General features: G+C 43.1%; 1 protein-coding gene across 1 annotated transcript; it reads left to right on the plus strand.

Annotated features, from left to right (window-relative positions):
- Positions 1–18,356: 18,356 nt before the first annotated feature.
- LOC147627403 (putative ribose-5-phosphate isomerase 3, chloroplastic) lies at positions 18,357–47,911 on the plus strand. Its single transcript, XM_086816044.1, has 10 exons — positions 18,357–18,634; positions 19,040–19,089; positions 19,282–19,374; positions 19,678–19,719; positions 19,818–19,880; positions 46,095–46,181; positions 46,518–46,568; positions 46,653–46,766; positions 46,852–46,926; positions 47,076–47,911. Exons 1-10 carry the CDS (start codon positions 18,451–18,453, stop codon positions 47,211–47,213), a joined length of 897 nt encoding a protein of 298 aa, XP_086672170.1. The 5' UTR covers positions 18,357–18,450; the 3' UTR covers positions 47,214–47,911.
- Positions 47,912–53,427: the final 5,516 nt, after the last annotated feature.

The raw sequence follows: 53,427 nt of genomic DNA on the forward strand, positions 1-53,427 counted from the left end.
ATGCATGTACACACTCACACATGTATGTATGTATGTATGTATGTATGTATATACATACATACATGTGTGTGTGTGTGTGTACTACATACATGTGTGTTTAGCTAGTGTACATGACTCCACTTGGGTCTAGTCTTTGAGAATTCTACCTTAAAAGCATTCTTCAATGTAACGTAAGTGGCCTTATAAGAAGGCTCTAAGGTTCGAAACCATAGTCTAACTACTCTATCTAGAGTCAGTCCAAAAGGTAATATCTAAGTGGGCTTGTCATTGACACCTACTCCTTCGCACATTTGCTTAAAGACCTCTAGATGATCTAGAGGGTCCTGTGTATTATCGTACTTGCCATCATACTTGTTCATCAATCTTTGGGCCTTGGATCGAAATTGTTCGTGAGGTTCTCTAGAAATAGCAAGTGTGATTATCATCCATAAACGCCTTCCCATAGCTTTGACAAAAGTCATCATCTCCAGAGGTATCCCCACCGGTCCGAGAGGAGCCATTAAAGATGCTTGTGGAACTAGAGGGGTCGATACTATAAGCAGTATGAATGGCATACCAAGTGGTGGTCTTGGTTGAGGCATGATAACCGTTCTTGGTGAAAGGATAGTGTTACGTAGCTCATAGAGGTGACTACAACGAGGAGCTTGACTATATTCATTAAGCAATGAAACTACTCGCTAGATCAAGATGATGTAATCGTCCTTGGGCTGCTCCAGAGGCTGGGGATGTTCCCATTGATGTAGCTTCTGATGTTTCCCTATCCATAGATGACCCGGTAGATCCATCCACAGCGATGGACAGCATGATCATCGAAGGCCAATTTCTTCAAAAAATGATGAATGTCTCTTCAATGAATCAGAAGAGGAACTGAGAAACACAATCTCATTCTAATGATTTTGTCTATGTTTCTCCGGATCCTTTCTTCTCTTCTTCCCCATTATTAACGTCTCTTAATTTCCCAACTAACTTAAATCACATGTAACTCTGCTTATGATTGCTAAAAAACGTGAGAAAAAATATAAAAAAAAGAGCTCACAAAAATATAAAACTGCAATCACACGTAAAAACCCCCACCCCATCTAACCTTTTTATTTACTAACTAGCCTTTCTTATTCCTTCCGACGGAGGAACGACGACCATTAAACATCACTCAACATCAAAAGCCATCAACAAAGCTTGCCAATTCTCCCCACACAAAGGTCTTCAACGCGATCACAAGGATGCGATCGACATCAGGAAGGGGAGAATGTTAACGTATTCTTAGGGTTAACAAGAGCTACTACCATTATCTTATATCAAGGAGTCAAGGTAGATATACCAAAAGGTTATACATTCAAGATATGAAGCAATGGTGTCCAAATCTATAACTTGGATGGGCACCCGTAATGGTCCTATGTAATACTTATGGCGATTTTCACTTCAAGAGCATGTGGTAGTACGTTAGGATGAAGTCCCAAGTGATGTACTTCATGGGATATATTATGAGAGTAGTCATTGTAATAGCATTAGGCCTCTTATGGGCCTAAAGTGCCCGGCCGGCCACAGTTTAAGTGAGTATGAACACTTATGGCCATGTATATAAGTGAATATCTCTCATAATACAAAGGACTCTACCCACTGTGCAATAGAGTCTTGCTCTTGCTAATCCTGCTACTAATCTCTCTCTCTAATGCATGCTAGTTAGTTTGTGTGAATAAAGTGAGGTGCGGTGGAATTGCTTCTCAAGGAGTTGTAGAGCTTGGAGACCTCAAGGGTTATGAGCTCGGCCATTGAAAAGATCCTCCACGATTGTTGCGGTTCACCAGTAATCTCTTGTTGGATGTGTTTCAAGGGGGGCTTAGGTGAGCCATAACAAAAGAAGGTGTCTTCTTATATTTGAAAGTCCCTGCGAAGTCAGAGACTTTAAAGCTGGGAAAGTGTAAAAAACTTTCACCTAGATACTGCAGTGCCTTTAAAATCCTTAACAAGGTTAATGGAGTTGCATACAAACTTAGTTGCCGGAGAGCTCTTGAGTTCATCCTATTTTTCATGTCAGTAGACTGTGAAAAACCATTGACCATAAGGAGAACATAGTTTTTCCAAGCAACCATTGACCATAAGGAGAACATAGTTTCTCCAAGCATTTTGGTGGAGTTCATAGAACCACCATCTATTCCACGTGAACTTGAGAGGATTGTCAGATTTAGAGATCGGACACGAGGCACACTGTTTACCGCCGGGAGGCACTTGTTAAGTGGAAAGATCACGAGGATGAAACATCCTTGTGGGAGCACTTGAGTACGCTAAGCAAGAATTTTCCAAAGTTCATTTTCATGGATGAAAACTCTTGTTAAGGGGGGGAGGAATGTTATAGGGAGCTCGGCCGGCCTTTGAGAGGCCGTCCACCCAAAAGTGGGTGGCGAGCAAGCCAGGGTTCAGGGGAGAGGACGCTTGAGTGTAGTCTCGCGGGCGGGTGGCTGGACATGTGTGGGCAGGCAAGCCACTACATATGTCCAACGGTGAGGATCCCTATCCTCATTCCCTCCACAGCTGGGTGGTGATATAGAGCTCTCCTCCCTCCATAGTTATAGGAGCATAAGAGATATCCATGCTATTTTTTGGCATAAATAACAATATTGCAGGTCTCTCATGAGTCTAACAACTTGGGGGTGAGTGCCCAATAATACTGCCAAAGATTCGGCCCCTACGAATTGTGTCTTGATGTGTTGAAGCCTTTGCTAGGTTTCTCAAGAAGTCTAGAGGCTATTGTTAAGTTCAGACGTATGAGGAAGTCCCAAACTAGATGAAATGGCCGTATGTTGTGGTAATGTGGTGTAAACAATTGGCACTTCCACATGAGAGTAATCTTCAACCAAAGGTGGTAGCTATGCATAAGCCCTATACTTATGCACAGGGCTTTTGCATAAGCATAGGGCTTATGCATAAGCCTTATGCTGCACAGGGCTTATGCATAAGCCTTAACCATAACCATAAGTATAAGGCTTATGGTTATGGTTAAGGCTTATGTAATAGGCTTATGCATAAGCCTTATACTAATGGTTATGCTTTACTAATCTTACATTAATCTAGTGATTAAGATAATCTAAGTTGGGTGATGCCTAAGCATAAACATGAAGATTAACTCTAAACTAATTAAGCAAGATACTTAAGCACAATTAGGTTATAAGATTGAGACTTGTACTCATATAGAGACTTAAGAGCTTGCTTCATATTTCATTGCTTAAAATGCTCCCTTTTTATATGGGTGGGTAAAACATTGGCTTTGCTAGCTCATGTGAGATAATTCAACTTTGCTTATGTGGTTTTTTGTTGGACTTTGCTCTTTCTTGGCTTACTCAACTCACTCCCTGTCTCTTCCTTGTGCTCAATGGCACCGCATTTCTCAACACCCCCCCTTCGTGCCATTTTGTTAGGATACTCTACAAGGTGGTCAGATGCAAGGTTTACAAATACTTCACCCTCCCTTAATGTAGGTGGTAGGTGGATTGTTGTTTGGATTTATGACATGGAATATCTACCCCCCTAGGTGCTTGATTAGCTACTCTCAAGTGGTCAAGAATGTTTACAATTGCGTTACTTTTCCTAGGTGCTCTTTGGCTACTCATAAGTGGTAAAGCGTGCTTACAAACACAAAGATTTGCCTACTCATTTGGTGGCTTACAACATATGAATTGATTAGGTTAGGGTAGTGGTTGGTAGCTCCTTTTCTGCTCAATGTTGCTGCTTGCTTGTTGAGATCTCCTTTCTTTTGCTTGATGAAGATCTCTTGTTTTTTCCTTCATGCTTCATGTCGATGTCGTGTCCTTCTTCGCATTGTTGAATGCTTCCTGGATCTTGGTCTTTGCACTTTGGCTTGAATCTTGTCTCTTTTACAACTCCTTTAATGTGGACCTTGTTCTTCTTGTTGCCACTTGATGCTTGTGCTTGGTGCTTTGATGCTTCCTTTGATGCTTTGTTCTTGATTTCCTTATGTGCCTTTGATGCATTTAGTGTGGATGCCATGCTGTGTGATGTGGTCATCTCATGTACTTGTGCTTTGAGCATGCTCAGGATATGTTTAATGCATCTTTTCTTTGCTTTTGATGCTTATGCACATGTGTTTTCCCATGATGAGGTTCCCAAGGATTTAACCCTTTCCCAAATGATTCTTTGAAGTGCAAAATGCTTGCCATTTAAGAAGGTCTTACCAATGAGCTTGTGTTTTGCTTCACTGGAAATGCCTAATCTCGTATAAGATTGGCAATGTGCTCTGGATTTTCATGCAATGATGATTTCAAGCTGATGCAAGTAACTAAGATGCAAACTATGTACTAAAAATGAACTAAGTGCAATGTACTAAAAATGAACTAAGTGCGAAAAATCACTTAAATTGAGTAATGCAAGTGGATGAGATGGATTTTGATGCAAGGGAGGGTTTTTCATACTGGAATAGTACTCTAATTTTCTAATTTTGATTTTAATTAAGCTTACTTTTTGCTAATTGACTACTAATAATAGTGATTAAGTGCTAATCATAGTGATTAACATGACTGAAGATTGCAGGCTTCAGCTCAGTGGTGAGAACTTTGATGGGGCTTTTGGCATTAACTTCTTGCCATTAATGAGGAGCTTTGGATAGAGCCAAGAAACCAGCTCAAATCTCCATAAAAAGGGTGAAAACATGTAGAATGGGCAAACTAGTTTTTCTACTGCTGTGCTCACTCTAGTGGATGAACCTTGCTCAAACTTGGTTTGTGAGAATCTTATACCATTGATAAGCTATCCCTAAGAGGGCTTGACCAAATTGTGAGTACACTAGGAGAATAGGCAAAAAACCAATCTCATGGATAAAACATTTCTATGAGATCGTATAGCGCGAATTTTGCCAATTCCTTTGAGATGTGGATTCGACTATGGTTGAGCAACAAGTACCTAAAAGGGATTAACTAATGGATGAGGAAATGAGCTATGGCTAGCACTTGAAACTTGGGCCACAAAGGGAAAGATTAGATAAGGTTGTGATTAGTGGTGGGTAATTGGTTGATTAGTGAACTACTTAAGCTAATGCGAGTTGAGATTAGTGATGTAAGGATAGGGAAGGCTCTGATACCATGTTGAAAATCATGGATATCATGTGTATATGCAAAGTGATTAGTATTAATCTTACATTAATCTAGTGATTAAGCTAATCTAAGGTTGGTGATACCTAAGCATAAACATGATGATTAACTGCTAAACTAATTAAGCAAGAGACTTAAGCACAATTAGGTTACAAGATTGAGACTTGTACTCATATAGAGGCTTAAGAGCTTGCTTTATATTTCATTACTTAAAATGCTCCCTTTTTATATAAGTGGGTACAACATTAGCTTTGCTAGCTCATGTGGGATAATTCAGCTTTGCTGATGTGGCTTCTAACTAGACTTGGCTCTTGCTTGGCTTATTCAACTCACTCCCTATCTCTTCCTTGTGCACATGGTACATTACCACAAAATAGCATACCTCCTATGTAGGAACAAAGTGGGATGGAAGAGATGTACATGCACATGTGGTTCTTACTTTGTCAGTCACTCACAGAGGAATATCATTCCTCATATTTGGTCATGCAGGACTACTAAACATGCTTGGAATGCACTTGTGTCATCGTACTATATATGTAATGAAGCATGTGTTTCTTATGCAAGCAATTAGAATCAAAGCATATGAATGAGAGAGACTCCATGAACAATTTCCTTATAAAAACCAAGGATTTTAAGGAGCAGGTGGCCAGTGTTGATGAAGTATATCCTGACAGTTCATTGGTGCCTATTGTCTTGAATACATTGCCGAACTCGTATCAAAGTTTTACTTCTACCACATCAGACTCGTGTGATGAAAGGCAATCCAAATGCCCTAAAGTTTAAGGAGTTGGTTTCTGTGCTTTTGAAGAGATCAGGTTTTTGCTACCAGCCAAAAAAGAGACAAAGATAAATCATTTCCTCAGGGTAGTTACAAGCCAAAATCAGAGTCATCAAGTAAGCTTGCAAACAACGAAATCAATAAGTTAAAGAAAAATGAAAAATGCAACTATTGCAAGAAACCTGGTCACTACATTAATGAGTGCAAGAAGCGACTGGAGAAGGAGAAAAAGAAAGACTCAAGTATGGCTATAGATGATGCGTTAACATTATCTAATGCAAAAAACAAAGAATCCACAAATTATGTACATGATTATTGGGCTTTCATTGTGCAATGCAATTTTAACCCTTCGCATAAGAATGTATGCATGGCTATTATAGATGTACATGTCTAATATTTTAATAGTGGTGCCAATAAGCACATTATTTCTCATCATAGTTTGTTCTCATCACTTGAATTTGCTCCATAGGGAAACACTGTCACATGTGTAAACAAGTCCTTATATTATATAAAAATTTATTCTCACTACTATTACAACAAATGGTGGAACAATCATGCTCTCAGATGTATTATCTATACCAGGGAGGATCAAGAAGTGATGTATTGTTCATGATTACAGTGATGGCAATACAACTGTTGCTTTTGGTACTTTACCTCATGGTCTTTACAGAGTAGATGCATATGAAAGACAAAAGCATGTTATATAAACAAGCTCTGCCACAAAGCCAATGGGTGATACTAAGCTATGGCATGCATGCTTTGGTCACTTGAACTTTTGCAGTTTGCTATGTTTGCATAAGCATAACATGGTGAGCTACCACATCTTGAAGCCCCTACCAAACATGTTTATGTGAGGGTTGTATTCTTAGAAAAATATAGCGAGTATCATTTCCCAAACATGGTTTAAGTAGAGCTATCCAAAAATTACAGCTTTGGTCCTATGAGGATACCATCTATTGGGAGCTATCTCTATTTTGTCACATTCATTGATGATTATTCCAGACATACCTGGTTATATCTATTGAAACAAAAATAAGAGGTTTTTATGTGCTTTAAGCACTTTGTTGCTATGGTTGAAAATGTTTCTATGTGTAAGATTGGTACCCTACATACTGATCGAGGAGGGGAGTATATGTCTAAGGAAATTCATGCATACATGGCTAATCATGGGATAAAACACCAATGTATTGTGCCTTATACACCTTAGCAAAATGGTGTAGCTAAACGTCAAAACAGGTCTCTCATGGAGATGGCATGTTGTGTGGTCAAAAGTCAAGGTTGGAATGTACATCAATTGGACATCAAAACTTCTTTTTTGAATGGAGATTTACATGAGCAGGTCTCGAGCAAGTCTATATATCTGAATCTCGTAGTTTTGTTCAAAAAGGTTAAGAATCAAAAATATATAGACTGAAAAAATCTTTGTATGGTCTTAGCAAGCTCCCAAAGCATGGTATGAGAAGATACATGCATACTTGGTTGCACAAGGTTTTTGCAACAGTCCTTCTGATAGTATCCTCTACATTAGGAGGACTAAAGATGAATTTTTTGTCATCATGCTATACATTTATGACATGCTTCTCTCACAGGCCATGATAATGACCATATTTTAGCTTTTATAGCTGATTTACAGAGTTCTTTTAAAATTTCAAATCTTGGCCCGTTGCACTATTATTTGGGCATTGAGTTTTGCCAGCATAATGATGGCATAGTTATTCTACACACAATACATAGAGGCATTGTTAAAGAGGTTCAATCTTGGAGAGTGCAAACTTGTTGTGCTACACCTATGGAAACTGGTTTTTACGACTTAGTCTTAAAGATGTAGGTGACCCTTTTGATGATGGCATGTATCAAGAAGCTATTAGATGCTTTATCTTCTTATGTAACACCAAACTTGATATTCAGTATGGGGTCTCAATATTGAACAAACTTATACATAGCCTAGGGACAAAGCATTGGCAGTTTATCAAACGGTGTTACATTACCTAAAGGGCACCAAACACTTTGGGTTATTTTATTCCAAAGAGAGTAAATCCCAGCTGCATATCTTTTATAGACTAAGACTGGGCTAGATGTTATGACACACGAGTATCCACCACGAGTGGTTTTTGCTTTCACTTGGTAACTCATGTATATCATGGCTCAGTAAGAAGCAACCCACTTGGTCACTTTTACTGTGAAGTTAAGTATAGGGCAGCGTTTACAACTACAGTTAAGTGTATTTGGCTCAGACGTCTTATTCTAGTATTAGCGAGTCCTTAGCCGCTACCATCTTTACTGACAATAAGAGCGCTATGGCAGTTGCGAGAAATCCATTTTTTCATGCCCACACAAAGCACATTGAGGTGCATTATCATTATGTCAGGGAGAGATGCTCCGTAAAGAAAATCAGCTTGGCTTATGTGCCAACGCAGGACAACATGGCAGGTTTATTCTCATGAAGGGTCTCTCACGAGAGAAGTTTGAAGCTTTTTGCAAAGCTTTGAGCTTACTTCCCTTTGGGAATTAGTCTAGGCTCCAAAGAACCTAGAACGTCTCTGTACTTTTAGTGTCAGCTCACCCCTTGTTCACATCATCACTCCTAGGGGCATTTGAAGCCATATTTGTGGTAGTGATGTGTGTAAACACATTAGGACCATTGGGGACACTTTTTCCCTCTTTTTAGGAGATTTTCCGTACTAATATAGACCCATCTTGGGGTATACTTATCTTTATATAGTACACATTCATTATCTATCTATTATCTTATTGTGTGCTCCCGTGAGCTTTTCCACTGTGTGTGTGCACGCATTCTTGCAACCATGTTTCCCAAACACTTAGCAGGCTCCATGAAGCTTCACACCCGTGAGGCTCATACTTGTGAAGGTTCATGCTTGTGTGAGGGCTCATGCCCATGAGGCTTAAGCTTGTGAGGGCTCATGCCCATGAGGCTCATGCTTGTGAGCAGAAATTAAATGCACAAAACATGACACCACAAAAGATTCCTTCACACCATTATTGTAATAAAATAAAGTGCCAAACACAACAACAAATTATTAATATATGTGTGCACAAATTAACTGCCAACCTGTCACTCTAATCAATTAAAACTCCCTACAAATGATGGGTGAGTGAGTCTCATCTACTCCCACCTCCAATTCTAGCAAGGAATCAATAATCAATGTCCAACACGCTCTAGTTAATTTACCACAATTATAGAGCATCACACACAATTGAATGCATAACTAGAAAAAATCAAGTGCAACTCTACAGTGCACAATAATCCTCGCCTCCTCAAGCAATGCAATCCATTGCCAGGTGGTCACATCAATTAAGCCCAATAACACATGTTCACATGCAAACCTTCCCTAGTTAACACTCTTGAAAGATAGTTAACCAAATGATTAGAAAGGGGATTAGGAGATTATTAAAGAGGACATTTGGTGGTGATTGTAAAGGGTGCTAGCTGACTGCTATATCCGATACCAAGATCAGCCCCAAAAGACGTCAAGCTAGACACACTCCATAGTAGCTATGAATGTTGCCTTGTATTCAGCTTCACAATTGGACATGACTACTATCGGCTGCTTCTTGTTGAACCATGAGATGCATGAGTTACCAAGAAGGAAACAATATCCTCTCGTTGACACTCTTGTGTCATAACATCCTGCCTAGTCAATGTCAGTGAAAGCAGACAAGCATAAAGAGGACTCACTGTTGTAAAACAATGCAGTGTTAAGTGCCTTGAAGATAGCACAATACATGCTTCACTGGTTGCCAATGCCAAGTGTCGGCACAATGCATAAACCTACTCAATTATGACACTGCATACTGAACATCTAGATGGGTATTGTACAAAACATCCAACATCTTGCTGATAGGTGGCTACATCGAAAGGCTCACAGTCGGAGACCGGGTTCCACAGGAGTAGAAACAGGTTTGTAATCTATCATCTCAAAGCATTTTAAGAGCTAATGAATGTATCTTCGTTGAGATAACATGATGCCCCCCTCAATTGAAACAAACTAGACACCCAAATAGCAATGCAAAAGACCCATGTCGGAAACGTCAAATGTATTCTACAAGTCAACGATGAAAGCTACAATATGCTCGTCATTAGGGCATCCACAAAAAGATTAAGGATAAGGAGATGATCACTATCTTTGTGGACATAGGATGGTTTCAATGGGGCTATTTTGAAACAGGCCAGGGAGCATGTATGCATGTATCTTCTGATACCAAGCACGAGGAGCCTGTTTAAGGCCATATAGTGCTTTGCGCAATCTACATACCTGATGCTCTACACCGTGCTTAACAAATCTAGGAGGTTGTGTGACATAAACCTCTTCCTGCAGATCATCGTTCAGAAATGTAGTTTTGACATCTAATTATTGATGCACGTTCTAACAGCCAATGCAAAAAGAGTCCAAATGGTTGTCATACATGATGTAGGTGCAAAAGTCTCATCATAGTCGATGTCTTCCCTATGGGCATAGCCCTTGGCAACAACTAATCGAGCCTTATAGTAGCGATCATCATCAATAGAGCCGTTAGGCTTTCGTTTGAGCTTAAACACCCACTTGGTGCCTATAGCACGCTTGCTGCGAAGGCAGATCACATAATTCCCATGTATCATTTTTGGCAATTGAATCCAATTCTAAACACATGGCTGACACCCAATTGTCATTCTCCAGGGCATCATGTGTAGAAATATCAAAGATGGCAAAGTTGGAATCATATAACATTATGAGATAATCGTCATACATAGATGTTCTTAAACAAGCCAGGGATCCATGGATTATTATAGGTTCATTTGCAAACAACTAATATATATGATAGATGCATGAATTTTTTGTAACAGAGATTTTTGGAGATATGAAAGGTGGCTTTTAGTGAGTCTTTTGCTACAAAAGACTCACACATGATCACTTCTTATAATGATGTGTTTAAAAACTGGATCACTATAATAGAAGCCTACATCAACAGAAACCTCCCAAAATAAATAAGTTTAAGTGGTACTCAAATGAAGGGTTGGAGGCAACCAACTATTACAATGTTTAAGTGGTACTCAAATGAAGGTTGGGAGGCAACCAACTATTACAATGTTTAAGTGGTACTCAAATGAAGGTTGGGAGGCAACCAACTATTACAATGTTTCGATGCTTACAAGGGTTGGATGAGGAGTAAATTAGAGTGATCCAAAGGGAGATCCTTGATGGAAAGACTTTACAGGTGCGAAGAACAAAAATTAGACACGTTGATAACCTTGACATGGTAGATAGAACTAAGAAAATGAAAGAAGGCAAGGTCTTGTAAGATGAGTTGACCGATGCAGTTAAAGATCCCAAAAAGAGTGTGAGGTGTATTATAACATCACACCAAAAGTATATGAAAAATTTGTTGGATGTTGTAATGTTTGGAACTTACACGAGGAAAAGAGGAAGGACCACTACCAGATGCTACAAAGGGCTACATTAGATGGATAATGGGACAAAAGGAAGGCATAAGCCAATGTTCTAGGAATTTGATGTGGAACATCGATCTAGTGAGGCCTAACATGGAAGGCATTAAATTTATTCATAATGTCTATTAGGATCCCATCGCGGGTGGTTGGCATTGGGGTAGTGGATGTAGTACATGGCACTCAAAACATCACTTGGGATTCTCCAAAGTTTGAACAACCTCTAAAGAGTCTAATGTTCATTCTCTTTGATCCTATGCAGTTTTTACTCATAGCCTTTTATTTCAAGAAAAGAGATGCATGTTCTAGAGAATGCTTTGGATAATTTGGCTAGTGGAGATAGGCAATGTTGACTTTAAGGATGAAATGGAAACTTTTGTAAGTGGTGCTATCTCTAGTCACTTGGTGGAAGCATGAGTTAGCAAAGACAAAGAGCTTAATGCATTGTTGCTTGTTGTTCTGTTGATTTGATGTGCTGGGGCGGGCGGCTGATGGGGCTGCTGCTTGTTTGCTGATGCTGGGTCAGTGCCCTAGACTATACGACTGCCTATTGTGCGCCACCTGGTGAATTGGGCGCTGATTGGCTACTCTGCACTGTACCGTACTGCTACCAACTAAATTATGCATTAGCTAGAACTATTGTCGCCTGCTGTGCTGCTAAACTACGCCTGCCGTGTTACCTTGTGGACTTGGTCCGGTCTGAACTTTTACTGTACGCCCTTTATGGGGACTGTTTCTACTCCAGTTTGGGCGACAAATCTACAGGTGATCATCATAAGATTCATCATCTACATGTATCACTTGTGTTTCTCATATTTAAGCTTGGGGTACGTTTGATTTAGTACTAGCCCAGTGAGAGATCTTGTCAGCCATCCTCGTGGTATGCTCGGCAACATGATCTCGTGCCTCAACTTCGACATTGGTTTCTACATCATCATATTTGTTTGCTTTTGTATTCATTGATGTATTGATCCTTGCTTTTAAGCCCGTGGATTGTTCCTGAATAAATTCATGAAAGGGGGCAGGGCATGTTCCCTGCTTAGTGTGTGCACCAAAGACGTACTTATCCTCTCTACACAATTCTTCCATAGTTTGTTTGATGAGTTTATCTTTCTAAATGCCAACCTTATAGTAGCAAATTCTTTATCCACATCCTCATTGTCATCAACATCCTTCTCCTCATTGTCCTAGAACACAACACCATCATTATCTAGTATTATTGGCTTTGCTACTCTTTCATGTATAGTCTGTATGAACTACACGAATCCGTACATGCATACGCTGGTAGATGATGATGTGGCATAAGGGAATCAACAACGACGTTTTGAGCAGCAGGAGGCAGCGATGAATGAAACTCCACGCTTGGAGGATGATGATCGAGAGAGGTTTATGCTTGTTTTATACGTGAGGGGAATCCTGCCGTTTGCTAGCCATGCTTCTTCTTCTTCTTCTTTTTTGCTATTCTTTTATTTTACTTTTCCTCTTTTTCACGTTTGACCAAAGAAAAATCAAATAAAGCTAGCTTTTCCCAAGTGTTTTGTGCTTTGCTTTTTGGCCCTAGAGTTTCTTTTTAAAAAAGTAGCTTTTGCTTTTAGTCATGCTCAATCCCCTCTTACCAATGATGCTCTTGGCTCATGGTCAACTCAGTTTGACTTTTTGCTTTTCTCTGCTTTTTGGCCAAAACTAGAGCTTTTCGGTGTGCAAACCTTATGGTCACTATCCCCATGCCTCCTTCCACCAGTCTAGTGTCTTGGCAAGGGTTCCCTCATGTGATAAAGTACTAGGAAGGCCAACTTCCTGGCATGATGTCAATCTGATGATTTTTCGGTCTCTCTGGAGGTAACTCTCCTAGTAGAGAATTTGCAAAACAATCTTCATACTTTTGCAGGAAATCTTTCCTTTTATGATCAAGAGATGGGAGTGATTCCTCACTCTCGGATTCCTTAAGATCCCTGACATAAATCAAGTACGAGGAAATAGATTGCTTTATTAATTTAGGAACCTATACATGACTAATGAGTGGAATGGAATTCCCCTCAACTCCTATATCAAAAGTTACATTTTTGCTTGAAAGAAAACCTAATCTTGTCTCCAACCCAATCAATGGTTGGATTAATCTTCTCTTGAAAGTGGCACCTATAGAAACAGGAGCGCTCCAAACCCTGGAGGTAGGTTAAAAGCTTCAACCACTCGGGGATGAATACAGTGGTGAGTAGCACCATTATCAAAATGAATAAGCACTGGTTGGTTAGCCACTTTGCCCCAAGCCTTAAAAAGTTACCTTCTTTCTGGCGGTGTATCATCTTGATGTTGAAGTTTCTATTGTAATGCATTGGTTTGAGGCGGCTTAGCTTCTTGCTTGCTTTGGCTTTTCAAGGCATTTTGCAGCCATGTGTCCTTTCTTTCCACATTGAAAACGCTTCCCTTCCTTGACATATTCCTCAAGTTGATTGTGGGACAATTTCCTTCGAAAGAGTGGAGGTTTGTCCCCACTCCTATCCTTCTTCTCTTGAGGCTCAGTTCTCAATTGGGATTTGACTTTAAACTTCTTCTTTTGAGGTGGATCCCAGTTGTCATTCTTCGACTTGCCCACCATCCAGGGCAAAGCCTCAGATTGCAAAGCTTTGTCTTGGGCTTCCTAAGATTTTGGACCAGCCATAAACATTGCTTGCATAAGCTTAGGTTGAAGTCCATTCACAAACTTACGCATTTCCATTATTGGTGGAATAGGATTAGCGGCAATAAAGTTTAATGAAATAGCTGAAAAGTTGTTAAGATAAGTTGCCACATTCTCACCGACATTCTGCTTTACCTCGTCCTACTCTTTTTGCACATCTGCTTCAAAGGTTGTGGGTAAAAACTTCTTATTGAACATAACCTTGAAGTCAGTCCATGTCTTTAGCTTGGTTCCTTCTTGTACCACCTTTACCAATTCAAAGTGGCATCCTTCAAGTGCATGCAAACCATGTGGAAGCTTGGACTTTTCAAAGAAGTCCTCTCCTCCAAAAGTGGCATCAAATTGCTTATTATTAAAAGATAAAGCTTTTTGTGTATCCCGCTTACCATAGATAGCATTGAACTTAACTCTCTTCTCTCCCGGCTTGAAGTCCACTTTGTCGGTTGTTGTAGGCTCCTTTGCCTTCCTTTCTCTTGCTCGTCCCGAAGAGGCTTCATTCGAGAGAGCAGGCCTAGGAGTAGCCTCCATATCTCCTCCGCAGTAGGAAGCAGACTTGGTGGGTCTAGATCCTTGTGCAACGATGATTTCTTTGGCACGCATGAAGATAGGATTTGGCAGCTTCAACTCCTTCGGCTTCGGTGGCTCTATCCTTGACGAAGTCTTCAAACATTTGAGCCCTTCTTTTGTCCTGTTCCCTTTTGGCTCTCCAAGCAAGGAATTCTTCATCCCTGAGCAAACTCCTGAATTGCTGAAAATCATTGTACTCTTCTAACAACATGGCCGCAGTCTCGCGAGAGCAATGTATCGACGACCCTAGTTGCCATCATAGTTGTTCCCATCTCCTGAAGTCTTGGATCGACCTCGTAATCTTTCCCTTCATTAGGCCCTTGGTTGCCCTCTACTCTCGACATGGCTTTGTCACCCTAAGAAAGATTTCTAAAGAGAAATCCTGCTCTGATACCACTGTAAGCCTAGTAGGGCGTGCTATGACAGATTCCACCACGTATCCAACAGATAGAAAAATAAATAGAGAAGATAGAGAGAGGGAGACAAAACTTTGCACAGGACACACACACTAAGTAGGGAACATGCCCCGCCCCCTTTCAAGAATTTATTCAAGAACAATCCATGGGCTCAAAAGCCACGATCAATACATCAATGAATACAAAAGCAAACAAATATGTTGATGTAAAAACCAATGTCGAAGGTGATGTGGAGGCACGAGATCCTGTTGCCGAGCATACCACGGGATGGCCCACAAGATCTCTCATCGAGCTAGTACCAAATCAAATGTACCCCAAGCTTAAATACGAGGAACACAAGTGATACATGTAGATGATGAAGCTTATGATGATCATCTATAGATTTGTTGCCCAAACCGGAGTAGAAACAACCCACAAAGGGTGTACAGTAAAAGTTCAAACCGGACCAAGTCCATGAGGTAGCATGGCAGACGCAGTTCAGCAGGTGGCAGCAGTTATAGTTTTAACGCACAGTTCAAGCAGCAGTTAATATAGTGCAGAGTAGCCAGCCGGTGCACAATTCAACAGGCAACGTAGAACAAGCTGTCGTATAGCCCAGTCGGTGCTCAACAATCAACAAGCGGCACCCTCAGCCCGACGGATCAACAAAATAGCAGGCGACACCGCTGTACAACTTGTACGAACATGATGATGTGGCATAGGGGGGAATTGACGACATCATTCTGAACAACAGGTGACGATGAATAAAACTCCACACTTGGAGGATAATGATCAAGAGAGGCTCATGCTTGTTTTATACATGAGGGGGAATCGACGGCTTTTCCCAAGTGTTTTGTACTTTGCTTTTCCAGCTTTGCCTTGCTTTTTGGGCCTAGAGTTTCTTTTTGAAAAAGTAGCTTTTGCTTTTTGGTCTCGCTCAATTCCCTCTTGCTATTGATGTCTTGGATCATGGTCAACTTAGTTTGACTTTTTGCTTTTCTCTGCTTGTTGACCGAAATTGGAGCTTTTCCATGTGTCCCCATGCTTTCTTCCACCAGTCTAGTGTCCTGGGCAAGGGTTCCATCAGGTGATAAAGTGCTAGGAAGGCCAAATAGTTACAGCTTCCTTGTGGTGGTGACAATGAGGAAGGCAAAGTTGGGGACCCTAGCTCTCTGCACGAGAGGGTTCCTCTACTAAGAGTGGCCACAGTTGCAAGCCGACAAGACCCTTGCATTCTTCATCTTCTACTTCCCCTCATGCAAGGCTCAAGTGTTCTCAAATCGGTGAGCAGATTGTCTGTATTAAGAGAGATTACCTTTTGATATATTCATTTCATGTATTAATTTTGTAGTGAAACTTTAACCTATTGTGAGCATATTGTTTGTATTAAGAGAGATTACCTTTTGATTTATTCAGTTCATGTATTAAGTTTGTAATGAAACTTTAACCTGTTGTGAGTAGATTGTTTGTATTAAGAGAGATTACCTTTTGACATATTCATTTCATGTATTAAGTTTGTAGTGAAATTTTAACCTGTTGTGATTTAAAAAATATCTTTTATGTGAAACAAATCATGTCTTGTTAACTTGTGCAGAGAATGAACCGAAAGAACTTTCACCAAATGAAACTAAACCAAAGATGGCTATTAGCTTGGATTTGAATGGATTATTTTTTGTGAAATGACTTTTACCAAATGAAACTAAACCAAAGATGGGTATTAGCTTGGATCTGAATGGATTATTTTTGCAATGTTGCTTCACCAAATCAAATAAATACATAAGCTTACGTTGTGGCACTCAATGGATTATTCTTCATTAGGAAGCATGTAATTTTTAAATGGATTACTTATTATGAGGTTTCATATCGAGATATGGTCAACGGTAATGCAAAAGAATGTTTTACCTATAGTGCAAACTTTAAAACATGGAGGAAAAGAGTTACCATTTTTCATGGTATGGGGACAAGAAAAGTGCTACACAAATGACCATGAGAAGGTTTATAGGCCAGACAAGATTAGGGTTGAAGCAATGTTTGAACCTCTTTTAAAGGTGTGGTACTAATAGAGCGATCATTGCTTTGTTGAAAGAACTGTGCTTATTGATGATACCCCTTAAAAAGGTTGCTTAAGTCTAGCAAAAAATTGTATCTTTCCTACATCATTTAATCTTGATCATGAAGGTAACATTTTGACAAGAGGATCTATTGTAGTATTTATTACATTTAGATGCTACCAATGATAAATGTGATGTCATAACCTTTAATAGTAGATATGGGCAACACATAGTCCAATATGGTCATTCATTATATAAGTACTTTCAATGAGTGATTCAAGAATGGGATGAGATGAACAATAACATAACTAGGAAAGGAGGATATGATGCAGCTTCGAGCTCACTATGCGGACATGCTCCATTAGATCAATCTCAAGGGTACACAAGATATGCTCAACTAATAACACCAAGTATATTTCGTGTTCCACTTGCTCATCTAAGTAGTCATCTAAGTAGTATACAATTAGTGAAATTGTAAAGAATTCCTCGAGTGTCCAAACTACAAGACATGGAAGCAATGCACTATGTTGAGCAACTAGGGTATTATCACAAGGAGCTGCAACTAGTGCAAATACAAGAGTTCTATCAGCATTAGTCAAAGAGAAACTAGGTTTGTTTTTTAGAAACCAAAAAAATACTCCAACACCTTTTAATGTGTAGGAGAAAGCATGTAACATTGATGCTATCTGTTGTCTTAAAAATATAAATTATAACTTTTGTCGTTACTTTTTATAGACTTAAAGAATTTGGGGCAAAGTAAGACGTCTTTGATATGTGAATAGCATGATGATATACGACCACCACATTTACCTATTAAGATCTTCAACATCAAAGCTGTAGCTTACATGGTGGGAACTTCATCAACTGGCCTAGAATTATTTGAATGTGCAAGCTGGAAGGACTTTGTTGTTACACATTCCCTCAAATGTTTCCAATGGCTCCCAACAACCCCCAAGACCTGCACATGCATCCCAACATCCCCCACCACTTGCTCTTGTGTGTGAGGCTCTCAAATTGGACCTTGTTCAAAGTCTGCATAGAGAAAAAAAAACATAAATGAAGGACATAACACATTCAACTCTTGTAGGAAAATGTCCTTATTGGAGCAGAACATATTGGTAAAGAGGCTGAGAAGCTGGTTGATCTTAGCTTGGAAGGCAAAAGTTGCTGTGTCAAAAGCCATGGCTAGAGATTTGGAGCAAACACTACATACTAGACCAGCAGAGCTACAAATCAACGGACCCTAGGAGACATCAGTTAGGCATCAATTAAGTGATAGAGAAAAAAACACTGAAAAGAAATTTGAAGCCTTGAGAGAGGCCCCCCCTAGAAAATAGGGTTGAACATTTCTTTAAATTTTACATGTATTTTGAAGGTCATTTAGCCTTGGGTCACTGAACAGGAAAAGTAGCAGCAGGCTCTATCTAAGCTCCGTAAGCTATGGCGATGGCTGCGTTAGCATCGTCATCAACTTCTTGCCTTCTCCATAGCCAGTTAGCTTCTTTGCGGCCTTGTTCCTCTTCATCCTCTTCTTCTTTCTTGTGCCCTTCTCCTTTCTCTCGATCTTCCAAAGCACGACTCTCCATCGCCCCCTCCCACCGTCCTATGGCTGTGCGCGCCTCAGGTCATTCCATTATTTTTACACTTTCATTATTCAATATATACAGATTATTTTAAATTTTATCGCCATGATTTCATCTGTGCTCGATCTGTTTACTTGGAGAAATTGTGAGAGAAATCGTGCCGTTTTTAGGAGAGAGTTTCCTCATTTTTCATGAGGTAAATTGTGCATTTTTTATGAAGGAAATTCGTGAGGCGAATTGTGCTCGAAATTCCATAATTTTTGGAAAGAAAGTACTTCATTTAATGCGATATATCACGTACCTTGCAAGGGAAGATCTGTCCCTTTCCATGAGGGAAAATTTTCCCTTTTTTAGAAATAGAGATCCTGCATTTTTTTAAAATAAATTTGAGGCCTGGACGAGAAATGCAACTGTTATATTTATTTTTTCCAATTTTCCAAATGCAGTTTCGAAGGTTCTCACCCAGGACGAGTTGAAGAAGATGGCAGCTGATAAGGTAGGCCACTTTATGCCACACATTTTGGTGTTTGTTTACCCTTTGGTTTTTGTTCCTTTTTTCTTTGGATTGGCGGCATTGTCTGTAAGAATCTCTACTTTTTTTCAAACTTTTACATGATCAAAGCATCATGTAAACTTTTTGTTGAACTTATTATGCACTCTTTGGCTACTTTTTTCCTCTCTTGTGCAGGCTGTGGAGTACGTTGAGAGCGGAATGGTGCTGGGCCTGGGCACCGGATCTACTGCTGCGTTTGTTGTCGCGAAAATTGGGCAACTTCTCAAGGTGCTATTCAAATTATTTAATATTCCGGTAAAACACACACCATAGAAATGTGTTTCTCCGTTTCAGGATCCCATCCGTTTCCATGGCCGTTTCTCGTTTCCCAAGTGATTGTGTCACAGGAAACGGTCGTTTCCACCCCTAAAAACGTGTTTCCCCCTTTCCATTCCTCGAACGTTTCAATTCCCGTTTCTCATTTCTGGTGACTATGACACACACACACACACACACACACACACACATTGCATTTGGTTTTCATGGAAATCTTTCTTTGCTGAATTTGTGTGGCTTCCTCGGGACTTGCAGGAGGGAAAGCTTACAAACATTGTGGGTGTCCCTACTTCTAAGGTCAGTCCTATGAATCAGTTGAGCTGTGTTTGTCTGTGACTAGTTGTATTTTGTAACCCACAGTAGTTTGTTTCTGGTTGTGCTGTACTTTTTCGCAGCGAACAGCAGAGCAAGCAGCCTCACTTGGAATTCCTCTCTCGGTCTTAGATGACCACCCTAAGGTGAGCTACTAGCTTTTCATGTACTCTTTTAGAAGTTATAATATAACCATACGATTGCAATTATTATCACATAACTCTTCTTCTCATCTTAACAGTTTGGTTGATACAGCCAATGATGGTGCATCCTTGTAATAGGAAACTCCTTTTAACCTTGGTTTAGCCTTGATGCTTTTGAACTTTGGTCTCTCTAGGCAACTCCTGTCCTGGAGTCCAAAGCACTAACAAAGATAGCCGGGAAAAAGCAAGACAAACACATGATACAAAAGGAGCATGGACGCGGCTACATTTCTATGTGTATGTGTGTTGTGTCATGTGTGCTATACACTACATTGGGAACTTTATTCCACAATGGAATCAAATACAAAGCTTGACATGCACTCGGTGAGACTCTGCCCGGAGCACTAGCTTTACATCAAAACTTATAAAACATATATCTTCTTGCGTACCTAACTTAGGGCCAAGGGAACACACATTCAATATCTGCTGAAGTAACTCACTTGCAAGTTGTAAATGATGTACGAGGTCGCCCAGACACTTACCAAACCCATGGTTGGGTGCCCAGATAGCCAATCAAAGTCAAGGTTAGAGTCTAGGATTAAGAGTTAGTTATGTTTGAACCCCATGTAGTCCAATGGAATTAGTAATAACCTTATAAAAGTGGGCAATGGACACTTTAGGTCATTTAAGGCTTAGGAGTCAGGACACACTACAATGGCCACTTCTAGGCACCCAGTTGGGGGCACATCTTTTCATGCACATGATGTCACCAATTTGGCTAATTAGCCGCACGAGTATGGATAATTATGTGGTGAATCTTATGAATAATGAGTGAGTCACTTGGCTGGCCCCCTAGGCAAGGTTTCATGCTCGAGGAGTTGGATTACAAGTGTACAATGCTTGGAATACAATTGCATTGTGCATGAGCATGCTGCGTGGACTGTGGTATATGCTTTGCATGTGTCCTCTCCTTTCCGTTTAGGTAAAGAGAAGCATCAATTGGTACCATGGTGAAGGTTTGCAAACCTGGTGAGAACAACATCAAATTCGAAGATTACCGTGGTGAGTTTGATGTATAAAAGGCATCGGTTTTATTTTAGAGTTTGAGATTACATTTGTTGGTGAGGATTTCTCAAATAAATTCAAGCTTCGGTATGTTGGCATAAGCTTTTAGGAAAAGCTTCCACCGATTGGATGGACTTCAAGGATACATTTCATTCATAATTCTTGCCTCCAAAACTTTGAGAAGAATATACACACGGAGTGGGATTGTGAAACGAGTCTCGACCTACGAACAAATCAGCAAAATAGAAATGAAGTGTAAAAACAAAGAAGAAGACTCACAATAGTCTTCTTTTACAAAAATAAACTTTAGTGCCTTGTGCACTACCTTTACAAAAAATATGTCAATCTCCTACACATCTACAATGTGCTAACCATGGAATATAAATTGCCACTACAAATGTAATGCTCGGCCAGGCCAAAATATGGTGTTAATTAATAATGAAAATTGGCACATTGCCTTAGATACTTTGCGACACCATGATCGGCACTCGCACACCATGCTCGGACCGCCATCCATGCGATATGTCACATGCACAAGGCAGTGTCATGGCTAATCCCAGACCTAAATTCCTCATTAGGCAACTTTAGGTGCATTTAGGACATGTAGCATCCATTCGGCAACATCTAAGCAGAGTCGGCAGCATCTCATTGCCAGTTGGTAGCAGTTATGACCACATGTGTGAAGTGATAACATTTTTTGACATTTTATTGAGTCGTGGGATTAAATATAGGCCGATAGTAATAGAAGGTGGCCGACCAGCAACAAATTATCATATATATAGAAGTGGCATCTTTTGCATCATTTCATCTCTCGCCCTTTTGGAGATTGGTCATAGGTTTGACCAATCTTCGGAGGTTTGACAGAAACTCAGTACGAAGGGCTGTGTGTGAATATATGCTCTTATGTGTGTGTGGAGGGCGTGTGTGAGAGCATATCTTGATACAGAGTTCTACACCCACTATTGGGCACTGATGATGTTGGTGGGGATGTCGTAGTATCTAGTCCATACTATGCATAATGGAGTTGATAGTTATATAGTCTTGTGGGTTGACGACCATGAGTATATAATATGCACGCTCCTAAAAGGTGAATTTGGGCATGTTCTTGGATTCATCTAGGTATATACTATATATATTGGTCATAGGTAGTCAGTAGCTCTTTTGGGAAGGCCTATGGCCAAGCATACATGTAACCTTTTCTATGTACATAATACATATAGTGAAAACCAGTGTGTCTCTCTCTCTTCTCATGCATTTTGCATTAAGGTTCCTATAGAGTGCTTAAGGGTTGTGATTAAGACATGAAGGCTTTCGCTATGTCACATTGGATTAAGCAGCATAATTAAGGTGGATTAAACCACACTAAGAACTCCATAAGAGAGAGAGAGAGAGAGATTGCACACTCAACACAAGTTCTATTCTTTGCATATCACAATGAACCATACCATGATATAGGCCCTCTAGCCTTATCCAATTTTACACATCATCATCCATGTGGCAACTCCTTTTCCACTCTTTTGGTCAACACTCACACACCATTCAATATTACATGTGGCATTCTTATCTTGCCACAATATCTTGCACCTTTAGGGTGCTTTCCCACATACACACAACACCGTGATTACATCTCTCAACAAAAGGATAGGTTGCCATTGTAGAAGAACTAAGCAAAATAATATGGAAGTGCAAAAATAAAATAGAAAAAGTGATGAACTTATCTGACTCCCGTTTATTTTAAAGAAGGCTTGTTGAAGCATCAGAGCATTAGGTGCAACCACATCACCAAGCATTGCAGGTCCCATAGCTTCACATCAGAATATGCTCCCATAGCTTCACATCAGAATATGCAACATTTCCATATGTGGACTAGTAGTCATGCCTTGACTAGTAGCCACACCCACCCTACCTTCATGGCGTGAGGACCAACCTCCACCCGAGGGGCGTCGTACTTGCACCACAAGGACATTGTCCCAGTTCTCAAGGGCATTGTCATAAGGGGTGTATAGGTCCAAGCAAGCAATTAAGAAGCATCAGGAAGGTCAGGCATGCATTAGGTGAATCCTCAGCATTTAGCCCATGGAAGTTAGGTCCTCAAAGGAGTATCTCAGTGGCTTTTTGGGAACAGAAGGTGCAACCTCAATTAGGTGCCATGATCAACCTCAGTCATAAGTCATCAGTGCGTTAAGGGACAAGGGTATCCATGCAAGGGAACAACATTGGAATAGATGCACAGTCATGGAGTGGAGTTAAACATGAGACTTAGTTAAGTTGCCAGGGAAGAAGTATGACAAAGTTGGAATCCCAGAGCAATCAAGGGATGATGACAGTCATTCAAACTCAAAGAGGGAGAGAGCAGTCCAGCCCTTGTGCTTCCATCCAGCCCACCAGTCGCCTTGTGCGCTTCCTCTCCTGCAGCCGCCTTCCACCACCGAGAGGAGTCGTCGGAAAAGCCTGTTCGCTGTCCAGAGCTGCCTGCAGTTCTGCACTTCAGCTGCCCAGCTCGCCACCGCCTTCCAAAGCAAGAGAGAGAGGGAGAGATTGTGAGTGCTGCAGCTCGGCCCCTCGCAAGTGAGAGAGAAAGCGTAGTTCAACCTTGCGCTCTCTGCTGGCTAGCCCGCCCCTGCAGTCCAACCTGCCTCCTTCAGTTCTGCGCCACTTTTCACAAGAGAGGGAAGAAGACCAACGCAGTCCTCCTAGCTGCCCGTTGTTGCCCGCCTGGTCGCCCTCTGCTGGCTGTAGCCCATATGCGCAGCCCGTTTGGCGCCCTCTGCTGGCTGCAGCCTGCTTGGCTGTAGCTCATGCGCAGCCTGCCTAGCGCCCCTTGCTGGCTGCAGCCTGCCTGGCTGTAGCCCATGCGCACAGCAGCGCTCACCTGTTTCACACGTACACGCAGCCGCCTGTACCACACATACGCGCAGCAGCACCTGTGTATACCACGTGCCAGATCTCGATCAAGGGGATCTGCTATACTCCATGCGCCACCTTTCGCCTTTTTATAAGGAGGCGATTCGCTTTTCTAAAAAATGCCAAAAGCAACATATCAAAAACGCATGCCCATAAAAGTAATAATATTTAAGTCATCTAAGGTGTAAAAACCTTATAAACTCAAAACTCCCTTTTGTCCCCTTTCACACTTGGGCTGGCCACACATATGAGTTTCCTTTTCATATCTAACTGATGCCTGTTCACACTGTCCATCCCGTGCCCGTGCTTGTGCCCGTGCCCACCTGCTTGTTGTCCAGAGGGAAAAACACAGGGTCGTAACACTCAAATTGGGGAGGAGATCCAGACACGAGGAGATCCACATCAGGCTACAGTTTTTCCCTGATTAGGTGGAGAGGAATTCCAACTCCGTAGGTTGATGATGATGTGGTGATCACTACCGTGCTTGCACAAACTAAATTCACGATGGAAAATACTATGTGATTCTATATTTTTCAAACACTACAAGCATGATAAAATGATGTTATCCTTGATTGTGTTGATGTGGTGGGGAAAACACAACCGTGATTACACAAGAATACTTGGTGACATGGCACGATTGCGATTGGTGACATGGCATCATGATTGGTGATGTTGTAATCACGATCATGGTTTCATAGACTACAGAATCACGATGACACATGCAATTGACTGGGCTTCAATGAGGGCCATTGGCAACTTGAATGGCAATATAGTAGGGGTAATTTTTGAGTTGGGGTGGTGTTGGTTGTAGCCAGGAGCGGTTTTATGGAGCAGCAAGAGGCAGCCGACTATTGCCTTGTCATCAACAGAGGCAGAGTACCAAGGTTGTGTGGCTGTGGAGGTTGCTTGGCAAGATTGGGTTTCCATAAAAGGAGCCCACGGTCATCCGGTGCGATAATCAGAGTTGTATCGCTATTGCTCGGAACCCGGTCTTCCATGCCCGGACCAAGCACATAGAGATACAATCACTCTGTCCGTGAGAAGATCTTGGCTAGTGACATCTTGCTTCTTTATTGTTCGACGGAGGACAATGCGGCGGACCTCTTCACGAAGTCTCTACCTCAGGCTATGCTCCAATGGCACTCCAACTCATTGGGGTTGGTTCCACATCCAGGAACTGAGAGGGGGTGTTAGCAGTCATCTCCTGTCTGTACACTATGTCAGGGTCTCTGTTGTGGGGGTGCCCACCCAGTTTTGGTGTGTCCCCATTTTTTCCTCACTTCCATGTATTTTTTCCATTTTTAACTTGTGTGGGAGGCTGTTTTGTGCCTGTCGGCTGTATCAGATGTTGGCCGACTGGACTCTGCTCCCCGACTTGGTGTTCTGTCCTGGCCGACTGAAGATATGCTGGCCGACTGGGTTGGAACAGGTCGTGGGTTGCTGTTGGCCTGTTTTGTGCTGGCCGACCAGTAGCCTGGGGCCATATAAAATGGCCCCTTGTCTCCCCACACTGTTCATTGTATATTCCGGGATTTCTTTGGTGTATATAGCAGAGTTACACTAGCTTCTTTCTCTTGCATTTGCGTATTACTCTCTACAGCAGTTGTCTTCATTTTCGCTGTGCATTCTGACAGAATTATGATATGAATGAATGAAAGGTGCTAAAGCAAGCTTATTTATATGAGTGCTAGGTGCTAGTCGGTTGGCTGAAGGGCTGGCGGACTGTAGCTATTTTATTCTCCACGACTGATGCATGATAAATAAATGATATTACATGCTGGAAATTATGGAAAAAATGCCAGATAAATTGTAATAAATACTAGATGATATTTGAAGGCTTCTGCAATGGTCTAGATGTCCTGATGCAAACTCTAAGGTTTCTACTGACTCTACATGCATGAATGCATCTCTTCAAGTGGGTTAAGGGACTTGGATTGACTGACTGACTGTCTAAGGCTGAGAATGACCTACGTAGCTTGTGCTTGACTTATCTTGGACTAAGAATTACAATGGGGTCACGACGTACGACAAATATCATCCTAAAAGGTGCTAATACTGTACAATGTTGCGCTGATGATGACGAGTCATCTTGTCACCATGCACTACAGTGCAGAGTGCATGTGACATTCCCTCCTGCTTAGCTTGGCGGTAGGTTCATGGCTTCCAAGTAGTCCGCCAACAATTGGGGGTACTCTTGAAAGAACTCTTCGTCTAGCCAAACGGCTTCGTGGGTACCTCGATCTCGGAACTTCGTATAGAACTGACCTATGCGTTTACCGGAACCATGCTTCCAACGATGAAGAAGGATCTGCTCAGGCTCGATGACTTTGGCTTCGTCTACCACGTATGGTTGCTGTTCATCTGAAACATCAAGAACTTCTGGTCCAACATATGGTTTTACCAAGAAACATGGAAAACATCATGCATCGTCCAACTGTTAGGCAATTTTAACTTCATGGAGACATCACTTATCTTTTTAACTATTGGGAAAGGTCCAAAACTACAGAATGAAAGCTTGGGACAACGTTTACCCACTTGTTTCAATCTTTGTTTCATGATGCGTAAATAGACCCAATCCCCTTCTGTCATGCGCATGACATAACATGTGCTGCTGCGGCGGTGACCTCCTCATAAAGCATGGTATAAATGTCACGCTCTTCTTGAGAAATCTTTGGGACTTCTTTCATTGTCTCAATGTTGATTTTATCGACATTGACTTAGCGAGACTCGATGGGATTGCCCACTTGCTCAATTAGACGGAGGTTGCAACGACAAAATACCAATTGCTCTAATTGAGCAATGGACAACCGATCATAGTCATAGGAAATGGGCATTTTTAGGCTCGGGAATGTTGGGGATGGCTGAAAGAGTGCACAGAGCGGAAGCAAAAGAGCACTAGAGTGTGCTGAATAGAGAGTGCAAGAGAGAGAGATATGGAGCAACTATGCTGAGTATACTGAAGCAATACAGTCCCAAGTAAGAGACACAAGCAGTCTCATAAGTGAGGGAGCAAAAGATATACAAGACTAGATGAAAAGGTGAGAGGCCAACCTACCTATTTATAGGTGGGTAGTGCTGGCCGACTGGAGCTAAATAAGCTGGCCGATTGGAGAAAAGTAGCTGGCCGACTGGGAAAAATCCGAGAAAAATATGTAAAATAGGGGTGGCCAGTCCATAATCAAGGGCCATGCAAAAGGAACCAGAAGGACACCAAAAATGGATAGGACACCAGAAATGGATAGAAACTGGGGATGAATGTGCTAACACCCCCTCTCAGCACCAGATGCTGAACAAACTCTGAGAAGCTGAAGATGAGGAGCCAAGGAAACCTGAGAAATTAGCTTGGTGAACAAATCTGCAGCATTTGCCGCTGAAGGACGATACTCCAAACGCAAATCTCCAGCAAGAACACGTTCACGAACATAGTGATACTGTATCTCAATATGTTTCGTATGAGCATGAAACACAGGGTTCTTGGCGATGGCGACACAACTCTGATTGTCACACCAAAGAAGAGTAGATCCGGTAGGAGGATAGCCAAGCTCCTCCAATAATCTCCGCAACCAAATCGCTTCACATGCAGCATAACAAACCGCACGGTACTCTGCCTCTGTAGAGGAAAGCGCCACAGTAGGCTGCTTTTTACTGCTCCATGAAATGGCTCCAGACCTGAGTGTAAAAACACAACTAGTGGTCGAACGCCGAGTATCTGGATCTCCAGCCCAATTTGAATCAGACCATCCAACAAGAGTGCATCCTTGGCCATAGAAGATGCCAAAGTCCAGAGTGCCACGCAAGTATTGAAGAACTCTGAGAGCACACCGCCAATGTTGCTGACGGGGTTTGGATGAGAAAGAGCTCAATAAACAGACTGCGAAACATATGTCCAATCGGGAGTAGGTCAATCAAACCAAACAGCCGACGAGAACCCGATACTGTCCCTGATCAATCCTTGGAGAAGCATCAAGTAGAGAAAGCTTCTCACTAGTATCCATAGGAGAAGATACTGGTCTGCATCCAGTCATGTGAAATCTGTCAAGAATCTCGCGTGTGTACTTCTGCTAAGAGAAAAAATGCCATTTGAGGTTTGCCAAATCTCAAAGCCGAGAAAATAATGCAGAAGGCCAAGATCTGTCATCTCAAACTCTGTCTCCAAAGCATCCATGACTGAACGGATCCTCATAGAATAAGAACCTGTAAAGATGAGGTCATCAACATAGACCACAATGATAACAATCAACCCTCTCTCAAGGAGGATATAAAGGCTCGAATTTGCATGAGAACGGCGTGGGCTGACCTTCTGAAAGAACTCATCAATCCGCTGGTACTAAGTCCGCAGAGCTTGCTTCAGACTATATAAAGCTTTCTTCAATCGGTACACATGATCCTGTTTGCCTAGAACAACAAATCTCTCCAGCTGATCAACATAAACCTCTTGTGTAAGCTCTCCATTCAGGAAAGCCGACTTGACGTCCATTTGGAAAACGGGCCATCTATGGTGTCGTGCAAGAGTAAGAACAGTGCGAATGGTAGTCATCGGGCCATCGGAGCAAAGGTCTCATCGAAGTCGACTCCAAGGCGCTGAGCATAACCCTTGGCAACCACCTCGCCTTGTGCTTGTCCAAGCTGCCATCAGCTCGGAACTTCGATTTGAAGATCCAACGCACACCAATCACCTTACGTTGCAGTGGTCGAGGCACCAAAATCCAAGTGCCATTCCGTTCGATAGCATCCAGCTCTGCCTGCATAGCACAACGCCAAGGCTCATGTGAAAGAGCCTCGTCCATAGAAGTGGGATCAGAAGGACCATTAATGATAAAGGACATAAGAGCATAGTTAACAAACATGTTGCCCTCATGAATTTGTTTCCTTGTAACTCTGGAAGATCGCCGGAGAGAACCAAGCGGAGGAGTAGAAGGAAGCTCACATAACCCAGAATCACGAACTGTCTGATAATACCATCCAGGCACAGATATGCTAGAACTCGCTGGAGGAGGAGCAAAGTTATCATCATCTGACTGAGAATTCACAGCTGGAGGTGAAACAGAAGCAGAGGGAGGAGGAGGAGGAGGCGGAGACGGAGGTGAAGGAAGAAGCTCACCACCCCCCTCTGAAGATGTAGGAGTCTCGTCGAACACCACATCACGGCTCACAACAACTTTGCCGGCCTGAGGATCATAAAGCCGATATGCCGTGGACACAGTGCTGTATCCGAGAAAAGTCATGTGCTGAGACTTCGAGTCCAACTTGGAGCAATGCTCCTTAGGCACATGAACATACGCCGAACACCCAAATATCCGGAAATGAACAACGGAGGGCTTCTCACCATGGAAAGCCTCATATGGAGTTTTATCTGGAAGAGCAGCAGTAGGAGACCTGTTCTGAATGTAGACAACAGTGGAAGCCGCCTCAGCCCAGAAACATCGAGGTAATGAAGATTTCTCAAGCATAGCACGGGCCATGTCCATAATGGTCCTATTCTTCCTCTCTGCAACTCTATTCTGTGATGGAGTATATGCTGCAGTAAGCTGTCTCCGAATGCCATGGGTCTTGCAATATTGCTAAAACTCCTGGGATGTAAACTCACTCCCTCCGTCGGTCTTGAGAGCCTTGACCGAGCGATCGGTCTCTTTTTCCACCTCAACTCTCCAATCACAGAAGTGCTGAAAAGCCTCATCCTTGGTCTTCAGAAAGAAAACCCAAGTATATCTGGAAAAATCATCCATCACGAGCATGTACAACGCCTTACTCAAAGACGCGGTACTCATAGGACCACATAAGTTTGCATGAATGAGAGTAAGTGATGTCGAAGATTTGTGTGTCGCCTCCTTCGGAAAGGCGGCTCGGTGTTGCTTCCCCTGTAAACAAGAGGAACAAGTAGAAGATGGAGCCTTGATGGTCGGTAAACCCTCAACCAACCCATCGTTCGAAGCTCGCTGTAGAAGTTGATAGCTCAAATGGCCAAACTGACCATGCCAAAGAGCAGAAGAAGCACCAGAAGAAAGCAGAACGGTCAACTTGTACAAACCACTATCGTGGACTCCCTGAGCCAAGATGCTACCAATCGCCTTATCATGAATGGTAATCTCATAACGAGAGAAGATTACCTCTGCATCCTGAGCTGTAAGAGCACTCACTGACAAAAGGTTAAAAGCCAAATCTGGAATATGTACGGAAGAAGAATCACCCAAAGTGATCTCGCCTGACCTAGCAGTGAAGTCCTGGAACCAATCTCGATGGGGTGTCATGTAAGCAGTAGCACCGCTATCCACAATCCACGATCGTGACTGAGAAGTCACAAGAGCAAGTATAAGACGAGTACCTGCTAATAGAAGAATGCCATCATCCTTCTTGGTTTGAGACACCGCTATAGAGGAAGAGTTCTTTGCTACTTCATCCCGCTTCTTCTTGTGACATTTGGGCGATTTATGACCCTTCTTGCCACAATAATGACATTCAATGTCCTTGTTTTTAGAAGATTTGTTGTTGTCTTTATCCTTGGAGTTCTTGTCAGAACCCCCTTTCCCTTTCTTTTGTTGATTCTTCCCTTTATCTCGCGCTGCCAAAGCTCCATCAGGGCCACCAGAGGTGCCAGTTCAAAGCGAGACTCAATCTGCATAACGGAGGGGAGAACTTCCTTCCAAGTAACTGGAACAGGACGAGGAGAAGAAACAAGAGACTGAAAATATGCACCAAACCTCTCTGGAAGCTTGAAGAGAAGCCGAATAGCCATGTCCTCTGTTGATGTCCTTGCCACAAACAGCAAGCTCGTCCCGGAGATCTTTCATCTTCGAGATGAAAGCAGATAAAGATGGAAAGGAAGAAACTGATAAGTTCATAAGTTGCTTTTCCAACGCCAAAATCCGGCCTGGAGACTTAATCTCGTAAAGATCCGCAAAAGCCTTCCAAACTTCATGTGCAGCATCTGCTGTACGCACATGAGAGAGAACAGAATCCTGATAGTTCAACATCAGAAAGGAGAAAACACGACGATCATTCGCCTGCCAAATATCAATGTGTGCCTGAGTCACACCACCAGAAGCAAGAATGGGAGGGGTGGCATTGACAAGCCAATCCCAAAGATCCACGCCACGCAAGGCCGATTTCACCTTCACCTTCCACAAGGTGTAGTTGGAACCATCCAACTTTGCAGACTCAGAGAACATATGAAGAGAAGTCGGAGCAGCCATCACAAAAGCTTGGGCTCTGAAACCGATCCCGTCAAGTGGGAAAGACTCAGTTGGACACCTACACGTTTAATAGCACAACTTTAAAACCACAAATATGAAATGGACAACTTAAAACAACTTGAAATTTAAATGAACAGAAATGGAAAGATGGACACCAGCACTGGGGCCGGAACGGGCCGACCCCCCCCCCCTCAATATATGATATATTTATTGGGAGTATTTAAAGAATACAATGCTCCATGGGTTCTGAGAACCAGATGATGTCCATGTACATATGAAAACAGTACTAAACAAATAGCTCGAATTTCGATGTAGAAAAACTCGGAGGAGAACGACCACTAGTGTGGTCCAATCACTACGGTCCTGTGCTTTCACTGGACTCCGCGGAGAGCACCACACTGGTGTTCCGAGACCACGCACAGACAGGCGCTCTCGTACTAACGCCTGGCTCTCCCGATCTCAGCACCTTTGGACCGAGGTTCGCCCATATAGCTTGGACAACCCGGCACCGAACGGGTGTAGGCCGAGCGGGACGAATCTTTTACCAGATTTTAAACATTAAATGCTTTACTCAAATCTGAAAATCACTTACTTGTAGTTGGTTGATAAAGACCAAGACTTGTGGAATGATGAAGCCTCTCAGGTGATGCGAAGTCCTCCTTGTAGAATACCCGTGGAGATAATGTACCGCCAAAAAGGACACAGCCGCTTGCCGTGAAAGGAGGAATACCCACTTGCAAGGAAGGAGAGGCCACAGCATGTGAGCACACAAGCGCCTACAAGGGCAGCACCATATGGAGGCAGCCTCCTGGGGATGTAACGCAGCCTGTGTGGAAGGGAAGCGATCAGCTGTACAGCCGCCTGTGAGAAAAGGAACGCCTGTAGCAGCACATACGTAGCAGTGCCCTGTGAAGATGGCTGGCCCACGTCTGAAAGCAAAAGCAGCCGCCTGAAGGAATGGTAAGCGCAGCCTGTTCTGCAGATTTCAACAGTCGCCCGGGGACAAGGCGCAGCAGCAACAGGGTCAGCCGCCTGTAGATAGTCCACGCCTCAGAGCAGCAGCGTAGAGGTGCAGATTATAAGAGCCGCCTGCAGCAAGCTAGTCGCCAGCCGGAAGAGCAGCCAGCGCCGGTTGATGAAAAATCAACGCCAAAGAGAAAAGATGGTCGCCGGTTGTCTACGTGAGAAGGAAGCGATGGGATGATGTTTACGCTTGATGGAGAGCCATATTAAATAAAATAATGAAGTGAAGATAACCTTAGAGATTCTACGCATGCATGTGGGGGTCTAGTGGGGGTAGGTGACCATGCCCACCCCCACACTCACTTAAAAGTGAGGCTCCCCACCTTGGCCCCAAAGTGGGTGCCCAAAGGGGGTGCCCACTTTTAAATAAGTGTGGACCCCTAACCTTATAAATCAAAGGGTTAGAATTTAATAACATTAAACAACATGTACCATATACTTACCACCTGTTCACATGCACTGAAACTCGTCAGAATACAGGGCACACTTCACGACTCACTGGCAGGCGTCCCCGCTCAGTAAGTAACACGTCAGGCAGGCAAACACACGAATACATGTCATGCGAAAACAGTTTCAAACATACAAAATATGTGTGCATGTGCAAAAAGTAACATGGACATATCTCCCGTTCATGGAACATGTACAAAATATCTGTCGGCACAAAACTGGCTCGACATAAAACATAAAAACCTGGTCTTCCTATGGAGTGACAGTCCCATAGGTAAGACACAGTTCCAGGCACGAGTTTCCCTAGGTGTGACAGTCCCATAGGTAAAACACGGCACGAATACTGGCTCTTCCATGGCGTGACAGTCCCATGGATCGAACACAGTCCAGGTCATACACGGGTGGCACTGATCTGGCTCCCGTCCATACGACACCATCCTGCTAACACACGGGTGGCACCAGTCTGGCTCCCGTCCATGTCAGCAAAATACTGGCCTCTTCACACGAGACACTGGCCTGGCCTCAAGTGAACGAGACGCAAAAATGTGGGAATGGACCAAATGGTCGGCCAATTGGTGACATCCCCCCGGGCTTCTAAAGAGTTGACCTCAACTTAAAAGCCTCAAGATATGCCTGCAACAATTGCGGATAATCTGCAAAGTAATCCTCATTTACCCATTTGGCATCAATAGGCAAATAATTTTTAAACTTCACAAGGTATCTCCTGGAAAGCTTTCCTGCAGGTAGCTTTCTCTCCTTGTGAAAAACAATCTGTTCTGGCTGGAGGATCTCCTCAAGCTCTTCAATTTCTGGCGGATCTTCTGTGACAGGCTCATCAGGATCTGGCCCCACATATTTCCGAAATAGACTCACGTGAAAAGCATTGTGAATCTTCCAATGACTAGGTAAAGCAAGCCTGTAGGACACTTCATTGATTCTGTGAATCACCTTGAAGGGTCCATAATAGCGAGGAGAAAGCTTAGGATATGATCCTTCTCGTCCTGGCCTCTTCCGAAGCCTAGCCTTCTCAAATTTCAGCAATACCCAATCACCTTCTTTGACTTCCATGTCCCCTTTCATGCAAGCGTGGAAGTCTTGAGTTGTACCTTCACATTAATTTTATTAAAAAAGGGCCTTCCTTCAAGCGTGGAACATGATCGCTTCTTCCTGGCGTTGCTTCATCACCTTTCGTAACTTCCTGGCGGCTGGAGTTTCCTACGCCTGCTGCTGTACCTGCCCCTCTACAGGCGATTGAGCTTGTTGCTGCTGGCTGCTACTGCCCTGCAGGCGGCTACCCTTCCCAGGGGCTGCAACTACAGGCGGCTGCACTCTCCTTGCGCTTGTTTTTTCCTGCAGGCTGTGGTACCTTCCACACAGGCGGCTGCCCCCAGTTCAGGTCGCATCTTCTGTACCCTCTGCTACGACTGTACTCTCTGGCTGTGTACCTTCTGTACCTACTTGCTGCAGACTGTGTACTTTCTGTACCCTCTGCTACGACTGTATTCCCTGGTGGCTGCGCCTACACCACCTTCACTCCTACAGGCGGGCTACGCAGTCTACACCCAAGTGTTACTGGTTGCAGCCAAGACCCTCTTACATGCTCTTACAGGCGGCAGTAAATTGGCAAATAGGTGCTGCTTGTTTTCCCTTACAAAGGAGGTACATCCTATCTCCATTGGTGTTCTACAAGGAGACTCCGTATCACCTGGAAGACTTCATCATTCCGCAAGTTTTGGTCTTTTATCAACCAACTACAAGTAAGTGATTTTCAGATTTGAGTAAAGCATTTAATGTTTAAATCTGGTAAAAGATTCGTCCTGCTCGGCCTACACCCGTTCGGTGCCGGGTTGTCCAAGCTATATGGGCGAACCTCGGTCCAAAGGTGCTGAGATCGGGAGAGCCAGGCGTTAGTACGAGAGCGCCTGTCTGTGCGTGGTCTCGGAACACCAGTGTGGTGCTCTCTGCGGAGTCCAGTGAAAGCACAGGACCGTAGCGATTGACCACTAGTGTTACATAAGAGGCATGTGAATGACCAGCCATCAAATCAGTCCATACATGGCAAAAATCAGCATCCAAATGATACAAATCTCTCATAGCAGATAGATCTCCATGAGAGGCCACTGAGACTGCAGCAATATAAGGCCTCCTAGATAGTGCATCGGCCACCAGATTTTTCTTTCCTGGAGTATGCACAATCTGAAAATGAAACATGGAAAGAAAATTTGCCATTCTCATTTGCTTCTCTGAAAGCTTGGTTTGAGATAGAAAGTATCTCAAGCTTTGATGATCTGTCTTGACCACAAATTCAGCCCCAAGAAGATAATGTTTCCAAATCTTTAAGGCGTGAATTACAGCCAAGAGCTCTTTCTCATAGATATCCATATGAAGCTCAGCATCATGCAAACGACGGCTCTCGTATGCAACTGCATGCCCTTCTTGATTTAGGACAGCTCCTATGCAATCACCACAAGCATCACATTCAACCACGAATGACTTGTGCAAGTCAGGAACAATCAATACTGGACCACATATGATCGCATGCTTGAGCTGCAAGAAAGCATCCTGTTCCTTTGAAGTCCATTTGAAAACAGTTTTCTTTTTCGTGAGATCATGTAGAGGAGTGGCAATCATAGCAAAATGCCTTATGAAACGCCTGTAATACGAACATAATCCCAGAAAACTACGTACTTGATGTACGTTTTGCAATTCGGGCCAATTCCGAATAGTCTCGATCTTTGCAGGATCCATTGTAACTCCATCTTTGGATACAATATGTCCCAGATAATGAATCTCTGAAAGGAAAAACTCACTTTTCTTGGCATTGACGAAAAGTTTATGCTTCCGCAACTCTTCGAACACTGTGACCAAGTGAGTTCTGTGTTCCTGCTCATTCTTGGAGAAAACCAAGATATCATCAAAGAAGACTCCTGTAAACTTGCGATGGGGTCGGAATATCCTATCCATCATACGATTAAAAGTAGCAGGAGCATTGGTGAGACCAAAAGGCATTACCAAGAATTCATATAATCCGAAGGCTGTCCTGAATGCAGTCTTATGGACATCTTGTGGCACCACGCGTATCTGGTGATAACCACTCTTCAAATCAAGTCTGCTAAAGCAAGCTGAGCCATCAAGCTTATCCAAGATATCATCAATACGAGGAATAGGAAATCTGTTCTTGATGGTAAGCTTGTTCAAAGCTCTATAGTCAACACACATACGGAATGATCCGTCCTTCTTTTGAACTAGAAGCACAGGAGAGCAGTAAGGTGAGGAACTGGGCTGAACCAAACCTTTCTCTAAAAGCTCGTTGACCTGCTTCATAATTTCTTCTTGTTGTGCAGCACTCACTCGGTATGCGGGTTTATTAGGAGGAGAACTACCTGGCACAAGATCTATACGGTGATCTTCGGGCCTTTGGGGAGGTAATTCACCTGGCAATGAGTCAGCAAAACAGTCTTTGAATGCATTAAGAAAATTCAGCCTATCATTAGACATAGCATCCACATTTTGATGATTTGGCACAAGATTATCACGCACAAAAAACCAAGTACGCTGAAAGACTCTTTTTCATTGCTTTATTAATTTGGATGTGTGATACAACTGGGATGGAATCCCCTTCTTTGCCAGCATCAATAAAGTGCATGCGGCCTTTATGCATAAAAGAAATCATATTAGACTTGTAGTCTTTGCGGGGCTCAAGCCTATGATGCCACGGCTTGCCCAACAATACATCACATCCATTCAGTGGAGCAACTAAGAAATGCTCATTATCAAGATAGCCCTGAATATGAATACGCAACTTCCCAATCAAAGGGGTAACCTGCACCTCTTTGCCAATAAATGCAGCTTCAGCTTCAATCTGAGGTCCCATGTTTTCAACCTCAATACCCAATGCAGCTGCCATTTGCATAGAGATGAAATTGTCAGTTGCACAGTCATCAAACATAAAGAGTGCGGGCTGATCCTTAACTTGCCCCCATGCCTTGCAAACCATTCTCTCTTTAGCATCATGACCTGTATTACCTTGCACATCAGGAACTGCATGAACATTTGCTTTGGTGTGCTTGTCCTCGTGCTTTGGTTTGCGATCTGGGCATTGCCGAAACATGTGGTCTTTGCTACCACAAGAAAAGCATTTTCCATCCTTAGCATATTGCTCTCTTTGCTCCGGGGTTAAGCCAAATTTATTCTTTCTTGGGCCCTGATCTTTATTTTCAGCTTTACCACCCTTGTAAGGCTCCCGGAAGTTCTTTTTAGATGGCTGTCCACCCTTTTGCTGATTTGGGACAGCCTTGTCCTTTGCTTTGGAACCTCCTTGATCCTGCTTGATCTTAAGCACCAATTGCTCCGTAGCAAGGGCAGAAGCTGTGAGTTGCTGCAACGTATGTTTTGGGTGCAATTCAATACCCGATCTATAAGCAGGTTGCAATCCAGAACGAAACTTCCTCTTTCTTTCCTCCTCAGAGATTAGCATGAAGGGAGTCACTTCCAGCAACACTTTCCAAAATTTGTTCACATACTGTTGCACAGTCTCATTATCTTTTTGTTCCAGCCTGTCCCACTTTTGAGTGAGAGTTTGCTCTGCATTGGGTGGCAAGAACTGAGCATAAAATCTATCTTTGAATTCCTTCCAAGTAGAGATGGGATCCTTGGTGATCTTTTCGGTGATCCACCAATGGGCAGCAGTGCCTTTCAGAAACATGCTAGCATGGCGCACCTTCGACTTTTCTGTAAAGTCTTCATCGCTAAAAGCAATGTCGAACTGTGCCACAAACGCTAACACCTTAGAGGCATCATGTTCACCATGAAAGACATCAAATTTGACAGATTTATCACCTGCTTTGAACTCCTTGAGCTTCCTGGCATGAGGCTCATGGTCCTCTCTTTTTCTTTTCCCCTTATCCAACGGGGTAGCCCTGTCTGCATGGGCTCCATGGGCCGTCATAGAAGCTTCATGGGGCACGGTGGCATGTGCTCCACGAACTCGAAGCTCAGATGCATGTGACTTACCTGCATATGGCATGGTCTCTCCATGAGACAACTCAGAAGGCAAAATTTTTCTGGAAGCAGACCTGTCACCATGAGATACATATCTTGCATGCATGTGACTTTGATGCGCTCCATGAGCACTGGCATACATAAATCTGTCGGGCTTAGTGCCTTGGGGAGAGGATGCATGTCGAGAGGTGACAGTCACCTCTTCCTTTTGCATAAAAGATTTCAGCCTCTGGGATGCGGGATCTCCATGCTTCAAACGAGGTGGATTTCTGAAAATCAGCTCCCCGTCATCCCCCTCTTTGATATCACCTTTGCGAAGGAGATAGGCAAGTGCCAACTCCCTTGGTTTCTTACCCACTTCACGAGCCATTGATTCAAAGGTTACATCAACCATAGCATCTGCCTTCCTGGCTTCAATAGCACTTTGTAGATGAGGATCTTCATGCAAAAACTTCAATTCTTGCTCTTGAGCCTGCAAAAGTTTTCTCATATGTTCCATTTCAGCCCTCATAACATCAGGGTCTTGTTCAAGCATAACTGTCTTTCCTGGAGACAGTTGACCTTTGGATTCACTATCCATAACCCTTTCAAGGGGCTTGTGTCTACCTCGCAGGGCATCAGACCCACGAGAAGCACTAGAGGGACCCCTCGAATTTGGCACTTCCAAAGGGTTGCCTTGGCTGTCCATTGTGTTCAAAGTTTGCTAAAAGCGGGATGTCCAGTACACAGGTTCGTTTCCCCACTAGGAAGAGGGAAACAACCGTGCTCTGATACCAATGAAACCGATCCCGTCAAGTGGGAAAGACTCAGTTGGACACCTACACGTTTAATAGCACAACTTTAAAACCACAAATATGAAATGGACAACTTAAAACAACTTGAAATTTAAATGAACAGAAATGGAAAGATGGACACCAGCACTGGGGCCGGAACGGGCCGACCCCCCCCCCTCAATATATGATATATTTATTGGGAGTATTTAAAGAATACAATGCTCCATGGGTTCTGAGAACCAGATGATGTCCATGTACATATGAAAACAGTACTAAACAAATAGCTCGAATTTCGATGTAGAAAAACTCGGAGGAGAACGACCACTAGTGTGGTCCAATCACTACGGTCCTGTGCTTTCACTGGACTCCGCGGAGAGCACCACACTGGTGTTCCGAGACCACGCACAGACAGGCGCTCTCGTACTAACGCCTGGCTCTCCCGATCTCAGCACCTTTGGACCGAGGTTCGCCCATATAGCTTGGACAACCCGGCACCGAACGGGTGTAGGCCGAGCGGGACGAATCTTTTACCAGATTTTAAACATTAAATGCTTTACTCAAATCTGAAAATCACTTACTTGTAGTTGGTTGATAAAGACCAAGACTTGTGGAATGATGAAGCCTCTCAGGTGATGCGAAGTCCTCCTTGTAGAATACCCGTGGAGATAATGTACCGCCAAAAAGGACACAGCCGCTTGCCGTGAAAGGAGGAATACCCACTTGCAAGGAAGGAGAGGCCACAGCATGTGAGCACACAAGCGCCTACAAGGGCAGCACCATATGGAGGCAGCCTCCTGGGGATGTAACGCAGCCTGTGTGGAAGGGAAGCGATCAGCTGTACAGCCGCCTGTGAGAAAAGGAACGCCTGTAGCAGCACATACGTAGCAGTGCCCTGTGAAGATGGCTGGCCCACGTCTGAAAGCAAAAGCAGCCGCCTGAAGGAATGGTAAGCGCAGCCTGTTCTGCAGATTTCAACAGTCGCCTGGGGAAAAGGCGCAGCAGCAACAGGGTCAGCCGCCTGTAGATAGTCCACGCCTCAGAGCAGCAGCGTAGAGGTGCAGATTATAAGAGCCGCCTGCAGCAAGCTAGTCGCCAGCCGGAAGAGCAGCCAGCGCCGGTTGATGAAAAATCAACGCCAAAGAGAAAAGATGGTCGCCGGTTGTCTACGTGAGAAGGAAGCGATGGGATGATGTTTACGCTTGATGGAGAGCCATATTAAATAAAATAATGAAGTGAAGATAACCTTAGAGATTCTACGCATGCATGTGGGGGTCTAGTGGGGGTAGGTGACCATGCCCACCCCCACACTCACTTAAAAGTGAGGCTCCCCACCTTGGCCCCAAAGTGGGTGCCCAAAGGGGGTGCCCACTTTTAAATAAGTGTGGACCCCTAACCTTATAAATCAAAGGGTTAGAATTTAATAACATTAAACAACATGTACCATATACTTACCACCTGTTCACATGCACTGAAACTCGTCAGAATACAGGGCACACTTCACGACTCACTGGCAGGCGTCCCCGCTCAGTAAGTAACACGTCAGGCAGGCAAACACACGAATACATGTCATGCGAAAACAGTTTCAAACATACAAAATATGTGTGCATGTGCAAAAAGTAACATGGACATATCTCCCGTTCATGGAACATGTACAAAATATCTGTCGGCACAAAACTGGCTCGACATAAAACATAAAAACCTGGTCTTCCTATGGAGTGACAGTCCCATAGGTAAGACACAGTTCCAGGCACGAGTTTCCCTAGGTGTGACAGTCCCATAGGTAAAACACGGCACGAATACTGGCTCTTCCATGGCGTGACAGTCCCATGGATCGAATACAGTCCAGGTCATACACGGGTGGCACTGATCTGGCTCCCGTCCATACGACACCATCCTGCTAACACACGGGTGGCACCAGTCTGGCTCCCGTCCATGTCAGCAAAATACTGGCCTCTTCACACGAGACACTGGCCTGGCCTCAAGTGAACGAGACGCAAAAATGTGGGAATGGACCAAATGGTCGGCCAATTGGTGACAGGCTCAATCTCAGAAATATGCACAATCTCAGAAGAAGAAGTGTCCTCCAGAGGTACCAAGGGTGCCACCAAAGCCCGAACCACCACAACCCCCCTCTGCACAAGGGAATGTCCACCGGAGAGGAAAACGTAGCCAAAGAGGGGCTGCTGTCTTGAAAAAACAGGCCGGCTAGATCCAAACTCCAAGTAGGAAAGAAACGCTGATGAAAAAGTACCTTCTGGTTGCAAGCGATGAAGCCAAACTGAAGGAGAACCAACCAGCAAAAGCTGTCCAGAAAACGCAGCAAGAAGAAGGCTGCAAATCTGTGAAAAACGCAGAGGATAAGGGGCTTGAAATAGGGCTAAATCTGGGGCTGCAGATGGAATCGCTGAACTGGGAGCGATGATACCATGAAAGAGTGCACAGAGCGGAAGCAAAAGAGCACTAGAATGTGCATGGTATGAGATACATGATATGAGAAGTTGTTTACATATGTAACAGTGTTTCCCTGTGAAGCAGATTCAAGTGATGAGAACATAGAGAGTGCAAGAGAGAGAGAGAAAGAAAGAAAGAAAGCTGTATTAACATCTACTAGAGGCCGAACTCAACTGTCAATGTCCTCTGGATGTCCAGAAAAAAAGGACAAAATAAACATGAAATAAACTATGAAAGTACTGAGCTAGTGGGGGAGCAAAAGATATACAAGACTAGATGAAAAGATGAGAGGCCAGCCCACCTATTTATAGGTGGGTAGTGCTGGCCAACTGGAGCTAAATAAGCTGGCCGACTGGAGCAGAGTAGCTGGCCGACTAGAAAAAAAACCATACGGGCTGGGAAAAATCCGAGAAAAATATGTAAAATAGGGATGGCTAGCCCACAATCAAGGGCCATGCAAAAGGAACCAGAAGGACACCAGAAATGGGCAGAAACTCGGGATGAATGTGCTAACAATGGCAGCATCTTCCCGTTCCCATTTCCGTCCCATGTCACTCTATAGTTATAGGGAATGGCCATTCTCAATCTTTTCCATCCCTTGTGACTATGCAACCGATTCCTCTTCTTTGTGTGGAAGAGGGTCCGAGTGCTCTAGTTTCTTTGGCAAGGACCCGAGCTACAATCTTGTGATAAGATTCGAATGGCGAGGGATTTCTGTCATAATTCATGCAACAAAAGAAGTTGAAGTTTTTGTTAGTAATTACTAATAGGTGTACTACAAGTGGATTCTTTTGCAAGACTCAAGAATCAAGACTCACCAAGTGAGGGGTATTGATGTCATATTTCTCCCACCACGATACTGGTTGTAGCCGTGTCTCTCTCATTTTGGCTGTCACTGAACTAAACTTAAAGCTACCATTTTGGAAAATAAGTAGCTCATCCTCTAACTGCCTCAACTGGTCCACATCTCCTGTTGTGTAGCTCTTGATGTAGTGCTACCATCCATCCTCAAGCTCCTTATTATTGTATTGCTTCTCATTCCTCCAAAGAGGATACAATATGTGAGCAACTGCATGGATTGGTCTATGAAACCCATCCCAATGTGTGTTCCACATGGTTCGAATGTCATGGATCCTATAAAAACATCATGATATGTCATATACCTAAGATTAAGATTGAAGAGCCAAAGAGACTAAGAGAGTGCATGTATAATGCAACATACCTCTCTGGTGATAAGACATTGCAGTGGTTCAAAGCCTCCCCGATTCTATCTGTGAACTCATACAAGAGTCCAAGAGTCCAAGAGTGCTGCCCTCCATGTCGGTGATGCAGAGAACAGTGTAAATAGGTTGAAGGGCTTTTACAAGAGTTTTCGCCTCTTGCCGCCAAGTGTCCCTCATGATAGCACGACAAGCATGACGGCCTTAGGACTCTCACGACCATCCCAATCCATCCACTCCTTGGAAACCACTATGCGTAAGAGTCCCTAGTGGACTCTCACCAGTCTTTCAACCACAATGAATGTGTATGCAAATCTGGTGGCTGAAGGTTTGAGAATGTCATGTGCATCACAGATGCCATGGACATTCTCAGGGCTAGATCCAGAGAAGGCGAACAGATAAAGACTATGAACCAGTAGAACCAGAATGTAGGAGCTTCAGGTGTAGCATCTGAGGTGAGCATGGACAAGTGGGATCATGGAGGGAAGCAGTCGGCTGAAGCACATGAACCCAGACAAGGGCTGTCTTTGCAAGGAAAAGAGGATGTTGGCTGTCGGCTGACGTCAGCAGAAAGGTTGGGCAGTAGGCGCAGCAAAGACAAGGACCAGCAGTCGGGCAGTACCAAAAAGGGGCATGTGTGGACATGGAACTGGCCGACCAGCAGTCGGCCAGCATAAAGTGTCCCAAGTCCCATATAAAAAGGGCCCCCATGCTCAAGGTTTAGTCATTCAACCCACTAGGGGTTTGAGTCAGTAGGATCCTAGTCTAGGGCAGATTTTAGGTGTGTTATCACCTTTTCAAGGAGGGCAGCCAAGGGCTGCAAAGATATGTACCTTTTTGTACCATAGTATATACTGAAATTCCAGCACTTCTCTCTCTCTCTCTCTCTCTCTCTCTCTACTCTCTCTCTACTTGCGTTTTTGCATCAGATGGTGCGTTTTGCATCAGAAGGTTTCCAAGAGTGTTTAGGGCTGAAAGAAGACTACCCAGAGCTTCCGCGCGTTACATTGGTATCAGAGCATCAGGCTCAGCCAAGCTAAACACTGAATCAGTCCCAGATGATGGTGTACAGGTCCAAGGTACAGGAAAGTACACGGATTCGAAGCCCAAGGCGAGGAGCACAGAAGCAGGAAGAACTCCGAGGAGGTTTGTTGGTGGTGTTCCACAGTGCCAGATGGGGATGGCAGTTCCGTGAGCCAGATAGGTTCTAAGGGAACGGTCCCAAGGGAGGTTGATCCTCCAAGGGTGATGTGAGAGTGCCAGACTCAGTTCCAGGAACGAAGACCAAGACGGTGTTCAGAGTCAGGGCAGGAATGGATGGTGGACTAGAGGAAGACCAGATGCATAGATCTTCATCAGAGACAGAGTGGTTTGGAGAACAGATCGGATTTTCAGAGAAAAAGGTTTGCCAGGGATGGATGATGACAGAGGGACTTCGGAACAGGATTGGGATGATGACAGTCATCCAAGAGCAGGTTGGATTCCCGTCATCAAGTTTAGCAGAGGGGGATGTCATGTGCATCACAGATGCCATGGACATTCTCAGGGCTAGATCCAGAGAAGGCGAACAGATAAAGACTATGAACCAGTAGAACCAGAATGTAGGAGCTTCAGGTGTAGCATCTGAGGTGAACATGGACAAGTGGGATCATGGAGGGAAGCAGTCGGCTGAAGCACATGAACCCAGACAAGGGCTGTCGGCTGCAAGGAAAAGAGGATGTTGGCTGTCGGCTGACGTCAGCAGAAAGGTTGGGCAGTAGGCACAGCAAAGACAAGGACCAGCAGTCGGGCAGTACCAAAAAGGGGCATGTGTGGACATGGAACTGGCCGACCAGCAGTCGGCCAGCATAAAGTGTCCCAAGTCCCATATAAAAAGGGCCCCCATGCTCAAGGTTTAGTCATTCAACCCACTAGGGGTTTGAGTCAGTAGGATCCTAGTCTAGGGCAGATTTTAGGTGTGTTATCACCTTTTCAAGGAGGGCAGCCAAGGGCTGCAAAGATATGTACCTTTTTGTACCATAGTATATACTGAAATTCCAGCACTTCTCTCTCTCTCTCTCTACTCTCTCTCTACCTGCGTTTTTGCATCAGATGGTGCGTTTTGCATCAGAAGGTTTCCAAGAGTGTTTAGGGCTGAAAGAAGACTACCCAGAGCTTCCGCGCGTTACAGGGAAGCTCTAAGTCGCTATGGATCCAATATATAGCAAGCACCTTTGGCCTCTGTCACAAACTTCACCATCATGCAAGAGGTCTCAAAGATGTCTGACACCCAACCTATCTTTGCCACATCTTCGATGAGGAGGTCCATGTTGTGAGCAGCACATGGAGTCCAAGCAATGGTAGGAAAGTCCTCCTCGAGCATCCTACCCATGGAGACACAATTGGAGCCATTATCAGTGATCACCTGTACTATATTCTGTGGCCTAATCTCCATGACAGCCTCTTGAATGTGTCGCCAAATGTACTCACCTGCGACCTTTGTGTACACACCCACATCGGATGTAAGCATGGAGCAGTCTCAAGGCCTCGAATCGAGGTACGAGGAGCTTTCCCTCAAACGGACTCATAAAGTCACTTACATAGGCATCCTATAAACCAGGAGCCAAATATAGGATATGTCTCATAAAAGCTACTAACCCCCACTTATGATGCCTAACCCCTAGGCTATGGTTAACCTAACCTGAAGGTCTTAACTTTGGTTAGCCTTGGGACATAACAGTGGGGGCCCTTGAGAGGGTGGATTGGAATTTGGGACCCAATCTGGTGTACATGTGTACTTCTCTCAACCCTAAACTTTGCAATTCAGCAAGTGTTAAGCGTCATTATCTTATCATTAAAAAGCTTTCGCATCAAGTGCATGCTACATTATGCTAGCAGAAGTACTCAATATTACTCTACTTCCCTTAGCTTCCACATGCACATGCCAGCGTAGGGTTTTTGGTTTAATTGTCCTTTCTTGTCTGTCACATGCCCCACACACTAGCACCAAGTACTCACCCATGACCTTCATAATTCTACTTTCCATAGCTTCCACGTGTCCCACATGCTAGCAGAGGTACTCACGAGAGACCACCATCTGTTTTTCTTGGCTTCTACATGTACCACACACTAGCTTAGGTACTTGCCAGAGACCTCCTAAGTCCAATAAAGAATCCATGCTTGGGTCGTGGCTTAAGTGCTAGCCCATCAAATGTCTTAGTGATGACCTCAGCATTACTATTGTCGAAACTCCATATGGATGTTCTCGAGACCGGAGCTCTAATACCAATGTAATTGTGGCAGGTCACATGGAATACTAAGAGAATCTCAAATCTCACTTAATTAAGACAAACACACACATGCAAAAGGAGCAACGATGGAACTCACAATTTTCGTGTGTATGCATGACACATTATACATGTGGGTCCCCAACCGTGGTCAGCCCGATTATGGCTGCCCAGGCTCAAAACAGGTTGCAAACTGTGTGGCTCTTTTGCTGGTCTGTCCGCCTATGCTGTTGCCCACACTGCGGTTGGCATGGCTGCTGGTGCCCAGCCTGTCCACACATTGCAGGTGGGTCACACATTATTCATACCCAAGTAAAGACCTTTTCCAAGGTAAAAACCCCTAGAAAATGCTTGAGAATTCCTCAAAACCTGTGTCCCTAATATTGTGAGAATCTTTGATCGAATCTCCAATATGTTCTCACGATTATAGGTTGTCAAAACGGCCTGTCAGTGCAGTTCTCATGTATGCTATAAAACCTTCCCATTGTCAAGGGTGTTCACAAAGGAACATTTGTCCTTGTATCTGAAGGAATATTAAGATAGTAGAACTCTACTTGATCCTTAAAACACATTGACACTAGTCTTTGCATTCTTTAGACACACATCTTATCTTATGCAGTTCTGTTTTGAATACTCACATGCCCTAACAAAGGAAGGTGCAATATATGGTATTATGATGTGGTGTTGAAATCTGTTTGTATTTTCAATTTTTGCTGTTTTCAACGTTTGGCCCATTTTCATTAGGACACTTTGGCAACTATGCTTTGAATAGAAGCTAGTTGCTCTTGTTGCCACGGTTGTTCACTTTTGAGTTAGAAGAATAAGGCCTTTGTGTTGTTGTGGGATATCTAACAAGACGTTATTGGTCTGCAAATAGATTGATCTGGCCATTGATGGTGCTGATGAAGTAGATCCAGATCTTAATCTGGTAAAGGGGAGGGGAGGAGCTCTTCTACGTGAGAAGGTCAGTTACTCTGATTTAGATGCTCTTATCCATCATGCTGAAGGCTTTAGTGTTTGTTCTTTGTATATTGGAGAATGAATAATTTTTTCGTATTCTCATCACAGGAGAGGCTTTAGTTAGGCTCCTTACATACCCCACCCATTACTGTTGTCAGAGGATAGCCTTGGGGTGGCTGATTATGGATGGGCAATGGTGCCCTTCTGTACCGTATGGACGGGCTCGATTGCCTGCTTTGTCTGGAAAAGATTGCCTTTATGTTTGTGCTCTCTCTATTCACAGTTTGATGATAGTAAAAAAAGGCTCGACATTTTTGAAACCCTTGTTGGCATTTCCTAGATGGTGGAAGCAGCATCTGCGAAGTTCGTTGTAGTTGTCGATGAGACAAAGGTGATTTTTAAAAATAATTTATTTGCAGCTGAAGCAAATTGCCTGATATCTTTGTTCACAGACTCATTGGCTTTGTGAAAGCAGTTGGTTGATGGTCTAGGCGGCAGCCAGCTTGCGATGCCGGTCGAAATAGTGCAGTTTTGTTGGAAGTACAATGCAGAGCGATTGAAGAACCTACCAGAGGTAGCAGGTTGTGAGGTGAGCCAAATTCGTCACTCGTTTGTTGATTCTACCAAGTTTTTATTGCCATTTACCTTCAAACATGGCATCGGTAACCATGCAGGCTAAATTGCGGTTGGACGGTGACAAACCTTATGTTACGGATAATTTGAACTACATTGTGGATCTTTACTTTAAGGTCTACTCTTGACCGATCTTTCCTCTCCCCTTTCACATGGACGGCTGTCCAAGGTTTACGTGGGCAGCTCCAAAGAATGCCCAAGTGCTCAACAACAGATTTGGAGTCAAGTTTCATCTTACTAATGCTTTCTAAACTTTTTGAAACAGACACCAATTAAGGATGCCAGAGCAGCTGCAAAGGCCATTTCGTCACTTGAAGGGGTGGTGGAGCATGGATTGTTTCTTGATATGGCGACTGCTGTCATTATTGCAGGTACTGAGGGTATTACTGTGAAGTCAAAATGAGAAATGAGGCCTTAGTGGCTTTGTCCTAGATGCAATTGGCGGCACCATATTTTGAATAGTGAGAAAAATGTAAAGTCTTCACATGTAACTGCGCAGCCTGTGGATGAAAGGAGATATCACTTTTGTTTAGTGTTTCCTTGCCTCCAGAGAATTAAATAAGTGTCAAGATCTTGTGATATCTTGGTGGAAAAGCTTCTATAGAAAGTCTCAAGGCCTAGTTCGTCTTGGCCCTTACTAGGCAGCCTGTTTGCCACCTCCATGCAGCCGGTACGCCTTTCCCATAAGCCAGTGTACATCCTCCATGCACTTTGTTTTTTCTGGATGTAGCATATATCTACTCTTAATTGTCCATTGGGAAAAAACCACAGCAGACCTCATCCTGATCAGGACTTTCTGTGCACGTTTTACATGTACTTCACCTAATGTTTGTAACCATCTTCTTTGGGTGTTTTGGTTGTGCATAAATATTTTTGCCTGTTGATACATGGGGATCCCTCAATTCATGCAATATTGTGTACACTGTAATCAAGGCCTATACAAGGCAGGCTAAGGTGGGCATCAAATGAAACAGACACAGCTGATGACAATATAGAATGAAGGGTTGCTAGGGCTATGCTTTGTTTATCAAGATAATACAGAGGCCTATTTTTTTTTGTTCCTCTCAAGATTACATTCTTTTTTGGCTTGTCGCGTAAAAAGGCAACGCTTAATTATGTGTTGGATTTTTGGCTAGATAAAGCTTTCGTAAAATTAGAAATTTAAAAAATTTGAAGGGAACACATTATGATGGAGACCCAACCAGATCCCGCTAGGTTTGGTAATTGTGGTAAACCGGATCTTGAGCAACGAGGGCGACCATGTATTGTGCAGCTTTTGAACAAATCCTTCCGCCTCCCTGCCTCCCCCCCCCCCCCCCTCTCTCTCTCTCTCTCACATTGCTCAACTGATGTGCTAGCTAGAGTTCTCTATTACGCAGCAATGCCCTTCCAAGAGTAGCTCGAAAGCAGCCCCTTGTTAGGTGACATCAATGGATGGCATTGATCAAATCGCGATGTTTTTTTTTGGGCCATCGGATAAAGTAAACTCGGACAAGTGGATTAGGTTGATTAAACTACAAAAAATTGGGATTATTTTGTAGTTTATTTATCGGTCATAGTTTATTTTTTACTTTTACTTTGTAGTTTACTAAGCGGGCATAGTTTATTTCTTAGTTTACTTAGCAAATCATAGTTTACATCATGAGATAAGAGTGAATTTGAGTTTGGGACTTTGAAAAATTTGGAACAAGATTTTATGTGCGAAAGAGGATTTGAACTCGAGACCTTGAGTCACCATATGAAACATCTTACCACTACACTATACTTTCAAGCAATGGAACTATGTGGTTTCAAGCCATTATATTTTATGTTTTTTACCCTTAGTTTATTTCACGATGTGTCAACGTAGTTTACTTATCTGAGTTTACTTTATTCAATGGTCCAAAAAAGGCTTCTTAATTTTAATAAATGCCATCCATTGATCTCACTTGAGAAGAGTCTTTAAGATCTCGTGGGAGATAGTGTTGAGGGTAGCCTAGCGGCTGTGTCCTCAGGAGGTGTGGGTTCATATAGTGTTTGCAAATGTAAAAAATTAAGCGTTTTTATAATTATAAATTTAAAATTAATCTTTAAATTCAAGGCTAGGCAAATTGTAATAGAAAATTATACTAAAGGATATTTTTTTGAGCCATGAAAGTTTTGAATCTTTAAGCGTTCGATTTTGGAGAATTTAACTTATTTAATGGCCACTCGAAAGGATGGTTGTATTTAATGGCTAGAATACTAAAAAGAGAGGCTTGATTTCTTTAAAAACTTATTGGTTTTTTAAAAGCAACCTTGAGAGGATGGTGATGGCTTTCTCATTTTAGTAAAACTCCCCTATTCTTCTATTGGGTCAGACAAACAACGTGCACAAGACAAAGGCCACAACGACCAATGATGTCCACTATCATGAGTTCCCTCCACCTTGTATTCCTTGCTTCCACATAAAATGTAGAGGGATAAAGACAAGTGAAACCTGAGCCTTATGAACCTTGAGAACCACCTTCATCGATGCACTTGCCCGGTCATTGGCTTTTTTCTTTTTACCAAGGGCAACCAGTCACTCAATGTGTCCACTAGTTGGTAGCCAACCACTCACAATGCACTCGCTAGCCATGACCTTCCATTCACTCGGCATACTAGTGTACTTTGCAGTTGCAACCAGAGAGTAAGGGCGACAACGTCAATAGCCATCGAACTCTTTGCAAGGCAAACACAAGACTCTCTCTCTCACTCTGATACCAGAGTAGGGTCAGATGGACAAGGTGCACAAGACACGATAGGCCACAACTATCAAACAACGATGCCCACTATCATGGGCTCCCTCTATCGTATCCCTTGCCTCGACATACAATGTGGGGGGAGAGAGACAAGCGAGTGAAACCTGAGCCTTGTTAACCTTGAGTGACCACTTTCATTAGCATATATGGGATAAGCCCCTTGCTACGTGGTAGTTGGGCGTCGATTATTTCCAATATACCCCCTCCCTCCCGTACCTTAAAAAAACCCAACACATAGGCGCACAAAAGCCATGTGTACACCTACAATCATGGGGTTGTTCTTGTGTAGTTTTATTTCTTTAAAACTATCATGGGGTTGTTCTTGTGTAGTTTTATTTCTTTAAAATCTAATTGGTTTTAAAAAATATAGTGGGAAAGTGCCTATGATTCAACAAGAGTAAGGTGCCTTTTTCTTCTTATTGAGCAGAAAGAAGAAGTTTGCAGTACAGCCTCTTTGAGATTGGGCTTTCAAACTAAGAAAACCCTAGCCTAAAGCCTATTTACATAAAGCCTTGCACTTGATGTCGGACACATGTATATTGGGTTTTGGAAGACAAGCTTTTTGTACTCTTTTTGAGTTGGAGTATAGGCCTATAACAATCCAATAGATTCACAACATCATATATATATATATATATATATATATATATATATATATATATATATGTATGTATGTATGTATGTATGTATGTATGTATGACACACACACACACATGTATCTATGTGTATATATATATACACACATATACATACATACATATATATGTGTGTGTATGTATATGTATGTATGTACACACACACACACACACACACACACACACACACACACACACACATATTGGTCAAAGGTCTACCATTGTAATAAAAGCTGGCTGACATAAGGCTTCACTTGTATTGGAAACATGTTTTAGACACCTTATAAGTGTGGGCAGCCAAGCAAAGCCCACTTGTATATAAGAGACTTATGGGAGTGTATAAAGACATTTTTGGTAATACAATCTACATTTAAGCTCAAGCTTAGGAGCTCCTTGATTTTTTTTTTGTCTTAATCTCTTCTTAATTCTTGCATGCTTTCATGCTTATGTTAGTTATTACCTATGAGTCTTGTGGAGTTGCTTGCTTATACGTGCGAGTGCTTGAGGGTGTGTGCATGTGCTTGAGGTAGGCTTGCTTAATTGTTGCTTATGATTAGTTAGATGTGGAAGGTGATTGAGAGAGAGAGAGAGAGAGAGAGAGAGAGAGGAGAGGAAGCTTACTAGCTTCTTCCTATGTGTGATTAGGTTACAGAGTTCCAAACATTAGATTAGTAGAGCTTGAGGCTTTGACACTCCTTGTGGTTTCCATTCCCATGTTCAATGTGCTTTCATGCTCTAGACAGGTTATACTTCTTGGTGAAGAGAATGCTTGTTGTGAAGCTATAACTTCCCCAAATAAGAAGTGTCATTGTCAAGGAGTAAAACGAGTGCTAGAGTGGAATATAGACACTCTATGGATCCATTGTTTGTTTTAATTTGCCCACTGGAAAGTCCAATCATTGGACTATAAAGTCCAATTGCCACATCTGATTTCTCAAAAATGAGTAAGAATGGATTGAAAAGTTAAATCGTGGGGCACTTCTAGTATGTAGAGCTATAAATGATAAGAGAATCAACTAATCGTGGAATAGTCTAATCATCAACTGCTCATGGCTTCCAATTGCTTCTGAAAGTGCAATTGACATACGACCGATCAAGTGTACGAGTAAGTGCAGGAGTCCAATCGTTGAATGCAAGTCCTATAATTGGATGCATAGACCAACCATCATACGACCGATCGTGTACGAGAAATCATGTACAACCAGTCTTGCTGCTTGATTAATCGTTAACAGTTTAGTTCATTAGTCATCTGACATCCGATCTTGACTGGTGAAGTTCAATCACAAACTAGTCCTATCATCAAAGGTGTAATTGTCATGGGTTCAATTGTGCAATTGAACTAGTCCAATCGTCCAACTTGAGGTTCCACTGTGAAAATTTTTAGAACTTTCTAAGACTGATTTTATAGTGTCTCAGGCCTATAGGGAACCTAAGGACTCTTGGAAGACCTGTCATTCCTTGAGCACATAAAAATACATCATCAAAAGAAAAGAAAAAAAAAACCAAAATATCAAAAATTGAGAAAAATCCATAAAAAGAACCTTTGCAAGTGACTCTGGTGTCGTTGGACCAAGTGCTTAAGCATTTACGTTAGGCTAAATCATTGCGACCTCGTACTCAAACCCAACTTTTGAACACAAAACATTATCGCACGCTCCAACGCTAGGGAGTGGAATGGGATCAAGAGTCGACTTAGTCACCCTAGCAGCTCTCCTGATTCCAGTTCGGAAGCACACCCTGAATCCTTCACTCCGTAGGATATGAGATCATGATTGTGGAGCATTAGCCCACTTTGGCGTCCAACTTGGATATGACCGAACAAGACCTTGTAATGTTCAAAGGGGAGTCATTAGAAGAAGCCGAAAGGTCCCAAGTCGGAATAACAATGGGTGAGAGAAGGGCCAAGAGCAAACAAGTTAGGGGCCAGACTAGCAACATGAGAACTAGTAAAGCATACATGAGAACTAGCAACATGAGAACTAGTAAAGCATACATCTTACAACGTTACAGCTTACGCACAACTAACAAAGCTTCAATCTTCATTGACACAAATAGGATACTCCTAGAGATATGGCCAATACCGCCAACTGCACAAAATTAAGCCATATCTTGGACAACCCACAAGTGGTATTGCCCGCTAGTGGAACCCGAGTTCTATCTAGACTCCTAGGGAACTCCAAGAAGGGACATCAAGGTGGTTAGACCATTGGCTCGCAAATGAGATAGAAAGGCCCAAAAGATTGGAAGAAGCTACCAGAGTCAAACATAGCTAAGGGCTTAGCATCCTAATGACATTGATAACTTTTTTTGAGGAGGCTTAGAATCGACGACGGCGATGTACGAGGATGCCTCATGCAACCTCACAATCATTGATATTCCTATAGGTACTTACAAGGATCATTTTGATTTTATGTTGATGCACCCCTAGGCCACACAAAGTTACCTCAACATCCTTCAAGATTCCCATAGGGGTTCCTAAATTCCCGTCTACTATCTTGAGGACTATTTTTTCCCTTTTAAGAGGCTTGCTTCCCCATCTTTGCCAATCTTTGTTAGAAATGCTCACTCCTACTCCCCTATCAAGGATTGCAATTGTGGTGGTCACTCCTCCCAATTTCATTGGGATGGTGGCATCCACACCATCTCGCTCATAGTACTTCCCAACTGCATTGATTAGAACATCCTTGAATGTTTGTCATGGGTTACCTATTTTAGCTTGGTTTGTCTTCTCAAATTCTCCAATTGGTCTGAGCTTTTCTTTCATCCCACCTAATGGACTTCATCCCAAGCTTCTGGCTTACATGACAAGTATTTGGCCATGGTCATAGTGATGGGGGCATAGAGAATTTCTCTCAAGGCTCCAATTTCTCCTTTCAATGTAGGCCTTAAAGAGGGCATGTTTGTAACTATCATCAAATCCTCATTCGTACCCATGTAGGATAGTTTCTAGCTTGCTTCACGACTCTTCACAATTTGGAAACTCATTGTTGCCTACTATTAGAAAAGACAAATTTTGACTATCCCTTCTACCTTTAGCTGAACAGGACATCAATACAATGCTAAGCATGGTGGATTTCAACAATGATGAGAGGAGCGAAGGCTATGCTATGTGTGAACCTTCAGCCTGAAGGGTAGCAAATTTTGTAGAGCAAGAAGACGACATGAACAAGATGAAAGTAGGGTTGCCTTTATGGGGCATTTAGCCATTCTGTGGGGGCCT

Source organism: Cibotium barometz, chromosome 21 (genome assembly GCF_041138505.1).
Source record: "Cibotium barometz isolate CiBa-2024 chromosome 21, ASM4113850v1, whole genome shotgun sequence".
NCBI lineage: Eukaryota > Viridiplantae > Streptophyta > Polypodiopsida > Cyatheales > Cibotiaceae > Cibotium > Cibotium barometz.

Coding starts and splice junctions, on each gene's coding strand:
- LOC147627403 (XM_086816044.1), top strand. CDS start 18,451: ATGGCGATGGCTGCGTTAGCATCGTCATCAACTTCTTGCCTTCTCCAT. Junction 19,090..19,281: donor AGAAGATGGCAGCTGATAAG/GTAGGCCACTTT, acceptor TCTCTTGTGCAG/GCTGTGGAGTACGTTGAGAG. Junction 19,881..46,094: donor TCTTAGATGACCACCCTAAG/GTGAGCTACTAG, acceptor GTCTGCAAATAG/ATTGATCTGGCCATTGATGG.